Source organism: Acomys minous (genome assembly GCF_964271855.1).
Source record: "Acomys minous genome assembly, chromosome: 16".
NCBI classification, from domain to species: domain Eukaryota; kingdom Metazoa; phylum Chordata; class Mammalia; order Rodentia; family Muridae; genus Acomys; species Acomys minous.
This window is the reverse complement of record NC_140498.1, coordinates 19,160,738-19,230,430: the sequence shown is the minus strand read 5'-3', so window position 1 is coordinate 19,230,430 and position 69,693 is coordinate 19,160,738. Positions and strand designations below refer to the sequence as shown.

The 69,693-nt window shown below is 49.2% G+C and overlaps 2 protein-coding genes and 1 long non-coding RNA gene across 3 annotated transcripts; 2 read left to right on the top strand and 1 right to left on the bottom strand.

The window, feature by feature from the left end:
* Positions 1–19,844: 19,844 nt before the first annotated feature.
* Positions 19,845–49,305, top strand: VDAC1 (voltage dependent anion channel 1). Its single transcript, XM_084762867.1, has 9 exons — positions 19,845–20,035; positions 33,299–33,368; positions 33,904–33,953; positions 35,891–36,043; positions 37,236–37,288; positions 43,639–43,866; positions 45,319–45,469; positions 47,373–47,430; positions 48,334–49,305. Exons 2-9 carry the CDS (start codon positions 33,302–33,304, stop codon positions 48,423–48,425), a joined length of 852 nt encoding a protein of 283 aa, XP_084618993.1. The 5' UTR covers positions 19,845–20,035; positions 33,299–33,301; the 3' UTR covers positions 48,426–49,305.
* LOC311586735 lies at positions 49,008–52,176 on the bottom strand. The gene is made up of 2 exons (XR_014775637.1): positions 52,084–52,176; positions 49,008–51,133 (listed from the first exon to the last, which is right to left on the bottom strand). It is a non-coding gene; the product is annotated as an uncharacterized lncRNA (long non-coding RNA).
* Positions 52,177–53,019: 843 nt separating this feature from the next.
* On the top strand, positions 53,020–63,956 carry LOC311586349 (keratinocyte-associated transmembrane protein 2). Its single transcript, XM_084762307.1, has 3 exons — positions 53,020–53,323; positions 58,277–58,906; positions 62,242–63,956. Exons 1-3 carry the CDS (start codon positions 53,066–53,068, stop codon positions 62,371–62,373), a joined length of 1,020 nt encoding a protein of 339 aa, XP_084618433.1. The 5' UTR covers positions 53,020–53,065; the 3' UTR covers positions 62,374–63,956.
* The last annotated feature ends 5,737 nt before the right edge of the window (positions 63,957–69,693 follow it).

The following is a 69,693-nucleotide window of genomic DNA, read 5'->3' as shown; positions in this document are numbered from 1 at the left end:
AGCCCCTCCAAAAACGGTGAGCAGACAGCCTTGTTGCCCAGTCCCCAGCCCTGCCTGACTCATCCAGAAAGCACGTGGCCACAAGGCACTCTGTCCCCTTTGCCTTTGGTTTCTGCTCCCGCCCCCCCCCCCCACTTGAGCAACTTTGTTTTCAAGTCAAAACCCACAAAGCGCTTTCCCCAGCTCTGATCCTCTAAACAAACAAAGGATGTCGGTCTGTGTTTTGGTTTGTTTTGAAGCTGCAGAAGAGGGTGAGGGAAATGGGTCACCTCAGGAGCCCCAAGGGCGGCAGCTGAGGGGTGTGTGTGTGTTGTGGCCAGGGTGGTGGTGCCTAGTTCCAGAGGACTGTTTGGCAAGGTCACCCTGGGTGGGCCCTAATCCTTAGGGAACGGCTTACCCACTGACAGGATGCTGTGACCTGGGGGGGAGGGGATGGGGGGGCACGGATGTCCTTGTGGGGATCAGGAGTAGGGCCACATGGAGAAAGCAGCAGGCGCGGATCCCAGGCAAGGCTCAGAGGCCCTTTGCTGGGTGGTATCTAACTCTGAGATTCGGTTTCCAGGCTGCCATGCTCAGTCCTGAGCCATGGGGAAAGCACTGTCAGGCCCCGTCCCAGGCCAAGGAGTTCCTCTTGCCTCTCCCCGTCTCCCCATGGCTCGGAGGAGGTGCCCACAATTCCTGGGGCCCATGCTCCATGCCTTTGCCCCATGGGGCCTGTGGCTGTTCCTCAGTGGTGTACAGGTCCTGGAAGCTGTAAGGAAGAAGTCTAAAAAGTGTTAGCTTTGATCTCTTACCTTCTTGGCCTTGCAGCAGCCCCAACACCTGCCAGATGTTGACGGGGTTAGGTTTTGAGAAGATGTCTCAAGTAACCAGCACCTGCCTGAAACTCACTGTGTAGCCAAAGACAAACTTAACTGTCTGATCCTTCCTTTTCCACCTCCCAAGTGCTGGCAACAGAGGCATGTACCACCATGCCCAGGTTAAACCTTGTGGTGGGGGGTGGTTTCGAACCCAGAGCTTTGCGTGTGCTAGGCAAACAATCGACCAACAGCCGCATCCCCAGCCATTTGTTATTTTGTTTTGACAGAAGTCTTTCCAGGTAGCCCAGGTGGCCTTGAACTCATGGTGATCCTCCTGCCTCAGACTCCTCGGTGTTAGGTGTAAGTCCATGCTCCGCTCAAGTCCGAGTGTTTTGGCCTTTCTTTGGTGTGAAAGCCACCAGAGAGATACTTGCCTACCTTTGCATGTTGTGTCAAGAGGCTCATAGGCCTCTCTGTTTAGTCCTTGGCCAGTTAAAGAAATACAAGCAGAAGCCTCCCATGGCCAATGTCTCACTTTAATTCTTTGTTTTGTTTTGGTGTTTCGTTTTTTTTTTTTCAGACAAAACAAAAAACTGTATCCCTGGCTGGCCTCAAACTCACAGAGATGCGCCTGCCTCTGCCTCCTGAGTGCTGGGTTCACAGGTGTGTGCCACTGTGCCCGGCTCCATGTCTCACTGTAGAGGTGGCACAGAAAACAGAGGGTGCTGCTGTCAGAGAAGATGTCTCCTTGGTGGCCAAAAAGTGAGGTGGGGACCTCATCCCTAGGCCATGTTTTGGGGTGCCCCTGTCCCTGGCAGGGCTGTGCTGGCACCATTTGCTTCCTCACTGGCCATCACAGGTGTGTGGGGAAAGGCTTTGTCTGGAGAGGGTCCTGCAGCCCACCACCAACCCCAGTGACTCCTCAGGAGCAGTCTTGAAAAGACTCCTGAGTAGACATTTCACATAAAATCGCAAGTTGGCAGGGAGTGGTGGAGCACACCTGTATGTATGTATGTATGTATGTATGTATGTATGTATTTATTTATTTATTGTTTTCGAGACAGGGTTTCTCTGTGTAACAGCTCTAGCTGTCCTGGAACTCTCTCTGTAGACCAGGCTGGCCTCAAACTCACAGAGATCCTCCTGCCTCTGCCTTCCAAGCACTGGGATTAAAGGCTTGTACCACCACCACCCGGCTGGGGGCACGCTTTTAATCCCAGCGCTTGGGAGGCAGAGGCAGGTGGATTGCTGTGATTTCGAGGCCAGCCTGGTCTACAAAGTGAGTCTAAGACAGCCAAGGCTACACAAGTGAAACCTTGTCTTGAAAACAAAACAAAACAAAACAAAACAAAAGCTAAACCGATAAACCACCTCAAGGGGCTAGAGGCTACTGCTGCTTGCTCCCCTAATCTGAGGACCCCCAGCTTTATTCTCCTTTCTTACCTTTTTTTGAGGGGGTTAAGGGGGAGTGTGGGGAGCACCAAGAAGGAATCCCTTCTCTTTAGTCATCTTCTAGCGCCACCTGGTGGCTAATTCTTCAAACAGCAACGGAGCTCTTAATAGGCTTGGCCAGGGGAGCGGCAACAAATGCAGATATGCAGAGTGGTCTTTGGGGCAAAGGTCAGTTTTGGTAATACTCCCACGATGATGCCAACGTGAATCAGGGCTGCAGAGTCACTATGGTACCCATCGGTTGGCTTTCTGTTTCTCTTCAAACCAGCATGGAAGGGTGTGTGAGCTGGAGGGGAGACACCCCAGGGGCCTTCCGGAGAGCTTTACTTCCCCGATGTCAAATCTTCCTTCACTGCCTAAGGACTCAGAGACCTATAGACAAGCAGGTAGTGACCACCAGAACGGAGCACGGCGCAGATAACCAACTGAGCCCATGATTGACCCTCACAGCAGTGTCTGAGTGTTTCACCAAGTCCCAATTGTCCACCGTAGCCTCTGTTTATTTTTGTGTCTTTGAGGCCTAATGTCCTGTGATTTAGTGTGTGTGTGTGTGTGTGTGTGTGTGTGTGTGTGTGTGTGAGAGAGAGAGAGAGAGAGAGAGAGAGAGAGAGAGAGAGAGAGAGAGAGAGAGAGAGACTTGGGGGGGTGGTTATTCTGTAGCCCAGGCTAACCTGTGCTAACCTGTGGTCTTCTCAGCTTCTTGAATGCTGGGATCAAAGGTTTGTACCTTCGAGCCTAGAGTGGGCGGTGGTGGCGCCTTTAATCCCAGCACTCGGGAGGCAGGGGCGGGGGCAGATTTCTGTGAGTTCGAGGCCAGCCTGGTCGACAAAGTGAATCCAGGACAGCCAGGCCTATTGCACAGAGAAATCCTGTCTTGAAAAACAACAACAAAAACATTGAGCCTAGGCCTGGTGGGCTCTAGAAAGGAGGTCATGGTGGAGGGGTAGGCTGATGTCATCTGTTTCAAATGGGGTTGTGCCAAGGGCTTATGGGTTGCTGGCTCTCCAAGTGCCAGCGGTGGGTAGGTGGCAGCACCAAGCCCTTTCTAACACTGTGCCCTAGTGGAGAAAGCATTGGCCTATGATGCCCCCGCCCCAACCCCCCTCTTCTGATGTGCCTTTTGCACCCCTCCCATTAGGACAATCAGTCCCCTCCCACCTGAGACCCCTTTTTCTTTTCCCTAGCCCTTCCTGGTACCCAGCCTGCCTGCCCGGGGTGCCCCTTGCTCTCCTGCCCACCCCTTGAGGCCATCCAGGCTGGTTTTGTAAGATGCTGGGTTGGTGCACAGTGATTTTTTTTTTCTTGTAATTTAAACGGGCCTGGCATTGTTGGTTCTATTTAATGGACACAGGATAATGTTAGAAGTTTTAAAGTGATTAAACGTGCAGACTATGCAAACCTAAACAAACAAACAAACAAAAAAACATTGATCCTATATAATCAGCAGTCTTTAAAAAAATTATTTGCATTTATTTGTGCACATATCTATTCTCACACCCATGCATGTAGAGGTTAGACAACTCATGGGAATCAGCTTGGAATCAACTTACATTATCGGCTCAGTGGCTAGCACCTGTTTTTATGTCAACTTAATACAAACTGTAGTCATGGCAAAGGAGAGAGCTTCAACTGAAAACACTCCTTCATACTGGGTGTCGACACTATTGGTGGGCATTTTCTTTCTTTCTTTCTTTCTTTCTTTCTTTCTTTCTTTCTTCTTTTTTCCCCCGATTTTTCAAGACAAGGTTTCTCCGTGTAGCCTTGGTTGTCCTAGACTTGCTTTGTAAACCAGGCTGGCCTTGAACTCACAGTGATCCACCTGCCTCTGCCTCCCGAGTGCTGGGATTAAAGGCGTGCGTCACCACTCTCGGCTGGTGGTGGGCATTTTCTTAATTCTTAATTAGTGATTGATGTGGGAGGGCCCAGCCCAGTTTGGGTGGTTCCATCCCTGGGCTGGCGCTCCTGGCGTCTATAAGAGAGCAGGCTGAGCAAGCCATGAGGAGCAGCCAGTGAGCAGCATCCCTCCGTGGCCTCCAGGTTCCGGCCCTGTCTGAATTCCTGTCCTGACTGCCTTCAGTGGTGAACAGTAAAATGGAAGTGTAAGCCAAACACACCCTTTCCTTTTCCAAGTTACTTAGGTCATGGTGTTTCATCACAGCAAAAGTAACTCTAAGACAACACCTTTGCCTGCTGAGCCATCTCACTGGACCATAAGTACTGTGTGTGTGTGTGTGTGTGTGTGTGTGTGTGTGTTCAAAGACCCTGAGAAGAGAGGCGTGGCGTCAGTGTAATGAAGGAAATGACCACCACCAACTGGCTGTGAAGGAGATGGCCCCCGAATTGCTTGAGCCTCTTTGTATTAACTTCATTTCAAACTCACAAAGCACACACTTTCCGTTTTATTTCCTCAAATACGTTCCAGGTTCTTTTGGGATTGTTCACCCACCTCCTTATGTTTTGTTTCCTGTTACTCTTAACTCACCATGGATACTGATCCTGTAATGTATGCATTAGATCAATTAGCTCCTGCTCTCCCAAGTTCTAACCACTTTATGGCTGCTCTTATTCTTGGCGTTACTGCCTTAATAGCTGTCATAAGGTTAGGGTTAGGTCGTAAGGTTCCGTGGCAGCCTCTACTACCGCACTCCCCCAAGTACATACTGCACATCACATCGCGTAAATCCTCTTTCCAAAAATTCCTTGGCCTTCTTTACTCAAGAATCTATAGGTAGAGGATTGGTTGATAGAATTAATGTTTTGGAAAAAGCTATACTCTATACGGGAACTCAGATACTTAACTGTGGTGTGTCATTCTCGTTAAAAATGGGCTGTGTTACTCCTTTGCCATATAGTGGCTCTCAATAGATTTTGAACTAGATTCGGGCTCATATTAGAGGTGTCTGGGAACAACATGGATGTAGATTTAATCATATATATTATATATATATATATATATAATATATATGATTAGATATCTGCTATTTCACATGCCTTCCTACAAATGACATCAGCAGAAGAGGTCGCATCCCATCTTTTAAAGTCTATTATGAGTTATGTCTCTTCAGGCAAATTTTGGAATTTTTTAATGTACTCTTGCTATTATTGGAGATATTGTTCCTCTAATTTTTATTCTCTCTCCAGTTCTCACCCACCGTGTGAAGGCGACCCAAGACATCTGAGAGCTTTTCACTTTACAAAGATATGATCTCTCCCTGTCGCCTGATCTCCTGGAAAGAAAGCAAGGACTTTTGCATGCCTGGTCCCTTCAGGCTCCGGCACAGACGGCTGCATGCGCCTTCTGCTCAGCACTGTCCCCTGATTCCTCATGAAGGTGGCTGTGAGGGAAGGCTGTGGGGATGCTGAGGTTAAGGGACATTGTGGAAGGCCTTTCCTGTCACTTCGCAGCCTATTGCTCTTGAGAGTCTGGTTAACCGATGTCTTATTGATGTTGCTATTATGGGATAGACAATTCTTTGTCGTGGAAGCCTATTCTATGTAGCCATTTGGCAGCGTGCCTGGCCACTGCCCCAATGACTGCAGCAGCTTAGTGACTTTTCCTGTGCCGTTACGAAGCACCTAACACATGGCTTAAGGACGGCAAGGCTTATTCTAGCTCGTGGTTTGAACGTACAGTTCACCGTGCTGGGAAAGGCTTGGTGGCAGGAGTGTGAGGAGGCTGGTCACACTGCGTCCCACAGGCAGAAAAAGGGAAGGAGTGCTGGTGATCAGCCTGCTTTCTCCCTTTCCCCCTTTTCAATTCAGTCTTGAACCCCAGCCATGGATGGGATGGTACCACTTACATCCAGGGTCTTCCCTCCTCCGAGCATCCGCCCTCCCAGACACACATGGGTGTGTTTCCTAGGTGATTCCAAACCCAGGCAATTACAGCCTCCTACTCCTGACCTGTAAGAATCAAAAATACCTCTAGTGATTGCCAAAAATACTTCCCAGAGGCAGGGATTGAATTTCCTTCAGGACCAGAAGAGAGAGCCATCAAGACGTGATAGTGGGATGGGCTGCAGCTGCCCATTGCTCTCTTACCAGCCCCACTTTTCTCACCAGTAAATACGGAGAACTGTTGCCTATTCCCTGCAGGGAAATGAATTTACTTCAAGAGATTGTATAAGCTTCCAAGGAAGCAACCTGGGGGAGTACTGCCACCTGTTGGTAAGTGCGTGGAAGTGCGTTCTTGGATGATCCAGGGAAAGCAAGTTGTTGCCAGGTAAGGGCCTCTCTTGGCCAGGGAGCCCCAAGCAAGGCCAGGCAGAGCGTGTAGAAAGCAGAGGCGTCATCAGAAACAAGACATTTTACCTCCTCTTGCTCAAACAGTGATGTTGAAAAGAAACCTGGTCCTGGTTTGTTTCCCCTTTTCCTCTAGTCACTCCGACCCCGTTTCCTTACTGTCTCTGCCGGAAAGCTTGGCTTTTGTGTTCACACTGGGGAGGGACCCCAAGCATTGGCGTCATATCTTGCTACTTGCTTAGCAATGGCTGCGCTTGGCTAGACCGGTGGGCATTCTAGAGGCTGTTCCCTCCTCCAAGGCTAGCCTCCGTGGAAGTCAGGAGGAAGGCACAGCCAGCGGCCATACCTACAGGCACCATCTTTCCTGGAGGCCACGCCTCCTGCAGCCCTTCAGCTCAGTGTGGCCCGCATACTACATCTGGAAACGGCAGCTTCCCGCCGTGAAGCCTTTGATTTGTACTTCGCCTAATCCATCCGGGCGTCTCATTGTATAACACTGCCTGGCCTAGAACTCACTATGTAGACCAGGCTAGCCTCAAACTCACAGCGATCCACCTCTCTCTGCCTCCTAAGTGCTTCTCGTCCTTCCGGTACTCCACGGCACTCAGGTTCAGGCACGTGACAGCGCGGCCAGCCTGTCAGTGTTATTTGTGTGGCATTTTGAGCAAGGGCCACAAGGGAACAGCCGTGCTCGTTTCTCCCTACATCGTATTCGGATTCAGTTCTTAGTGCTGGGGGAGCAAGGCTTGCAGTGAAAACCGGGTGAGTGAAGGGCTTCTGAGCGGGAGGGGCAGGACGGAAGCTGAGAGGTACAGAGACATCCAGGCACGGATGTGCTTCCTCCTAAGGTTCGGGTTCCTGATCCTCAAGAAGGTAACAGGGCTGCAGTGGCTTAAGTGAGAATGGTCCCCATAGGCATATATATAAATATGCATGTATATACAGGCATATATATACATATTTATATTTATATTAATATGTGTGTGTATATACACACAAGTGCACACATATATGGTTGGGGTTTTTTTTGTTGTTTTTTTCTTGAGACAGAGCTTCTCTGTGTAGCTCCAGCTGTCCTTGAACTCGCTCTGCAGACCAGGCTGGCCTCAAACACACAGCTCTACCTGTCTGTGTCTCTCGAGTGCTGGGATTAAAGGCGTGCACCAACACCCCAGGCTTTGGCTCATATGCTTGAATGTTCCCTCCCTAGTTGGTAAATTGTTTGGGGAAGGAGTAGGCGTAGTTGGAGAAGGTGTGTCATGGGGTGGGGTGGGGGAGGGGTGGACCTTGAGTTTTCAAAAGCCCATGCCAGGCCCAGTTTCTTTCTATCTCTGCCATGTACTTATGGGTCAGGATGTAAGCACTCAGGCAGTCCTCCAGTGATGTCACGTGCCTGCGTGCTACCATGCCGCCTCCTGTGATGGTCATGGACTCACCCTCTGAAACTGTAAGCAAGCTCCTTGTATAAGATGGCTTGGTCACGGGGTCTCTTCACAGCAACTGAAGAATAATTAAAACAAGGGCCGTAGTTCATTGTCTGTCTCCTCCAAAAGCTAGGTTGAAACTTAACCACTGAAGTGACTTCAGAGGCCATTGGGTCACGAGAACTCTGATCTCATGAGCATCAGTGTAGCAGGAGATACATTTTCTTGCTTGCCCAACCTTTAACCCTCCATCATGTGATGTATCGCACCATGGGAAGATGCGTGGAGAAGCCCCTGCTAGGTACTGGGGTATGACGCTTGCCAGCTTCCACAGCTGTGAGCCATCCACGTCTCTCTCTTTTTTTTTTTTTTATTTTTTTTTTATTTTTTATTTTTGGTTTTTCGAGACAGGGTCTCTCTGTGTAGCCTTGGCCATCCTGGACTCACTTTGTAGACCAGGCTGGCCTTGAACTCACAGCAATCCGCCTACCTCTGCCTCCCGAGTGCTGGGATTAAAGGCCTGCGCCACCACGCCCGGCCTTTTTAAAATATTTTTTGTTTATTATATATGCCATGCACATCAGATCACATTACAGATGGTTGTGAGCCACCATGTGGTTGCTGGGAATTGAACTCAGGACCTCTGGAAGAGCAGTCGGTGCTCTTAACTGCCGAGCTATCTCTCCAGCCCCCATCCTCGTCTCTTAATTGTAACAAACCAGCTGGGTGTGGTGGCATACACCTTTAATCCCAGCACTCTGGAGGAAGAGGCAGGTGGATCGCTGTGAGTTCGAGGCCAGCCTGGTCTACAAAGCGAGTCCAGGACAGCCAAGGCTACACAGAGACCCTGTCTCAACCCGTCCCCCTGCCCCCTGCCCCCAGCCCGCCAACCCCCACCCCCACCCCCGCCAAAGATCCCAACCCAACCCAAACCAAACCAACCAACCAACCAACCAACTCAAATCCCAGAAAAACCCCAAACTAGGGCTGGAGAGATGGCTCAGCGGTTAAGAGCACTATCTGTTCTTCCAGAGGTGCTGAGTTCAATTCCCAGCAACCACATGGTGGCTCGCAGCCATCTATGATGTGATCTGGTGCCCTCTTCTGGCCTGCAGATGTATATGCAGCTAGAACACTCATATACATAATAAGTAAATAAAACCCACAGAAATATTGTAAGGATGTGTTTTTATTTTAATCCTCGGTGTAGGGATATGGGGGCTGCTTCACAGCAGGTGACTGTGATTTACCTCTTGTTCCACCAGGGGGTGTGGTTTTGGCAGCTGCAGATAGTTTGTGCTAGTGTGTGATGGTTTGGAATTCTGGGGACTTTTCAGAGGGTGTCTAAATGCTAGGATTCTGAGAGGCAGAGTGGATTGTTGGTCACTGTTGGTTGCAGCTTGTTAAGTAGTCATGTGCAAATAAAAAAGAAGAAAGAAGGAAGAAGAAGAAGAAGAAGAAGAAGAAGAAGAAGAAGAAGAAATAATTAGATATCCCAATGGTAAAGATCAAACTTGCCCCAAGAAGCTCGAAGCCCCTAGTCAGCAGGAAGTAGCTTAACAATACCGCCACCCCTTTTCCCCTCCTTTTCTCTCTCCTATCTGGTGTTAGGGGGTTAAGGGTGGAAGACAGAGGAACCCATAAGGTAGAAGATGTTGGGTACAGGACCAGCCTGGGTTTTTGAATCCTTAAAGCCCACCCCCAGTGGTACAACTCCTCCAAGAGGGCCACACCTTCTAATCCTTCCCAAACTCACATGCTCACTAACCTGAGAACAAGCATTCAAACATTTGAGACTCTGGGCAGTTGGGGGTGGGGTGTGGGGGTGGGGCTTGGTGATTTTTATCTCACAGAAGGCTTTGGAAACCAGCAACCTTCCATGTTTCCTTCTGCAGGCTGGGTAGGGTGTCCAGTCTCCTCCAGCTGGCCAGGATTGCATGGCAGTCACCTCAAGACACAGCTTCTCTATTGTGCTGTCTCTGTCTGTCTGTCTGTCTGCCTGCCTGCCTGTCTGTCTGTCGTGGCAGATAGGATCATAAAGTTTGTGTGTGGGACTTTCTGTATGGAGAGGAGGGGAGGTGTCCCCACAGAGGCAGCATTGGCTTAGTGACGGAAAAGCTTCAGGAAGGATCTGGGGGGGGGGAGGGGGGAGCAGAGGTCTGACCTGCTTATGTAAGAGTTACAGACGAACTTGTTTTGTGGCCCCAGGGTGGCAGAGCTGCTAAGTTTAGACTTGAACCTGAAACTTTTGATCCTGGAAAGGCATCTGAGGCTGGGTGCTCTGGCAAGAAGGGCTGTGTCCTGAGCTGTACAGTGTGCGTCCTGCACCTGGGATGCGGTGACTTTAGAGAGTGGAGGGACCTGATGGGTTTGGGGAAGAAATTATAGCATGTCAGAGCAAGCCCTGAAGGCCCTTTTCCTATCGCCTTCCTCCAGGGTACCCAAAGCCAACCAGCTTAGCTGCTGACTTATCTGTCTACCTGTTTCTGCCAGAAAGAAAGTCCTCTCCCCTAGAGGGACAGAGGGCAAGGCATTGTAGGAGGAACCCACCCCCCCCCAGATGCCTGAGGGGATCCAGACTTTGCAGGCAATGTAGTCTGCCTGTGTTGTGCACGGAGGTGTGACAGCAGGGAGTTCAGACACTGCTATCCAGGTAGGAAACAGGCCATATCCATACCCTCTCTGTGATGACAATCGCAAACCTAGGGATCCCCAAGGCCACCCTCACATTTAAGAGCTCATTGGGATCCCTGCCACGCCCCACAGTCACAGGTAAAATCGACCCTGGGAAGAGTAGGGTGGGCAAGGCCAGGAGGATCCCTAAAGGAGCTGTCTGCTGTCTTCTGCAGATGGAGTTCCAGCCGGTGCCTGCCACTCTTAACATGTGCCAACTCAAACAGAGCACCAGTTCCTGCCTTGCTACCTAGAGTGTGTGCTGGGGTTCTGCGTTCTCTGCCTGTGAGAGTCCTCCAGACCTGCCAAGGCCCAGCTGCGTAAGTTTGGCTCAAAGCCAGTAATCACGTTGTTGATTTACCTTGTATGGCCAACTCTCTCCCTGAATGAGTTGGGCAGCACTTTCTGGAACCTAGGGGCACAAGCCAGGCCTCCCTTTACACAAGGTTAAGTGCTTTACCTGTTTGTAGATAAAGTCAGCTTCCAGCCCTCATTAGGCTGCAGAGTGCGTTCTTCCAGAAGGACTGAAAACCTCCAGGGCATGGTCTTCGCCTGTCCACATGTGCGGTAGAGTACCCAGTGGACTGGATGCCCACTTTCACGCTGAGCGTCACCTGTCATGCACACAACCAGCCACGTGATGGAGCTCTGGAGAAGGGACATGGTGGACAAGTCAGAGCCAGCCCTAAACCCACCCCCACCCCACCCCCACCCCACCCCCACCCTTGTAGCGTTCCGTCCAGTAAGGAAATTAGTTCCACAAGGAAGCAAAGAGCTGAGCTAAAAAGAAAACCGTGGCGGAAAGAACCTGCCTTTGAGTAGGAGTTGGAAGGAGCGACCACTGGGCCGAGGACGCTGCTCGGAAGCAGAGTGGTTAATGTCTAGCATCCAGGAAGCCCACAGCACACACCGTGTGTGGGAGTGCAGGCCTGTAAATCCCAGCACTCGGAGGTGCAGACAGGAGGATCAGGAGTTCAAGGTCATCCTTGGATAACTAATAGTGAGTTTGAGGCCAGCCTGGGCTACATGTGACCATATCTCAAAAAAATAAAATAAAACAAAACAAAGCAAAAAACAGCTTGTATAGGGGCATACATCTCAGCACTTGGAAAGCAGAGGCCGATGGCCAGCCTGCTACATAGTGAGTTCCAGGACAGCCAGAGATACATAGACTCTGTCTAACAACAACAAAAACAACAACAGCAGCAGCAGTAGCAGCAATAGCAACAACAACAACAACAACCTAACCAACCAATCACACAAACAAACAAAAATCCAAAAGTGAGGTCCTGCTTGTTCATGTCCTTAAAGACTTGGGTCGTTAAGGTGAGTGACATCGGCAGGCCCAGCTTTGTCCCTAAGGCAAACCCCATGTACCTATTCACTTCTGTAGCCTGAGAAGACATTGCTGTCCCTTGCAGTAGTATGGGAATCTTAGCCAAAGATAACACACACACACACACACACACACACACACACACACACTGTCTAGAACATGCTGAGCAAAGGAGAAACTCTGGCCTTCTTCCCAGCTCGGGAGTGCCATCAGTTCAAAGTTCTCTGGTTGGAATGTAGCCTCTGTCAATTTTTCTTTCCTCACAGTTACCAGGGGAGGTAGGTGGAGGCTTGGGTTTGCCTCACAATAGCGGAAATGGCTGTGCTCACTCCAAATCACAATCAACTTAATGTGGCAAATGCAGAAAGAGCCTCTGCCTTTCTTAAGAAAAAAATTAATTTTTTTTTGACAGGGTCTCACTATATACCTCTGGCTGTCCTGGAACTCACTATGTAGACCAGGCTGTCCATGAACTCACAAAGGTCAACCTGCCTCTGCCTCCCCAGTTCTGAGATTAAATTTAAGAGAAGATCTAAAAATACAAGTATAGCCAGGCATGGTGGTGCACACTTTTAATCCCAGCACTCGGGAGGCAGAGGCAGGCAGATCACTGTGAGTTTGAGGCCAGCCTGGTCTACAAAGTGAGTGTAGGACAGCCAAAGCTATGCAGAAAAACCCTGTCTTGAAAAAAACCAAAAACCAAAATAAAATAAATTAAAATTTTTAAAAACTCCAAAAATACAAATATGTGTGTGTGTGTTTATGCACTTGGGTGCAGTGCTTGCTGAGGCCTGAAGTCTGAAGTTGAGGTTACGGGGACATAGGACACAGGACATGGGTGTTGGGAACCAGACTCAGATCCTCCAGAAGAGCAGAAAATGTTCTGAACTGCTGAACTTTCTCTGCAGCCCCCTGTCCTCAGTCCACAGTACAGGCTGAGTCACAAAGTTACTGCCTTTGCTCTTTGTCTCCCAAATGCTGGGATTACAGCCTGTGCCACTGTGAAGAGAATGTAACCTTGCCTTAGTCTGGGCCCATGGTGAAAATAATCTTGGGGTGTTTGACCCCACTGAGACTTTATCTCTACAAACTGATCAAGATCTTAGATAGACTCAGAGAGAGAGAGAGGAAGGATCAGCCCAAGACACAAGACAAAGGCCTGGGATTCGGGGCAGAGTATTGTATTGCCAAAAGGATCATTGATTAGGAGGAAGAAGCTGGAAGGAGAAAGATAGAGACAGAGATAGATAGATAGATAGATAGATAGATAGATAGATAGATAGACAGACAGAGACAGAGTGAGACACAGAGAGAGACACACAGAGAGAGAGACAGAGACAGAGATAGATAGATAGATAGATAGATAGATAGATAGATAGATAGATAAACAGACAGAGACAGAGTGAGACACAGAGAGAGACACACAGAGAGAGAGACAGAGACAGAGATAGATAGATAGATAGATAGATAGATAGATAGATAGATAGATAAACAGACAGAGACAGAGTGAGACACACAGAGAGACACACAGAGAGAGATAGAGACAGAGATAGATAGATAGATAGATAGATAGATAGATAGATAGATAAACAGACAGAGACAGAGTGAGACACAGAGAGAGAGACACAGAGAGAGACAGAGACAGAGAGAGGAGAAGGACATTGGGGAACCGGTGAGAGAAATTAGAGGTTCCAGCCCCACATGCCGGGACTTGGAGGATTTGGCAGTGGTGGCGAGCTTGGTGGAGACCTCTAGGTTTGGTCCACGGATGGTGCGGCTTCTGTCGGATGGATGATCTGCTGGACTCCTGAGACTTACGCCAGGGGACTTGCCCTGTGGAACTGACACCCAGAAGGTGTCATTCTTGTTCTCCTTAATCTCCTTTCCCTCCTATTTAAGGTAGTCAGGTTGTAAGCGGGGTTGGGGGTGGGGGTGGGGTACATACCTTTAATAAATCCCTAATAAAGTAGAATTGCTAAGGAGTGGAAGCCAACGCCACTGTGCAGGCCGACTCTGTGTCCTTTTTTTTTTTGCCTGAGGAGGGAGGGCCAAGGTCTCATCCTATGCTGGCCTCACACCAGGATAACCCTGATTTCCTCAAGAGGCTGCTTCTACAGCGGGCTCCATCTTGCTTCATACAGAGCCCTTCTCCAGTGCTGGGATTACAGACCTGCCTCACCAGGCCTGGCTTCATGTCGTGCTGGGCATGGACTCCAGGGCGGCATGCAGGCTAGGTAAGCACTCTGCCAATTTAGCTAACTCAGGGCCAGCCTGGGATACAAAATGTGTTCAAAACAAGCTGGGGCAGCTTAGCAAGACCTTGTCTCAAAAACAACAACAACAACAACAACAAAACAAAAAAACAAAAACAAAAAACAAAAAACTGTGGGCTGGGAGGTGGTGCTGCATACCTTTAACCCCAGCATTTAGGAGGCAGAGGCAGGGGGAATCTCTGAGATTCGAGGCCAGCCTGATCAATAGAGCCAGTTCCAGGATGGCCTAGGGTTACACAAAGAAACCCTGTCTTGAAAAACCAAAAAGAAACAAAAAAGTGTTTTTAAGGACTGGGCCTGGTGAGATGGCTCAGCTGGTAAAAGTACTTGTAGCAAGCCTGCTGAGCAGAGTTAGATCCTCTGGACCCATGATGGGAGGAGAGAGTTCTAACCCAGACCTCCACACACGTGCTGTGGCATGTATGCATCCCCCATAAAAGAAATACATAAAGAAAATAAAGATGAGGGCTGGCTATGGCGTCTAGGCTGGCCCCCAACTTCTGGTCTCAGCCTCAACCTCCCCAAGCTGTTGGGATTCCTGCTGAACACCACGACTCGACACCCAACTCTCTAAGGATCCTTGAGAGCATACTGGGCACACCAGATGACCCAGGATAACAATCCTATGTCACCATCCTTAACATGGATGTAATTTCACTCAACATGTGGAGAATAAAACAGTCACACCCATAGAGGCAGGGGAGAGCAGCGGTGGGCTCCAGGGTCTGGGAGAAGGGACAGGGAGGTGATGTGGTACAAAGTTTTAGCTATTCATGTTACATAAGTGTCACAGATGTGCCTGCTGCAGGGTCCATGGCTGGCAGTCCCGGGATGGCTGCTCTCCTGTCCATTCCATGGGGTTTAGAATCACCTGGGCATGCCTATGTGGGCGTTTCTAGAGTGGGCCGATTGAGGAGGGAAGACCCTAATGATGGGTGACATCATCTCATCGGCTTGTAGTAAATGGAAAGGAGAAATGGGGCTGAGCATCAGGCTCTCGTCTCTCCCTGCCCGCTGACTGTGGGTGCCATGTGACTGGCTGCCTCATGTGCCTGCCGCCATCCTTTCCTGTTTCGTTGGACTGCATTCTCCAGTCCTGAGCCAAAATAAGCCTGTCCTTCCTTGAGTTGCTTTTGTCAGATACTGTGTTTCGATGAGAAGAAAAGTCACGGATACAAGTGGTATATTGTAAGTGTAAGCTAGCTGTGAGGATCCATTTAGGTTTTTTGTTGCTTTGTTTTTCAAGACAAGGTTTCTTTGTATAGCCCTGCTGTCCTGGAACTCCATCTGTGGACCAGGCTGGCCTTGGCCTTAGAGATCCACCTGCCTCTGTCTCTTGAATGCTGGGATTAAATACACGCATCACTACTGCCTGGCTTGTTTTGGTTTTCTGAGACAGGGAGTTGCTATGAAGTTCTAGGCTAGTCTTGAAAATGAAATCCTTCTGTAGCTTCCCTTATGTTCATGTACACTGCCACTTATGTAACATAATAATTATATAGGTTAAAAAAAAAAAGACCCTTCTTTGACCCTAGGACTCAGGAGGCAGAGGCAGGATGATTTCTGTGAGCTGAGGCCAGCTTGGTCTACATAGTGAGCTCCAGATAGCCAAGAGAATATAGAGAGACACGGTCTCAAAAAACCCAAATCAAACAAACAAATAAACAAAATAAAAATGTCTTTGCTGGTGGCTGGAGATATACCTTTGTGGTTAAGAGCTCTTTTCGAAGGACCTGGGTTCAATCTTTAGCATCCAGATGGTGGTTTGTAATTCTTAACATCTGCATGATGGTTCACAATCATCCATAACTCCAAGCAATCCAACACCCTTTTCTGACCCCCAAGGGCACTAGGCATTCATGGGGGAAATAGAGACATATAGAAGCAACATAAAGTAAAATAAAGGAATCTTTTAAAAAAGAATCTTTGCTGGGTATGATGGTACATATTTGTAATCCCAACAGTTAGGATGTTGAGGCAGGAGGATTACCACGAGTTAGTCAGTTCTTGTGCTACATACTAAGATTGTGCCTTAGGGAATTTATTCACAGGGCCCCATGGATAGGATGGGCATTTCCCACCATTGTCTGGCTTGCAATGACTTGCCTGCAGTCAGCAATGTGGTTACAGTGATGTAGATAGCGGTATGAGTGCTCCCCTCAGCACCTAGGAATGGAGAGTGCCCCGCAGGAAGTCTCTGAAATAGTTAACAGGCGTAAGATGACGGGGTGGGACAGGATGGAGGGCCACTTTGTTCTATCAATCTCCAGGACCCAGATAGAGAAGAAGGGAAAGAATTGACCCCTGCAAGCTGTCCTTTAACCGTTTTTAAAACGATGACCTACTGTAATAAAGAACTTCCTTAAGGCAGATTTTTTTGTTTGTTTGTTTGTTTTTTGAGACAGGGTCTCGTGTAACCTAGGCTGGCTTTGAACTCACTATGTAGCCACGGACATAGTGAACTTCTGATCCGAGCGTCTAAAATAGAATAGTTTTCACTCCTAACCCATTTCAGTATCAAGAAAACACTTCTTCAACTGGGTTTAGCACCTAAAAGAAAATCCAATGTAAACAAACGGGGTGTACGTGTGTGTGTGTGTGTGTGTGTGTGTGTGTGTGTGTGTACGTGTGTGCCGGGAAGCTGGGAGCAGCAGCAGAGCTGGGTGCAGGTACAGACTAGCACACAGCTTCAGTGTTAGTCTATTTCTCAGCTCGAGATCTCCAGGGTCTCAGTGGTTCTCCCCAGAGTCAGTGGGGGTGGGGAGAGAGGGGGAGGGGGAGGGGCAGAGAGAGAGAGAGAGTGCGGGCACTCCCAGGACTTCCGGTCAGCCGCGAAGGAGCATGTTCTCTGATCAAAGTGAAATGGGGTCATTTACCCCAAGAGAAACTAAGGTCAAGACTGGCCTGTCCCCACAACTCAGCAAAACTTCTCTGGACTCACACGGAATTGAACTAGTTCTGGGGAACCCAAACTCGACGTGTAGGGGTGGGGGCGGGGGGAGGTCAATGAGGAAATGCACCTCTTGCAACTCCCCCCCCCCCCCAGGTGCTCTGCTGCTTTTCAGAGTCCACAAGGATGCCAAGGCTGCGTGAGGAACTTGCAGACTCCAGGGCATTTCCTACTGTTTCCCTCAGGCTCTGGATTTCGTAGTTCACATCTGAAAGGAAGAACCCGACTGGCCAGGCTTGGATCAGGTTTTCTGTCTCATCCCAATCAGCTTTGGCAGGTTGGGTGGAGGGGGAAGCTGCGTCTTGTTAAAAACAAAAACAAAAGCAAACAAAACAAAACAAAACATGTGACCTGTTGCTAACCCCTACTCCCCACCCCCCTGCCCCAAAGACTGTGACTAGAAAAACTCAATGAATTATATTTCTAGTGTAGTTAGATTCCAACAGGAAGTGCTCCCAGGTCCCCTCCCTAATATATATATATATTATATATATATGTCCTATCTGCATGTACACCTGCAGTCCAGAAGAGGGCATCAGATGACTTTATAGATGGTTGTGAGCCACCATGTGGTTGCTGGGAATTGAACTCAGGACCTCTGGAAGGGCAGTCAGTGCTCTTAACCCCTGAGCCATCTCTCCAGCCCTCTAGTTGATATTCTTTGCCCCTTCTTGTGTAGCTAATTCCTTGGAATTGAGACATACCCATCTGGAAGATTCATAAAAGTCAGAAAGCTACGTTGCATGCTCCAGGTCTTAGTTTCAATCCCCAGCACCAGAAAGTAAAATAAAAAACCAGGAAGCTGTTGAAAGGTATACAGCTCGGGAAGTCCAGTCATCAGACTTGTGAGGTCCCTCTCTCGGTTAACAAATAGTCAACATTGCTAGAGAGGAGACTCGTTTTTTTTTCTCCCTTCAAGACAGGGTTTCTCTGTGCAGCCTTGGCTGTCCTGGACTCGTTTTTTTGCAGATCATGCTAGCCTCGAACTCACAGCGATCGGCCTGCTGGGATTACGTGTGTGCGCCACCACACCCGGTGACTGGAGACTCTTGGCTGAATTGCCTTAAGTCCTGCTCTGCTCCCGGGATTCGCGCATCTTTTGTGAGTGGCAGGCTATGTTGGGGTGGTCTTTTCAGCTACCTTGAGTCACCCTGTAACCAGCTTCAACACGTTCATTGGTTTGTCAAGGTAGTCTGTCATCAGGACCCTCTCTACAGTGAGTCTCCCCTGGAAAAGTGACGCAAACCACAGCCAAAAGTGGCCCAGAGCTATCATGGGGATCCCAGCAGCAAATCCTACTGAGGGCAGCTAGGGAGGGAGTGGAAAGTACAGGGCCGGCCACTAGAACTCTCCAGGCTGAGGGTCCTGAAAGGGTTGCTGGAGTGGTTACTTAAAAGAGCTGGGAGGACCATGCACACCGGGGCATCCGGGCTCAGGGCCAAGTGTAAGGTTTGTGGAGACAAGTCTTCCGTGTGTCCCCGGGTCTTGTCCTTCTGACTCTGCCTCACTGCACTCCCCGGTGACTCAGCAGCTTTCCTGCCTGCTTTACTTAGGGAGTTGGGTTGGGTGTTTGTTGCCAGGTAGATCTGCATACTTGGGAAACTATATAAAAACTGTGGCTTGAAATCAGGCTCTAATGCAACAAGCTCTATACCACTGAGCGATCGTCTGCTCACACCCCCTTCCTGAAGAGCTTTCCCTCATAGTCTTAATTAAGTTCGATCTGGGCTTAGCCTGCCAACCATCTCTCTCTCCTTTATAATTTCTTTTCTTTCAGCCCACTTGAACAGTATTTTACACCCAGAGTGGCCGCCAATGTCTCGGCTGCCTTAGTCAGCTACAGCTAATTGTAAGCAAACACCTGGTGCCTCCTCCACTGGACCCTAAATGCCTGGATTCTCCTAGGTTGACGTCTCTTAGTTGAAGGCAAAGGGCGTGAAGTCTTCATTCACCCGCGATTTCAAATTCTCCAAGCCTGTTTTGGTGGAACGCTGGGAGCCGCTCAGCAGGGAAGGAGGCCATGTGCTGAGACCAGGATGAGAGAAAGTGACCTGTCCGTTCTACACTGTAGGAGGGCGGACATACAGAGCCCGCGTGACGTCCTCACGCAGTAGGACTCCGCAGCGAGTCTCACAAAACTCACTTTGCCTCTTCTAATTTCTCAAATGCTTGGGAAATGGCGGCTTCGCCACGAGGGAAATTTGCACGCAAATTTCCAGTGCAGAGCTAGCTCTCAGGGGGAGTTTAATTTGCAATTCACTCGCTGACGCACGCGGGCGTGTCGAAGGCTCCGGAAACCTAGAGTAGCGAGGTTGGAGACTAGAAGACGACAGTAGCTGCTCTGCCCTATGCAGCGCCACCTCCGGAGCCCAGTGTCCCTACTAGGCCTAGGGGTGACTCGCGGCTTCGAGACTGCGCAGGAGCCACAAGACTTCTGCGCCTCTATCTGCTAAGGTCCCCCGGCCACTGCACCGTGTGCCGGAAGCTCCCCTCCCCCTCTTCCCAAATGCTTCCAGCAGCCTGGAGGCTCCACCAGTGACCCGCGTGTCCCTGCGCACGCACACAACTCACGCACGTCAGCCCCACCCATCCCGATGGTCCCGTGCCACAGAGCACGCAGGTTTTTACGCGCGGTCGCACACGATCATAAAGCCGCTGAGGGTGAGAGCACAGCTCGCGGGTGGGAAGAGGACCCCGGGATCAGTCTGGGCGCTGTCCGGGGTGGAGCTGGGGCGGAGCTTCGGGGGCCGGGCGCGCAGAGCTGAGGCGTGTCCGCGCCGCCGCGATCCGCGCCGCCCCGCCCTCGGCCCGCTCCCGGCGCTCCCAGGCTCCTAGCCGCAACCCCCGCTGTAGCTGCTGCTTCTCCCGCCGTCACCGCCTCCGAGGTAGGCGCAGCGGAGTGGGCCCGGGCTATGCCTGAGTCCCCGGGGAGTCTTGGGCCGCGCTCCTGGGGAGTCTCTAGGGAGGCGATAAAGGGAGGATCGGGAGAGGGCACCGGGCCTAGGAGCTTGGCTCCGGGAAGGGTGAACCGGGGACGATCACCGCGGGCCTGGAGGGTCTGCGGGCGGGTAGAGGAGGCCTAGAGGACCGGATCTTGGGGGGCGGGGGAGAGAGAGAGAGGGATCCTAGCTGGAGCTTCCAGAACACCTGCAGTTAGAAGCAAGGGACGGTCCGAACATGCGGGCGGAAGGGCAAGGGCAGCCGCGTGGAGGCCCAGCGGGCCGCAGGTCTAGGTGACCTTCCCCGGCTGCGCCCTCTGGCTCTAGATCGCGTCTGCATGGGTCTAGTCGAGACCCTCCTGGGGCCCAATCCCTTCGGCGCCAGCCCGGTGGGCCTGTGCAGACCCAGCTTCCTCTGCCGAAAAGACGAGCTCCGGGCATGGCCATGCCCTGGAGCCCCCGGCCCCTACACGCCCTAGCCGGCCTCACACCCGGAGTAGGTGGCACTAGGTCCCTCCCGCGCGTGCCAGTGCCTTCCCGGCCGGAATAGGCTGTCCTGAGTGGACTTAGGCCGCAGGAATAGGGAGCTGGGCCTGGTCTGGAACTGAGACCCCACCGGGAGCCATATGCCTGGCCTTCTTGGCCTTAGGGACGGATTCCGTGTTCTGTGTCTCCAAATGCGACTGTGCATTCGGGAAAACTGTATTTAGGGCCGGACAACAGATTGGAGGGCCACAACTCTACATGGTTTGTCCAAGGTCACACTGATGGGAAGATTTCGAACTTCAGTCTTCTCATCTGCGAAATAGGAGCAATTATATACACTTCACTGAGTTTGGGGGAAGGATAAAATGATCCGATTAACACGAAGCCTCGGGGCATGCACAAGGAAGGACACCTTAGAAACCTTGACAGCTAGGAGCGTTTGGGGAGGGTCGAACTCACCCCCCTCCCCCCACAAGACCTTTTTTTGTACCACGTGGTGTACTGGGAGGGACTCAATAAATCTACAGTCCTGATATTTTAATGTCATTATTACTATGTTAGTAAAAGGCGTTTGTGTACCAGCAAGTATTGAGTAATTGGAGGATAATTCATGAAATGCTGTCTGTTTATAGATTGACGGCCTCAGGCTGGAGCACTAAGTCTGACTGCAGACCTGGAATGCAGGAAGAGTCTGGGCTTAGTTCAGGCCTGTGCCAGCTAAATAAAGCCCTTCTCCCCTTGACCAGAGAGATGGGCAAAGGGCTTCTCCTTGACTCAGTCTTTTTTTTTTTTTTTTAACTACCAAGCCATGCATGACTACTGAGGGCCTGCTTGCTTTTCTCTAGACTAACAAAACTATAGGGCCAAGCTGAGCCTCCGGGGTCTCGGTTGGAACCACGTAACATACATTAGGGGGTAAGAAAGGTCTGTGGGGGATAAATTCATTTTTAAAAATGTCTGTTTAAATGTACATGTGTACTGGTGCCCTCTGAGGGCAGTGTTGGATCCCCTGAACTGGAGTTGTAGGCAGTTGTGAGCTGCCCCCACGTGCCTCTGGGAATCAAACCTGGTTCCTCTGCAAGACCAGTAAGCCCCAATAAGTGTTGTTTTTTTGTTTTTGTTTTTATTTTCTCTTTCTGTACCACTCTTCACTACCCAGGCATGGTAGGTGCACATTAAATTGTGGAGTCTTAAAACTCCCATTTAGAAGACTTAGGCCTCTCACTTACTTGGAGAAGCTATCCTGGGCTAGCAGAGCCACATGCTAACCTACAGCAGTAGCCGTGAGAGCTGGGGAGTATGGCTCCTTTAACAGCCCACAGCTTCCCGAGTCTTGGGGGAACTTGTCAAACTGGTGATTCTGGGCTTGAAGCTACAGTGGCATAGGTGAATGGGATTCTGGCCAAGGCCTCGGGTCCCTTGCACCTTCCCTTTCTGGGGTGTGTGTGTGTGTGTGTGTGTGTGTGTGTGTGTGTGTGTGAGCTTCTAATACTCAGGTGGTTTTGAGTAAGGTGCCTGGCCCCAGTTGTCTAGTTAGTGTTCACAGGGCCATGTTTCATTTCCGATTTCTAGAATAAGGCTTTAGATAGGACCTGCTTGGGACCATACAGTGCTCATGTTGGACTCAAGGCAAGTGTAGACTCCAGACTCTTGAGCTAGTGGGGGTGATAGCAACCCTAACCCCCGCCCCCCCCCCCCCATCAAGATGTCCTGAGGCCCTTTGCTCTTGATGAAATTTCCCCCAGTATGGCGCATGCCTCCAGGAGCAGTGACTGACGGAAACGTGTGGCTGAGAACTTGCCAGCGTCAGGAGGTTAGCCCCCCTCAGGGTTCCAGAAACGTTGTGGTGTGTAGCTTCGCCCTTTGCCCAGGTTCCTGTGGTAGTCACCGGGAAAGGATAACAGGGGCGTGTTCAGCTGAGCATGGGCCTCCCTCTGTTTCACGGCTAGCACTTTACCTAGAACTGAGCTAGAAAAAAATTCCAGAGAGGACCCTGGGCTCTTAATACTCTCTGATTGACTAGCTTAGGTTAAGTAGCTGTCTTATGTCTTAGTTTCTCTGTTATAAAGTGCTGGGTTTTTTTTTTGTTGTTGTTGTTGTTTTGCTTTTGTTTAAAAAACTATTTGGAGATGTGAGTAGCGTGTGTGGAGGTCAGAGGGCACCTTCTGCTCTTTTTCTGTCTTCACTTGGGTGTTGGGATTGCAAGTGTGTGCCATTGCATTTGGATTTGCTATAGACATATGATTGTTATTGTTGTGTGTGTGTGTGTGTGTGTGTGTGTGTGTGTGTTCTTTGACTCTGCTGTGTATGCTTGGGCACCAGGCCTCTGCTAGTATCCCCACGCTGCGTTGCTGTGTTTTGAGGAGCCTTTATATGTGAGGCTCTTTCAGAATAAGAAGTTCATATCTGGTTGGGACTGGAGAGAGAGGTATGTAGCTGTTGTTGGCTTCTGTAGTGGATGGTGCTCAGAGGAATCAGTCCTGTTTCCAGCAAGGACCTTGGAGCTGAGTGTAAGAAGGGCTAGTTTTCCCTGGCATCGAGATGGGAGGTGTTCCTGCAGGACCTGGCCAGACTATCCAGCGAAACAATACCTCTGTATGGGTGGTGAGGACTCTGGACCCTGTGGTTCAGGGTGAGCCTTTGACAAGATGCTCAGAAACCACTTTTATAATAGTAAGTATGCAAAACGAAGGCTTGGCTAGATGTCTTTCTAGCCACAAATATAGCAACGGGAACTGTTGTCCCAGGCCTGGAACTCAGTAGGTTGCTAGCCCCTCATGCAGAAGCCTTGGGCTCTATCTCCAACAGTGCAGAAACTCAGTGTGGTAGGGTGGGGCACACACTCAGAGGTGGAGGCCGGAGGATCAAGTTCAAGGACATCTGTGTCGACAAGGTGAATCTGAGACACACTATGGGCTAAGTTAGACCCTGTCTCAAAACAAAAATAAATCGGGTGGTGGTGGCCCATGCCTGTAATCCTGGCGCTTGGGAGGTGGAGACAGGTGGATCTCTGTGAGTTCCAGGCCAGCCAGGGCTACACAGAGGACCCTTGTCTTGAAAAACAAAACAAAACAAAACAAAAAAACCAACCAATCCAAGCAACCAAGCAACCAACCAAACAAAAAACTCTGGGAACAACAAAACCCCAATCTGTTACTTCTCTATCTGCTCATCTCAATCAATAAATTGCCCTATCGCCTATCATCTTAATGGAATTCTAGTTAGTTTGTTTCATGCATTCTGTGTGTACCAGCCACAGCATTAAGTGCTTTATATGGAGGAAAAATGAGGTTAGCGACTAACTAGGGTCTTTTATCTAGAAGGATGTGGGCCCAGATGTGCTTGAGCCCCAAGGCTGAGCACTTAAAAAGCTGGCCGCGTCAACCCCCCTGTGCTTTGTGAGGGCTCTTGAGGTACCTGTGGCTATGCTGGAGCCTTGGTGTGCCTGGCTAGATCCTAGATCCCTAGACCCTGGCTGCCAACATGGCCTTCTCTGTATGGGTGGGTGAGCGGGTAGACAGGCTGCCCTGAGTCAGCCACATCCTCCCAAGTCTTGTGGAAGGCTGTGCTGCTTGCTGCTGGTGGCCCAGCTTCCAGAGTGTTTTAAAATAGAAAGCAAAGCCTGGAAAGCCAGGCTGCCCCCTGTGAGACTCTGGAAGGGGGAGGGGGAGGGGAGGGCAGCTGCTTTGGGAACGCAGCTTGCTTCCAGAGCAAGATTGCCATCACCTTGTCAGCATCTGGAACCAGCGGCTGTTCCCTGGGCTACCTGTGCTTGGAAAGAGAGTGCTGTGTGTGTGCCTCTGTGTGTGTGCCTCTGTGTGTGTGTGTGTGCCTCTGTGTGTGTGTGTGTGTGTGTGTGTGTGTGTGTCTGTCTGTCTGTCTGTCTGTCTGGTGGGGGAAGCTCCTGAGCTGGGCCTGCTTTCTGCTGGGAGGTTTATTTTTTCCCCCCTGTTCCCTAGGGTTGGTGGTAGGTTGTTAATTTTGCTGAGTTCTAGCCTGGCCTCTTTTATTTATTTATTTATTTTTACTTTATTTTCTGTGTATGAGTGTTGTCCCTGGGCATATGCCTACACATCATATGCATGCAGTGCCCATAGGGCCCAGAAGAGAGCATCAGATCCCCTTGAACTGGAAGTTAGAGGTGGTTTTGAGCCCCTATGTGGGTCCAAACCTGGGTCCTCTGCAAAAGCAGCCAGTGTTCTCAACCGCTGAACCACCTCTCCATCCCTCTGTACAGCTTACTGTGGTGGTTCATTTTTGCCCTGGCAAACCACCCAAAACTGTTGGAGAAGTAGCAGGGCTGGAAGTTTTCCTATGAGCCAGCCTCTCATTTGGAGGGGAATCCTGGGATGGTGATGGGAGAGTTTGGTTTCTGAGTTGCTTTGGCTCCTGATAGTATCATGTTCCCTGGTATGTAGTGAGGGGTCAGGGTTAGGGTCCCTGAGAAAGTGTGGGCTGTGGGTCCTTTCGCACCCAGGGCCTCCTCTGTCAGGCTAATAATCACCTAAGCTACCTGGATGGTTGGGAGATGCCATGGCAGGGTGGCCACTGATCTTTGAGAAGTTGTTCTGTTTCCCCCTTGCTTTTGGAGATTGGGGAAGGCGGGGTGGTCATTCTGAGCTCAGGGGGGTGGGGTGGGTTGTTAACAGTGTTCAGAAGAATCTACTTTCTGGTTAGGTGTGAGACCTGTAGCCTCCCACACCCTGCCTGTGTCACCCCATAGGCAGAGCCTATATTTAGTTTAGGGTTCTGGTGGGTGCTTGGTGCAGAGTGAGCTCGGTCTTTTTCTATAGACCACTGCTGCCTGCTCCCAGGCTGCTTGACAACTGCCCTGGCAGTTCTCACGTAACAGTGAAGTTAAAGAGCTCTGCCATTGCTCTTGTGTTCTGGGCACAGTGGCCCAGATATTGGTGGTCGCTCGGGAGTGGAACGCGCCCCTAAAGGCCTTTCCCAGTGATAGGCCTGTGCTGACTTCAGTTCGAATCAGTTCTTAGAGCCAGTATAGACGCTGTCTAGACACCTTTTCCTTCCGGTGTCTTAAAACTTGTCTTTTATGTCAGTGGGTATGTTGTCTACACATCTGGGTGTACACCATGTGTATGCCTGGTGTCCTCAGAGGGCACTGGATCTCCTGGAACTGGAGTTGCAGATGGGGCCCATCTTTCCCCTCTCTCCCACTCATTTACAAGGTCATGAATGCATAAAGAGCTGCGTGTCGAAAGGTCTTTTTTTTTTACTAATTAGGCAGAAGTAGAACTTTTCTGTGGCATGCAATATCCTTTTCTTTCCTTACTATTCATTTTATTTTATTTATTTTATTTTTTGAGACAGAGTCTTTACTATGCAGCTCTGGCATTCTCAGAACTCACGCTTGTAGACCAGGCTGGCCCCTCGAACTCACAGAGCTCCGCCTGCCTCTGCCTCCTGAGAGCTGGGGATCAAAGGCTCACACTGCTTGCCGTTGTCTTTTCATTCAGCTGTACATAGATCGTGTTCTATGGTCTCACTTATAAATTCACTACTATTGTTTTGAGAAAGTCTCATAAGCCAGGCTACTCAAATTCCCTACACAGCCAATCATGGCCTTGAACCTTTGGTCCTCCCACCTCGCCTCAAGTGCTGGAACCACAGGCTTTTGTATCCACACCCACCTAACCTCATTGTTTTTGATAACTACTTGGTGTTCCTTAGTTTGTTAGTATCCTACATTTTTTTGTTTTGTTTAGTCATTTTCCTAATGATGGGCACGTTGCTCACTTCTAGGTTTGTGTGATGGGCAGTCTGTGGGTTTTTGGGGGTGCCTAGAACACGTAGTGGGTGGCGTTCCTAGGAGTAGGCTAAATGCTGAGTTGTTGTCTATCAGTTGCCACCCAAAACAGTGGACTGTATTCACTCACACTCCAGTTCCTGGTCTCAGCCTTGACATTAGCCAGTCTTGGGGTTGTCACTCTACAGCCGCCCTTGGGATGAAATCCATGGCTGGTTTTCAGGCCTGAAGCGGCCGGTGTTGACCTCTAAGGGTACTGGGTCCCTCAGCCTGGGCTCAGCTCCTTTCTAGTGGGGTTGCTGCTCTGGGGTCTTCCTGGTCGACTCCTGAAACTCTCCAGCTGCCTTGCCTCGGGGAAGCAAGCCGCCTACTTCTGGTTACATTGTAATTTACTTGTTGCTGTTGTCAGACACCAAGTTTCTACTTTCCTCTTTTTGTAACAATGATACATTAGAGGGAAGCTGGCCTTATTACAGCCCTGCTTCATCTAGAGCTCCCTCCCCCCCTGCCCTTTTTCTGCTCTCTCTTAAATTTTGTGTATATGAGTGTTTTGCTTTCTCACATGTATGCATGCACACCATCTGTGTGCCTAGTATCTACAGAAGCCAGAAGAGGAAGTCTAGGATTACAGAGAGCTGTGAGCCCCCATGTTGGAGCTGGGACTCAAATCTGGGTCCTGTGCAAGAACCCCAAGAGTCTTATGTAGCTTAGGCTGGCTTTGAACTCACTAGGTAGCCAATCCTGACCTTGAATTTCTATCTCCTGAGGGCTGGGATTGTAGTCATGTGCTACCAAGCCTGGTTTTATTCAGTGCCTGGGATAGTACGCAGGGCTTTGTGCATGCTAAGAAAGTATCCTGCCAATCAATAACCATCCCACCCTTTAAACTGTTCTCTGGTCTTGCCTCTGAAGCTGCAGCAGCAGAAAGCGGGAGGCAAACCCACCTTGCAGTACTTTGGTGTGGATTAGGAGATAGCTCAGTAGGTCGAGGCGCTTGCTGCCAGCTCTGAAGGCCCGAGTTCAGTCCCCAGAACCTACACGGTGGAGGGAGAGAATTAACTCCTGTAAGTTGTCCTCTGGCCTCACTAACTACATGTAATTAAGGATAGAATATGTGGTACCCACTGCGTATTTACTCATGAATGCCCATTATGTGCCAGGCCTTGACACTTGACATCTTTTATAGACATTTGGGTAAACATATGCTTGACAGGCTCTGAGGAGCTTTGAGTTCAGGGCGTGGTGTGGGAGGAGGAGCGGAGGGTGAGTGAGCAGCTGTCACTGCCGTGTAGTTGATGAGTCAGGAAGACGTTGTGTGTGTGGGGGGGGCGGGGACACCCCCAAGATGGATGTTATATAAGTGTGTTGTGTGGATTGCTAGGTGATATACAAGCCTTTCCCCTCAGAGCTTCCAGTATGGCTGGGCGTCCGTTCCTTAGACTGGGGTGGTGTTTGCATAATTTGTTCAAGGTCAGCCAGGGAAGGCTTGGGTTGGGAGGCTGGCAGGCTGTGGTGGTGGTGGTGGGGGAAGCAGGGCTTTCCCTCCTTCTTACCCTGTGTTCTTGCTTCTTACTGGCATGAAACCCTCAGGCTGTGCCTCAGAGCCAACAACCAGGCAGAATATAGTCATAGCTTTCCCTTTTTGTTGTCCTTGTTTGTTTTTCAAGACAGGGTTTCTCTGTGTAGCCTTGGCTATCCTAGACTCACTTTGTAGACCAGGCTGGCCTCGAACCCACAGAGATCCGCTTGCCTCTGCCTCCCAAGTGCTGAGATTAAAGGCATACGCCACCCATCCCTGGCTCTATCTTTTCCTTTTGAGGCTACCTTCTGAGTGACTGTGCAGGGCTGTCTGTCTGACTGTGTGCAGGACCGGCCGCCTGACTGTGTACAGGGCTGGGCTTCTGAAGGGGTGTGGGCGAGGCTGCTGCAGAGGGTGATGTGTGGAGACAGCTGTGCATCCACATGGTGACTGATGTTCTGGTGCAAGGAAGGCGTAGGAAGGGCTCCAGCCAGGCTTCTCCCTCCAGGCAGGGTTAAGTGAGCGAGGGGATTCGTCCCTTCCATAGCTCACTCCTGCTTGTGGAGACGGAGCCTTAGTTCCTGCCCAGGGAGACATTTCTGAGAACTGTGTGGAAATGGATGTCTGCTGGGTGCTGTTTATTTTTGTCAGAAGTCTGTCTCAGGCTCTCAGGATGCCCTTAATCCTGTTGGATAAATGCATCAGTGGATGGGGTGTGGGTGTCCAAAGTGCAGAGCGGGGAAGCCACTGGAGTCTAGCAATGGGATTATTTGATGAGAGCTGAGGCATCCTTATGCTCAGGGTGGTGTTGCCTCAGGCCCAAGAAAGACTTTTTTTTAAAAAAAGATTTATTTATTTATTATTTATACAGTAGTCTATATGTATATCTGCAGGCCAGAAGAGGGCATTAGGTTATATTACAGATGTTTGTGAACCACCATCTGGTTGCTGGGAATTGAACTCAGGACCTCTGGAAGAGCAGTCAGTGCTTTTAACCGCTGAGCCATCTCTCCAGCCCCCTCCAAGAAAGAATTTAACCGTGCCCTGTATTTATTCCCCTCTCCCCCAAAGGTGGAGAGCACACCTTCTTGCCTGGGTGGGGACAAGCCTGCCACCTGAGGACCCAGACTGGGGACATTATGTCCCTCTCTCTGTCTATGGGACTTAAGAAAGGGTGTAATGTGCGTGTGTGTGTGTGTGTGTGTGTGTGTGTGTGTGTTTGGGGAAGGGGGAGCTGGTATCCACAGAGGCTGATGTTAAGTGTTGGCTGTTGAGACTGTTTTTGTTTTCTGCAAGTTCTCACACAGCAGGTGACAAATAAAGGCAGCATGGTGGAATAGTAAGGAAAGGAGAGCCTGGCCTGTGCCCTGAGCTCGGGCATCCCAACTCATGTCCTGGATAATAATCTCCTTAGTGCTGATGCCCTAGCTGATGTTTGCTTCGGGGGTGTTGGGGGTGGGGGGGAGTAGGTTTTTTTTTTCTTTTTCTTTTTTGACAGGTGGCTTTCTGCTTTAGAGTCAACATACGGCATTTGGGGAACACTAAATAATGAAAGTTCAGTCTTTTCCTCTGGTCTCGATGCAAAGATGACTGCCTGCAGGGTGGGTCCTGGGTGCTGTCTTTTCTGTGAGGTCAGGGAAGTATTGCAGAAGACCTGGCTTCCGGTAGGCCAGAGACACAGCTTAGCTGGTAGACTGCTTGCCTGGCACACACAGAGCCGAGTGCTAACCTGCACACATGCAGCACTGCATACAACCGAAATGCTGGTGCTCCCAGAATTCTCAGATGGAGGCAGGAAGATCAGACGTTCAGGACTATTCCTGTCTCCAGAGTAAGTTTGAGCCTAGCTTGGGCTATTGAAGACCCTGTCCTTAAAAAAAAAAAAAAAAGGCATGGTGTGCGGGCACACTGTCCAGATGGCTCAGAGGTTAAGAGCACTGATGTCCTAACACTGGCTCTGAATTTGGTTCCCAACTCTCACAACATACCGCCAGCCCAAGGTGTTTGTGACCACCTGTACCACCAGTCCAAGGGATCTGGTGCCTTCTTCTGGTCTCTGCAGGCACCTGCACACATGTGCGCCCTCTTCCCCACAGATAAATACACAAAAATAAAATGAAATCTTAAATATTGATTAGAGTGCGGGGAGGGGCTTTAGCTACTGAGCGTCCCTCTGCTCCTGCCTCTGGGACAGCTCTGTCCTCAGGTGGCTCTTTTTGTTTGTTTGTTTGCTTTGTTTTGTTATTTTCTCTTAGGTTTATTTTATTTTGTGTGTACAAGTGTTTTGTCTGCATGTGTGTGTGTGTGCGCCATGTGCACTGGATCCCGTAGAACAGAAGTTAGGGGCACAGTTGTGAGCCACCGTGTGGCTGCTGGGACTTACAACCCTGCCCTCTGCAAGAGCAACAGGGCTCTTAACCAGGGAGCCAGCTCTCCTGTTTTTGTATTTTCATGGATAGCTCTTAATCCAGGCAGAGATGGAGAATGTTCTGGGCTCTCTGCCAAGATGTTCTGTGGGTCTGCTGGGCTGTGCTGTCTTTTCAGCCCTGGGTTACATGGTATTGACTTTTCTTAGGAAGGTGCTAGGGCCATCTGGCCTGAGGTAGGTACCATTTTTCCAGGCCTGAGTGTAAAAGTCTCCTGCCTGCCCCCGGGGTACGTGTGCCTTCGGGGTTAGTTTGGAAGGAAGGGGCCGGCGGGGAGAGGAGAGCCTCCAGTTCTGGAAGAGGGGACAAGAACAGTGTCCCCTGCAGTTTGTCCGTGGTTCCGGCCTGTTGATGTGTAGGATGTAAGAGCAGCGACAAGACAGTAGGACAGAGTGGGCAGGAAAGTCTCCGAGAATGTGAAATGTGGTCCAGACTGCAGATTCAGTTGACGCTGAAGTCCGTGCTTGTTTCTTCTATAGTATATGCTGTGTTTGCTTGCAGCTTGTCTTTGATTATCATTTATTGATTAGATTGATTTTTGTTATGTGGCGGCCACAAGGTAACTTGTGGGAGCTGGTTCTCGCCTACGCAGGTTCCGGGGGATCTATCTCCGATTGTCAGGCGTGGGCGGCAGCAGGCACCTCTGTGGGCTCTTTGGGGGTGTCTTTGATTGAGACTTTTGTCAATTGATAGTGGTAAACTTTCCTGGAGTCACCTGAAGTCTTTCCCAGTGGGCTCCCACTTGCCAGGAATATACCACAGCACAGGCATGTTTGTGAATGGTACATGTGTCATGTCAGGTGGTGTGTACGCAGTTTCAGTTTGATAATTTAGGTCTACAGTTCTTTTTATTGTTGTTGTTCTGAACCCCCCCCTGCTCCCCCCCAAGGTTTATTTGTTTAACATCCCTGGCTGTCCTGGAACTTGATTTGTAGACCAGGCTGACCTCGAACTCAGAGATCCACCTGCCTCTGCCTCCTGAGAGTTGGGATTAAGGGCATGGGCCACCCCTCTCCACACCCCGAGCAGGTATACAGTTGAGGCTGTAGTTCAGTGGGGCAGAACGCCTGCCAGTGTACTCAAAGCCCTAAAGTTGACCCCACAGTGTACAAACTGGGTGTGGTGATGATGACGCCTGTAATCACAGCAGTTGGGGAGTGGAGAAATAGAAGTTCGAGGTCATCTTTGGCTACATAGAAAGTTCCCAGGCCAGCCTGGACTGCATGAGATCCTATCTTGGGAAGAGAAGGAAAAAAAAAATGGGACCACTCTTCTGGTTAGCGAAGTTAATGATCCTGAGACTTTCTCATTCATGGCTCCTTCTCTTCTAGGACAGCTACAGTGTGTGCTGTTCCACGGTTGGATTTTAATTTTTCTATACAGCTTGTCAACATAAAACCTTCCAGGAATATAATGTCGCCCTTAGAGCAGAGACAATCAGAGTTAATCTCCTCCCCTGACCACTGTGATACTTAATACGTATATGTTGAATTAATTATGCATAGCAACCAACTTCCTCTTCTGGCATCCTAGGGTACCTGCACCCACGAGTGCATACTCATCAACACATAAAGTTTTTAACCTGATGGTACTTTTGATGGAACCCAGAGCCTTGGGCATGCTAAGCAGGTGTGCTACCCCTGCGCTTCAGTTTTGTTAGTTGCCTTTTAACATAAAGGCCCACTGGGGCTGCAAGTGGCTCAACAGGTGCTTGCTGCTCCTACAGATGTCCCAGTATCCACGTGGAGCCTCACAGCTATCTGTAACTCCAACTCTAAGGGCTCTGGCTTCCCTCTTTTGGTCTCCTCAGGCAACAGGCATGAATGTGGTATACATATAAACATGCCGAAACACATAAAATAAAATTAAGGGGCTGGATGGCTCAGCGGTCGCAAGTTCTGCTGTTCTTCCGTAGGGCCTGAGTTCCAGGGGATCCAACACGCTCGCACAGACAAACATGCAAGCAAAACCACCAACGCACATAACATAAAAAACATAAGTCACTGAAAAATTAACGAAGCCAGGCGGTGGTGGTGCAGGCCTTTAATCTTGGCACTCAGGAAGCAGAGGCCGGCGGATCTCTTGAGTTTGATGCCAGCCTGGTCTATAGAGTGAGTTCCAGGACAGTCAGTCAGGGCTACGCAGAGAAACCCGGTCTCGAAAAAACAAAGCAAAACAAGAAAACAACAGCAAAAAAGAAGTAACAATATTTAAAATTTAGTTGGTGTGTGTGTGTGTGTGTGTGTGTAGAGATCAGAGGACTACTGGCTGGGGGAGCTCTAACATATGACCCCAGGGATTGAACTCAGGTAGCCAGGCTTGGTAGCAAGTGGCCACTGAGCCATCTTGCTGGTCCTGGAGTTGCTTCTGTAGCATGTGGCTGGATTTCTTTTCGTGTGTGTGTGTGTGTGTGTGTGTGTGTGTGTGTGTGTGTGTAGATACTTAGCTAGCTTGTCACACTGTAATAGTAGTTCCCCAGGATGTAAAAGTTTTGTGAAAAGCTGGCCTCCTGGTGGCAAAGATACTCCATTGATACTTGTTGAGAAAATGAAACCAGAGCCATGTGAAAACCACATTGATTTGCCGTGGGAGATGCTGCCTTCTCCTCGCACAGTTACAGCCAAGCGGCCGGCATTTTGTAAGGGGATATGTCTTATTGGCAAGAGTTCTGCAGTTCAGTAAAGTGGCTGGCTCCTGGGAATGTATGTGTCTTTGACAGTTCATTCATTCATCAAATATTGACTGACTCTCCTAGTGTTCTGGGTCTATGTTTAGGCATGGAGCCGCTAAAGCCAGGCCGATAACTAAGCGCCTCTAGCTCCGGCCTCAAAGGAAGGTAGAGACTGCTCATGCCACACCCACACCTGACAGGGAAAGATGCCTGGGACTTTTAGAGCTCAGTGATTTTTATTGGTCCTTTAATTATACCACATAACTTTTTATTGGTGGTAAGCTAATTTCCATAATTACCAATGCATTCATTCGTTCTGGTGCTTCTTTTGTTGTGGCAGAAAATGGCTGTGCCTCCCACATATGCTGATCTCGGCAAGTCCGCCAGGGATGTCTTCACCAAGGGCTACGGTGAGTGTTGAAGGAGTCAGGAGTAATAGAAGGCCTTTCACCTACTACCGGGCTTGGCATGTTTGGGGCACTTGAGGTGGTTAGTTCCCAGCTGACAATTTACATGTCCAATCAAAAGGATGAGCTTCCTGCAGCTGTGCGCCACCCAGTGGTGAGACTCGGGCATTGCAAGACAAGTGGCAGAGCTAGTCTCTTGCAAGCTCCAGCATCTGCCCCTGTGTAGCACTGGCCTAAAATTAGCCTGATGGGCCCAACTAGGCCCGATGACTGTGCCTCTGCCAGCTGTGGAGAACCTTCCACTTAGGCCTGCATTTTCTGTGTCTGCCACTGTCGCACGGGCTTTCTTTAAGCATTTCCAGGTAGCCAAGAGGAAGGCAGGGGGGGTCCTAGCTTCAAGATTTTACTTTTATTTTTCTCACGCCAGCGATCAAACCTAGAACCTTGATCTTGCTAGCAATCGATCTACCACTGAGACACGGTCCCAACTCCTGGCTTTGTTAGTTAACCTGTTTATGGCTGTTTTTCCTCTCTTTAGGCTTTGGCTTAATAAAACTTGATTTGAAAACGAAGTCCGAGAATGGATTGGTAAGTTGTTCCACTTGCTCAGGACAGTAATTAGATTTGTTCCTGACCAGTAGGGGTTGCTGTGGCCTGGCTGGCAGAGCCAGAAGCAGTTGCCTACTTGAATTGTGGCTGCTTTTGGGCTGTCCCGTCATCATCATGTCTTGTGTGATAGGTGGTCTGGGGCGAGGGTGGATTTTAATGCTTTTTATAAGTTATTTTGTACCGTTCACAACTGGGCCTAATGCACTGTAGGCAAGTGCTCTACCACTGACCTAACCCTCAAACCTGATCCAGCCTTCTTCATGCTTCTTATTTTAAAAGTGGCCTGCCTGTCTGTCTTTCTTTCTTTCTTTTCTTTCTTTCTTTCTTTCTTTCTTTCTTTTTTTCTTTCGACATGCTCTGTAGTCTATCAGGCTGGCTTTAAATCACAGCAGCTGTCCTGCCTTGGCTCTCCCATGTGTTTGGGTTCTAAGGTGTGAACTATTACACCCAGCCTGTTTTTATTTTGTTTTGTTTTTCAAGACAGGGTTTCTCTGTGTAGCCTTGGCTATCCTGGATTTGCTTTGTAGACCAGGCTGGCCTCGAACTCACAGTGATCCCCCTGCCTCTGTCTCTGGAGTGCTGGGATTAAAGGTGTGTGCTACCACACCCAGCTTTTTTTGTTTTTGTTTTTTCAAGACAGAGTTTCTCTGTGTAACAGCTCTGGCTGTCCCTGGAATTTGCTCTGTAGACCAGGCTGGCCTCGAACTCACAGAGATCTGTCTCTGCCTCCTGAGTGTTGGGATTAAAGGCATGCGCCACCACTACCCGGCTACACCCAGCGTTGACCTGTGTTGTTTTCTTTCTTTTTTGAAAGACTTATTTGTGTGTGTGTGTGTGTGTGTGTGTGTGTGTGTGTGTGTGTGTGTGGTGTGTGTGTGTGTGTGTGCATGCGCATACATTTCTGCCTATAGGAGTTTGTGTGTGCCACGTGCATGCAGGAACTTGGGGAGGCCAAAGGAGGGGATCAGATCCCCTGGAACTGGAGTTCCTATTACAGGGCCTTGTGGTGCTGGGACTCAAACCCAGGTGCTCTACAAGAGCAGTAAGTGCGCTTAACCTCTGAGCCGTCTCTTTAGCCCTACTGACCTAGGTTTTTACTGTTTATTTTTAGTTTTTTGAGACAGGATCTCTCTGCATAGCCGTGGCTGCCCTAGAACTCATGTAGACCAGGCTGGCCTAAAACTTACAGATCTACCTGCCTCTGCCTCCTGAGTGCTGGGATTAAAGGTGTGTGCCACCTAAGGTTGTTTTCATTTGTTTGTTTGTTTGTTTGTTTTGCTGTTTCTCTGTGTATCCCTGGCTGTCCTGGAACTCACTTTGTAGACCAGTTGACCTCACCTGCCTGCATTTTTAGTGTTTCATTATTATTTAGAAAATACTCCTGTTCTTCTTAGACGATATCTTGAACAGTTGTTGGAGGGAAAGATGTGGGGTTTAGTTTTCTGCTCTGTCAGCAATGGTGCCTTCTTTCTGAGGCTGGAGGCAGCCTGGAAGCTGTGTGGTTTCCTGTCCAGACTTCAGGGCCCTTGGGGAGGAAAGGAAGCTCTCTTTCAACAGAAAAACTTTCCAGAAGGTTCCTTTAGGTAGCAGGCTCTTTCAATCCTTCATATATTCAGTATCCAATTGAACTGGACACTCTGTTGCTTAAGGGCCTAGCAAGGTACCAAGGGCAGAGGTACCCGGGGCTGTAGGTCAAGATGCTTTCAGCTGGACGTGGTGGCGCATGCCTTTAATCCCAGCACTCGGGAGGCAGAGGCAGGCTGATCACTGTGAGTTCGAGGCCAGCCTGGTCTACCAAGTGAGACCAGGACAACCAGGGCTATACACACAAGAGAAACCCTGTCTCAAAAACAACAACAACAACAACAACCACCACCAAAACAAAACAAAGACTCTCTCTCTCTCTCTCTTTTAAGGAATTTACCAGCTCGGGCTCTGCCAACACAGAGACCACCAAAGTGAATGGCAGCCTGGAAACCAAGTACAGGTGGACTGAGTACGGACTAACGTTTACGGAGAAGTGGAACACAGACAACACCCTGGGCACCGAGATCACCGTGGAAGACCAGGTAAGGCCTGCCTGCCAGAACTCCTGGCTTTGCTGAATCCCATTGCAGCATCCCCGGCCCTGCCCTTGGCTAGGCTGTGCCGGCCCTGCCCTTGGCTAGGCTGTGCTGGCCCTGCCTTTGGCTAGGCTGTGCCGGCCCTGCCCTTGGCTAAGCTGTGCTGGCCCTGTCCTTGGCTAGGCTGTGCCGGCCCTGCCCTTGGCTAAGCTGTGCTGGCCCTGTCCTTGGCTAGGCTGTGCTGGCCCTGCCTTTGGCTAAGCTGTGCTGGCCCTGTCCTTGGCTAGGCTGTGCTGGCCCTGCCCTTGGCTAAGCTGTGCTGGCCCTGTCCTTGGCTAGGCTGTGCCGGCCCTGCCCTTGGCTAAGCTGTGCCGGCCCTGCCCTTGGCTAAGCTGTGCTGGCCCTGCCCTTGGCTAGGCTGTGCCGGCCCTGCCTTTGGCTAGGCTGTGCTGGCCCTGCCCTTGGCTAGGCTGTGCTGGCCCTGCCTTTGGCTAAGCTGTGCTGGCCCTGCCCTTGGCTAGGCTGTGCTGGCCCTGCCCTTGGCTAGGCTGTGCCGGCCCTGCCCTTGGCTAAGCTGTGCCGGCCCTGCCCTTGGCTAGGCTGTGCTGGCCCTGCCCTTGGCTAAGCTGTGCCGGCCCTGCCCTTGGCTAGGCTGTGCTGGCCCTGCCCTTGGCTAGGCTGTGCTGGCCCTGCCCTTGGCTAGGCTGTGCTGGCCCTGCCCTTGGCTAAGCTGTGCTGGCCCTGCCCTTGGCTAAGCTGTGCTGGCCCTGCCCTTGGCTAAGCTGTGCTGGCCCTGCCTTTGGCTAGGCTGTGCTGGCCCTGCCCTTGTCTAGGCTGTGCCGGCCCTGCCCTTGGCTAGGCTGTGCCGGCCCTGCCCTTGGCTAAGCTGTGCTGGCCCTGCCCTTGGCTAAGCTGTGCCGGCCCTGCCCTTGGCTAGGCTGTGCTGGCCCTGCCCTTGGCTAGGCTGTGCTGGCCCTGCCCTTGGCTAGGCTGTGCTGGCCCTGCCCTTGGCTAGGCTGTGCTGGCCCTGCCCTTGGCTAGGCTGTGCCGGCCCTGCCCTTGGCTAGGCTGTGCTGGCCCTGCCCTTGGCTAAGCTGTGCTGGCCCTGCCCTTGGCTAGGCTGTGCTGGCCCTGCCCTTGGCTAAGCTGTGCTGGCCCTGCCTTTGGCTAAGCTGTGCCACCTCTTTCTTATGTGCAGCTTGCGCGTGGACTGAAGGTGACCTTTGACTCGTCCTTCTCGCCTAATACTGGGTAAGGTTCTCATTCTCGTCCCGCGAGGACATTCTGGGATGTTGTGGGCCTTGGAAGTCCTTCACAACAAAGGACTTTTGGTGTTTGGACCAAAGGCATGTCAAAGGGTAGCCTCTAAGCTGGGAGGCCGGAGGGCGGAGCAGACTGTGGGGTCAGGGCCAGCCAGTAGGGAGATTCTATGTGAAAGAAGAAAAACCGGCCAAGCAGCAGAAGCAATAAGGCTGCCTTGGCCCAACCTTTGAGTCCTGTGGGGGTGTTTTGGCCAGGGCACACAGATCCATGTGGTCGTGGGCTGTGGCTGGAGCTTAATTTAGGAAATACATTTCTCCAACAAATCGTTTTGTGTGTTCCTGTGCTCATTTGGGGCATTGAGGGTGACTGGGCTAGGACGCTATTTGCCCCAAGGAACTTCCCTCTTTTCCTTTTGCACACAGGGTTCTCCTATAGTCCAGGCTGGCCTTGAACTCGTTAAGTAGGCAAGGATGACCTTGAACTTCTGACTAAGTACCAGGATCATGGGCAAGTGTTACTGTACCCAGTTTATGGGGTGCTAAGGATCAAAGCCTTGGCTTCTGCATCCCGTTGGTGATGCACTGTACATTGAGCTGTGTCCAGGCTAAGGATTGTCCTTGGTAGTGGGGGGCTCAGACCAATGTTCAGCTGCTAAGGTCCCATAGTGCCCCTGTGTGTCTAACTGTAGGCTGCAGGCTTTCTGCCCTAGTGGATCCGTTTTATGCAAGGTCGCCAGTAACAAAAGTGGCCAAGGCTAAAAGGGCAGAGGTGGCATTAGAAAGCAGGGGCTAACTGGTCACTGCTGTCGACCTATTTTATAGGTGTGGAGGGCCCTTCTCACAGTTTTCAGGGACACTGAGATCTTGGGGAGCTTAACCACAACGTGACTTTTGGGGCTGCCAGAAACAGTTCAGGCAGAGAGAGAGCAAGATGGTCAGCCTCAGCTTCTCAGTGCTATACCGGACTAGAAGGAAGTCTTTCCTCCTGAATCAGGGGAAGGGCGTTTTTAGCTCACTGATGATCGAGTCCAAGATTTTGCCAAATTTCGAGTCTTCATCTTTTGGTTTGGCAATACACGGTCTAAGGCTTGCCGTCGCCACCAGCTCTTACCTCACAGCTCAGAGGCACCTGTTTCTCTCCTTTGTGAGTCTGTGTGTATTTTTTTTTTCCCCTTTCCGTTTTTTGATTGCCTGCCTATGCCTCTCCAGTGCTGGGTTTAAAGATGTGAGCTGTCGTGTAGGTGCTGAGAAACTGAGCCTGGGTCCTCTGTCAGAGCAGCCAGGGCTCTCAGCGGCCAAGTAATCTCTCCATCCCTCCCCAGTTTAACCTTTTATTTTGAAATAGTTTTACAGTTTCTGTATAGGAAATTGTGATAAAGGTAATATGTAGAGTTCCCTTCCATTTCTCCCCTAGCTCCCCCTGATGTTGCAATCTTATAGCTACCATCACATTTTAACACAATACGTAATATTTAATATACAGCCATTCACTACATAATAATATTTCAGGGGAGTGCATATGGGACTGCGGTCCCTTGATACTATATCAGACCTGAAAAATTCCTGTTGCCTAGTGCCATTGAGCACAGAGCATTTCTTGAGTACGTGATAATTGACATAAACACCACCCACTCTGTTACCTCTCCACAAGAGTCTAGCATGTGCAGTTATGCCCATGTTACAGTGTTTGCCAATGAAGGGGCTGAGTGTGTAACACTATACTTCCTTGTTTTTGTTTTTTGAGACACGGTTTCTCTGTGTACCCTTGGCTGTCCTGGCCTCGCCTTGTAGACCAGGCTGGCCTCGAACCCACAGAGATCCACCTCCCTCTGCCTCCCTGAGTGCTGAGGTTAAAGGCGTGCGCCACCGCACCCGGCTCTTACTCTGCTTATCATTAAAGTGTGTTCATTCTTATGAACTATTTACTGTGAAGCCATGTGCCGTGTTACACTGCCCGCCTTGAGCATCTCATATGTGCTTTGTCCCCTGGGTACATCAGGAGGCCATGGCTGAGTGACTTAATCATGACCATCTGGGGTTGTGTAAGTGCACCCCGCGATGTTTGCTTAATGACCAAATGACCTGACGATGCAGTTTTCAGAATGTGTCCCTGTCATTAAGCAATTGTGACTGTGACAAATATCAGTGCCAGCAAGTTAACATTGGCACCACGCTGTTAACTGCTGCCCTGCTGATATTTTCTTTTTGGCCCGGGACCTAGTTCTGGATCCTCCATTGCATCAAGCTATCAGGCCTCCTTGGTGGCCTCTTCCTGAGACAACACACTCCATCTTTCTCTGTCTCTCGTGACCTGGACATTTTTGAGGAATGGCTGAGAGTTTTTTTTTGCAGAATGTCCTTCTACTTGGCTTGGTCTGATATTTCCTCCTGATTACGTATAGGCTGTGTGTATATTTTTGGCAACCGAAGAAACGGCACCTCATTGTGCCCATTGATGCATGCTGTCATGTGTCTCGGCTGGTGACACCAACCTTGAGTATGTGGCTAAGGCAGCATCTGCTGGATTGGTCTCTCCACTGTCAAACTCTTACTCTCTGGCTTTGTACTCAGTAGATGTCGGGCAGGGAGATACCAAGACTGCAAATGTTCTCCCATCATGCTTTGCGTCACATGAAAGCATCCTTTGATTCTTTTCTTTTTTTGTTTTTTTCCGAGACAGGGTCTCTCTGTGTATCCTTGGCTGTCCTAGAATTCACTCTGTAGACCAGGCTAGCCTCGAACTCACACAGGCAAGCACTGGGAGATCAAAGGTGTGCGCCATAACCACCCGGCACATCCTTTGTGCTTTCTTGCCTGCATCATTATTTTGGTAGTTGTTTCCATCATTATTATTTTTTTTTCCTCTTCGTTTGTTTTTTTGAGACAGGTTTCTCTGTGTAGCTTTGGCTGTCTTGGACTCACTTTGTAGACCAGGCTGGCCTCGAACTCAGAGATCCGCCTGCTTCTGCCTCCCGAGTGCTGGGATTAAAGGTGTGCGCCACCACTGCCTGCCTGTTTCCATCCTTCCTTCCTTCCTTCTTTCCTTCCTTCTTTCCTTCCTTCCTTCCTTCCTTCCTCTCTTCCTTCCTTCCTCCCTCCCTCCCTTCCTCCCTTCCTTTCTTCCATCCTTCCTTCCTTTTTGTTTCTGGAGACACGATTTCTCTGTGTACCCCTGTCTGTCCTGAACTATCTTTGCAGACCAGGCGGCCTCGATCTCACAGAGATCTACCTTCCTCTACCTCCCTAGTGCTGGGATTAAAGGTGTGTGCCGCCACCGCCGCCGCCACCAACCACCAACCAGCCATCACTCCTTTCTTACTCATGGGGTTTGACTATAGGGAAGGGCTGTCCTGCTCCTTCACTTACTTAATCTGTTTTAGTTTTTATTTTGATGTATTATCTTTATGTGTATGAGTATTTTGCCTGTATGTATGTATGTATGTATGTATGTATGTATGTATGTATGTACATACGTATGTACGTACGCACGCATGCCTGGTGGTCAGAAGAAGGCATTAGATCCCCTGGAACTGGTGTTACAGGTGGTTGTGAGCCACCATGTGGGTCCTGGGAATAGAACCCAAGTCCTCTGCAAGAGCAGCCCTTGCTCTTAACTGCTGAACCATCTTCCCAGCCCTTTATTATTTAAAATAAAAATACATGCACACATATGTGTATATGTGTATACACACACACTCATACATACATACACACACAGACAATTTCTTTGTTTGCACAGGTAGGTGTGTATGCCACAGTGTGCATGTGGACACGAGAGAACAACTTGCTGTGTTTGCTCTTCTCCTTTTCCCATGCCACTCGTAGGGATTTGGCTCAGGTCCTCAGGCTTGGCTGCCAGCACCGCTACCTGTTGAGCCATCTTGCCAGCCTCTAATGAATTTTTATGTTTAGTGTAGATGCACGGACATGTGTTCTGTGAGTTTATTATACTCATTTGCATGATTTACATTGTGGCTCACGTTGTCGCGGTTGTGACAGTTCGGAGCTCCTTCAGGTTGACATGCGTGGGCTTTCGGGGAGCTCTCCTTCCTTTCTTCCAGCTCAACTGCTTCTTGTTTTGGAAGCTTTATGAAGTTCATCCTAGGCTCTTTCTTCCCTAGTCCTGTCAGCCATTTCTCCCAGGAGCCCTGGCTCCTCATATTGGGAATGGTGTTTAAAGGGCGTAGCTGTAGGGGCTAGGCGCGCTGGGTAGCTGAGCTTTGATGCCTCATTGGAAATCAGCACTGGTTCCTGAAGCTCTGGTGATGCCTGGAAAGCGCTGGCCCCACTGAGCCCAGTGTAGGCGACAGCTGGATGGGACTGCAGACCCCACTTAGGGGTTAGCACCCACACAAGCGTTGCCTTCCACAGATAAAGCCTGCTTGCTAACCGTCAATGTGCGTCACGCCCCTCTTGAGTGCTTGTCAAATTAGCACCACTGCTTAAGTAGCTTAAAAAAAAATCTCAGTGACATTTGAGAAAGCAAAACCTCTCTCTACAGCTGTGCTAAGAGCAGAAACCCAGGGGAATCTGAGTCCCTGTTTGTGCCCTGTCCTTTTTCTTGGGATTCTTGGCCCCCTGGCTAGAACCCCATGAGACAGTGAGTGGAGGCACTGTGTGGTACCCACCATTGGTCAGGGGCTCTGCCACAGGCACCACTTTGTGGTTGATGGAAGCTTTTGGTTGGTTTTGTCTTTTGAGAGAGGTTCCAGTCTGGCCTGGTATGTTTCTATGTATCTAGGGCAGGCCTCCGTGTCCAGGTGTGTGCTGCTCATGTGTTATTGAGATGGGGATCTGAGTACGTAGCCCAGGCTGGCCTTCAAGTTGTGATCCCCCTGTGTCGGCTTCTGGAATTCCCATCTTCCATCACATGGGTCCTGGGGACTGAACTCAGGTCATTAGGCTTGCAAGCTAGTGCCAGTACCTTAAGCCCTAACTGGCCCTAAAAAATATTTTTATTTAGTTTTAATTTATGTGTGTTGTTGTGAGGGTGTCAGATTTTGGAGTTACAGACAGTTGTGAGCTGCCATGTGGGTGCTGGGAATTGAACCAGGGTCCTTTGGAAGAGCAGGCAGTGCTCTTAACTGCTGAATCATCTCTCCAGCCCCCTGGCCCAAAACATTTTTAAAAATATTTTTTAGTCTATTGCCAATACTGGTCTTTGCGGTGATTTGACGTCCCTGGGCAGGAAACTTCTTCTTTTAGATCTGTTTGCCCCGTTCTTGGTAAGCTATTACAGAGCTGCTTCGGGCTTACTTTGCGTGTTTGCTGCCCTGGACTGTTAACTGGCCATTTTCCAAGAAACATCAGTGGCTCTGTTGGGAATGGGTTCAGAGCCACGGTCTGCAGTGCTGCAGAGGAACCTTTAATGTCACCGTGAATAAGTCCAGGAGTGGGCAAGAATATGTTACCCTTGGAGCTCTGAGAAGACCTGGTTTCTATGGTCTAGGCAGAGAAAGCAGTTGGCCAGGAAGCCATCTCTTTTGTATCTGATGTCATTCCAATTTTACTTCATAGACTTGATCTTTAAACCTTTTTATTTATTTATTTTTTTAAATTTTGATTTGTGTGGATATGGCCTACATGCCACAGTGTGCTTGTAGGGGTCAGAGTACGGGGGGGGGGTCCTCAGCTTATGGTGGTATAAGCTCTGCTAGTGTATTCACTAGCAGGGAAAATACTTACTATTTATTTTATGTGTATGCCTGTGTGCTTGAGTGTATGCATATGTGCCACATTGGGGCAGGGGAAGGCACCTGCAGAGGCCAGGAAAGATGTCAGATTCCCAGGAACTGGAGTTACAAGGCAGTTGGGAGCTGCCAGTGTGGGTTCTAGAAACTGAAGCCCAGCGCTCGGTGTAAGCGATCTTAGCTTCCGAACCTCTCCAGGTCTAGGGTTCTTGCTCTTTTCACTGCCTATGGGCTGAGCCACAAAGATGACCACATCCCTCCAGTTGCTGGGTGGGTAGCTCAGAAATCCATGCCTCTTTTCTGTAGGCTTGGAAAACAGCAAGGCTGCCCAACAGATGCCTGTGTAGGGTGTTGGATTAGGCATAGGGAGAGGACGGAAGAGGAACATGCTTGGCTCTCAGGTTCTGGCCTCTTCCCACGGTGTGCACAACATTGCTGCAGCCTTTTGCTAACTGGATTTGCACTCAGGAGAAGTTGTATCCTGCCTGTGTCTCAGCAGCTGTTAGAGACAACTGACCACTAGTCTCACTCCTATTCCCTACCTCCTATGCAAACTGGGATCAGGCAAAGCGTTTACTGTTCTTAGCGTGACTGTATCAAGGTGAGTTAGCTCGGCTGTAATACAGTTTCTTTCTCCTTTTTCTCTCAGGAAAAAGAATGCTAAAATCAAGACAGGGTACAAGAGGGAGCATATCAACCTAGGCTGTGACGTGGACTTTGACATCGCTGGGCCCTCGATCCGGGGTGCTCTGGTGCTTGGCTATGAGGGCTGGCTGGCTGGCTACCAGATGAATTTTGAGACTTCCAAGTCCCGAGTGACCCAGAGCAACTTCGCAGTTGGCTACAAGACGGACGAGTTCCAGCTTCATACTAATGTGTAAGCGTGTCGGGGGGGTGGGGTGGGGTGGGGTGGGGGGGGTGGGGGTGGTCTTAGCTACTCTCCTAGTGCTGTGACAAAGTACAATGGCCAAGCAACTTATAGAAGGAAGTGTTTAGTTGGGCTTACAGTTTCAGAGGGCTAGAGTCCATGACACCAGAGCAAACGGATGGCGGCAGCAACAGCTAAGAGCTCACTCACATCTTGGTCCACAACCATGAGGCAGAGAGAAAGTGTGCAGTGGCGATGGTGGGGGTTTTTTGAAACCTCAGAGTCTGCCCCCGGGGACACACCTTCTCCAACAAGGCCACACCTCCTTCCCAAACAGTTTGACCAACTGAGGACTGAGTAGTATTTAAGTGTGTGTGTATGTGTTGGGGGGGGGGTACGGGGTGCAATCTCATTCACAACACCATGGGGTGTTCCTGTACAAGGCTGGAGTGGTTGCTTTTTTTTTTTTCTTCTTCTCCCCAGTTCAATTCTCTGTCATTTGGGTCAATGAGCCACAGACCTGATAGCATTTTGTTTCCCACCACATGGTGGGTAATCAGGAGTGCACAGCATTCTCTGCATTAAAGCGGTTGACAGCTAACTGACTGCTGAATGGAGGGGTGATGGGCAGAGGGGTTGCACGTTGGGATGGAACGAGTCTGCGTGGATGTGGAGGTTGACGGATACTGATGATCTGCGAGAAACACAAATTTCAATCATAAAAATAATCTTTTAAAAAATTTATTTATTATGTATACAGTGTTTTTGCTGTATGTACACCTGCATGCCAGAAGAGGGCACCAGACCTCATCATAGATGGTTGTGAGCCACACTGTGGTTGCGGGGAATTGAACTTAGGACCTCTGGAAGAGCAGGTGGAGCCCTTAACTACTGAGCCATCTCTCCAGCCCCTTCATTTTTAAAAAAACAAATCATTTATTTTTATTTCATGTGCATTGGTGTTTTGCCTGCATGCATATGTGAGGGTGTCCGATCTTGGAGTTATAGACCATTGTGCGCTGCCATGTGAGTGCTGGGAATTGATCCTAGGTCCTTTGGAAGAGCAGTCAGTGCTCGTAACCGCTGAGCCATCTCTCCAGCCCCCTGCCTTCAGTTTTAAAGAGCATTTGGAAGCAAGCTTGAGGTTCTGTGCTGCTTTGGGTAGTAGTCTGGGATGACTTTGAGAGTTCCCAGTGATGAGTGGGATGTTTTAACTTCTGAAACTTCGAGACTCTGGTGTCTGTCCCCCTCTCATTGGGCTTCCAGTATTTCAGTACTTGTTTTGTGAACTTTGGCCTCGATACCCTGGCTTGGTTCAGCCTGTTTCTGGCATCCCTGCTCTCTTGTTGGAGCTGCTGACTCTGCCTGGGCTTTAGCCCACCTCCCTGGACCGCTGGACATTGGTTGTTGTGCGCCCACCTCCCTGGACAGCTGGACATTGGTTGTTGTGCTTTCTTGCAGGAACGACGGGACAGAGTTTGGTGGCTCCATTTACCAGAAGGTGAACAAGAAGTTGGAGACTGCTGTCAATCTCGCCTGGACAGCAGGAAACAGTAACACTCGGTTTGGAATAGCAGCCAAGTATCAGGTCGACCCTGACGCCTGCTTTTCGGTGGGTGCCTGAGAATCACCCACCTCACATGGTTGAGAGGGTTTTCTGTTCTTCTCTTAGATGCTCTCTCACTGGGCAAAGATGATGCTTGTGCTGAATTCTACTTGAGATAAAAACTTAAATGAATCTCTCTCTCTCTCTCTCTCTCTCTCTCTCTGTCTCTCTCTTGGTTTTTTTGACACAGGATTTCTCTGTGTAGTCTTAGCTGTCCTGGACTTGCTTTGTAGACCAGGCTGGCCTCGAACTCACAGGGATCTGCCTGTCTCTGCCTCCCGAGTGCTGGGATTAAAGGCATTTGCCACCACTCCCAGCTCTCTGTCTCTCTTTTAGATAGTCTCACAATGTGGCCCTGGCTAGCCTTGAATTCACTCTAAAGACCTTACAAAGATCCACCTGTCTCTGCCTCACCAGTGTTGGGAGTAAAGGTGTGTGCCACTACAATTGGCCTTCATGGTTTGTGTGTGTCTTCCCCACCCCTGCATGGAGATAGGGGTTCCTCTTTGTTCCCTGGCTGTCCTGGAACTTGCTCTTTGGACCAGGCTGGCCTTGAACTCAGAGATCTGCCTGCCTGGGGTTAAAGGGGTATTCCACCACTGCCTGACACCTGCATGGTTTTCATATCATTGATACTTTCACACTGGAGGAGCTGAATGCTTCAGAGGTTGATTGGGTAACTTCCTTAAAGGCACATAGCACACAGCAAATATCTGCCGGGACCTGGGATTGGGCAGACTGCTATGCTATGGAGCCTCTCTAGCCCGTCCCTGTAAGGAGGGGTTCCCTTAAATGTTTTATTCCTGCCCCCATTTTCATTTCATTTTTAGAACCTACAGTACACATTTAGATATCACTGTATCACTGATCGAGCCAGGTGGTGGTGGTGCACACCTTTAATCCCAGCACTCGGGAAGCAGAAGCAGGCGGATCTCTGTGAGTTTGAGGCCAGCCGGTTTACAAAGTGAGTCCAGGATAGCGAAGGCTACACAGAGAAACCCTGTCTCGAAACCCCCCCCAACCCCCCCAACCCCCAAAAAAATCACTGATCAGGATGATGTATCCCAGTGGTACAGCCTTGCCCAGCATGTGAGCAAGGGCCTGGGCTTCAGCCATATTATTGGGGGAAAAAACCAACCAAGACAAGCCTGGGCACGTAGCTCAGTCGGTGGAGTGCTTGCTTAGTGCACAGAAAGCCTGTGCTTGATCCCCAGCACTGCAGAACCAGCAAGCAAAAGGACCAGAAGTTCGAGGCTGTTTTAGCCACCATGTAGCAGGAGTTTTAAAAAAAAGGCAACCTTGGGCTACATAGTGAGATCACGTCTCTACAAAGACAAAACCTGGGACTTGGTCAGTGGCCATCTAGTCTTGCTTACCCCCTGCCACTGCTCAGGGGCCCCGGACCGCACAGGTCTTGTGGTGAACCCAGTTGAGCTGGCTTCTGTTGTCACACCGGAGATGGCCGCCTTTTTGGGGGCGGAGTGAGGAAGTCTTGTGTTGCAGAACATTTTTTTTTTTTTTTTGCTGGTTGGTGTAACTCATAGCTGTTTTAAGTCTCCTGACCTGGGAACCGGACTCGGTTCTCTCAACACTAGGCATGCATGTAGATAAAACCAAAGGACAAGAAACGGCCTTGTTGGGATGTTGGGAGCACAGAGGAGCAGTTAGAACAGCTTGCCAAGAGCCCTTATTCTCCTTGCTCTGTCCTTGGGAGATCACAGAAGCAAGAAAGCATTTGACACATCTCATATTGAGTTTTATGGGGTGACCATGAGCAGGTGCAATGCGGTTCTGATTCCTGGGAGCTGAGTAAGATGCTGCTGCTTAGTTTGGCGGTAGACATGTGGGACCCTGTTTTCGTGGGCAAGGAACTCTGATCTCACTTGGGCTTATCTTTTTTTTCTTTCAGGCCAAAGTGAACAACTCTAGCCTGATTGGCTTAGGATACACTCAGACCCTGAAGCCAGGTATGTGCCGCCTGTGTGCCAAGCTAGTTCTGTCATGTCGTTGCTGACTTCTGCTATTGCTGAGGGACACCGCCGATGAGAATATATAAACTTTTGTAGTTAGAGGTTTATAAAGGAGTTGTGAGGACACTGTAAAAAAAGAAAACGAGGGCACGAGAAGTAGAAATCCAGAAGGAAACTGCCTGGGCTAACTCATGTTACATCTCTGGTTATTTCCTTCCATCCTTTTCCTGGTGCGTGATACTTGCTATTTCCAGGCTGTTGTCAAAATCAGCCTGTCATCATCCTCGCTATAGAAAGATAAGGGTATAGGAGCCGTGGGTGGGTGGCTCTGCATGGTTGTCCCAGCCTCTCACTGGTGTGTGAGGGCTCCAGAGGTTAATCCCTGGAACCCTCAGGGCAGATTATGTGATATGAGGATCAAGTTACACCAGGGAAAATCAGCCCATTGGATCTAAAATTACAAGTAGTAAAAATCCCAGGAAAAGAAGTTTAGGGCGTGTGAGCGCGGGCTTGTGCATGCGCATGGCGCATGCGTGTTACAAGGATGAATGTGACTGCAGGATAGGCCTGCTCAGACAGCTTACTGAGTAGCACCAGAGGTCAACAGGCTCATGGGGGATGGGGTAGGTGGGGAAACATGAGAGGGAAAAGGAAGTGGGTTCCAGAAGTATGTTCCAGTACGCCGCATGTGTTTATTTGAGGATAGCTGTAGGTCAGGTCGTATTACAGAACTCAGCCTGAAGGGTCACCTCGTTTGGCCACTGCTGACTGCACCTGTATTAACCTCTCTTCTCTTTCCTTTGTCTCTCCCCGCTTCTTCCTCCTCCTTCCTCCAACTGTCACCCCTCCCTCCCCACACCCGCGCGTCTGTCTGTCTGTCTGTCTCTCTCATCCCTACAGGAATCAAACTGACGCTGTCAGCCCTGCTGGATGGCAAGAACGTCAACGCGGGTGGCCACAAGCTTGGTCTAGGACTGGAATTTCAAGCATAAATGAATATTGTACAATCGTTAATTTTAAACTATTTTGCAGCATAGCTACCTTCAGAATTTAGTGTACCTTTTAATGTTGTATGTTGGGGATGCGAGAATTGATAAATACCGCGTTAGACCTCCATGCTAAGGATGACTCGGCTTTAAGGTGTTTACCACTTCAGAGGTGCAGCAGAGACCCCATTCCAGAATGGGTCCCTTTGGCTGTAGGCATGGGTTGGGGAGGAGCCCCTCTAGAGATGCCAGGCTCCAAGTGGAAGCTGGGAATGTGCGGGCCCTTTGTAAACCTGTATCCACTCTCCAGATGAAATTGTGACTTCCTGAGTGACCCTGGTGTCCCAATCCTAACAGCCGGGAAGCATGCACACACCTCTGTGACAGGGACACTTTAGCAGATCGTGATGCCCTGTTCCCATCCTAGCCCATCAGTTACCTGGTTTACACCAAAAGTAGTCCTCAGGGTGTGGTTAGCTGTTTCTTCTGTGCCATTATAGGGCGGAGAGGGTGGGCATTACGGAGGAAGCCATCAGGACTTAATGCTTCCCTGTGTTGTGGTGTGGTTTTCTTTTCTTTCTTTCTTTCTTCTTCTTTTTTTCAACCCTCTCCCTCTCCTCGCTTCTTTTTTTTTTTCTGCCGTTGCACCAGAGTATGAAATAGCTTCCGGTTTTTCCAGCCCTGAGCTGGGCAGGTGATTGCGGTCACACCCTGACAACACTAGGGATCTAAACTGACTTCTGTTGTAGCCTCACCACTCTTATTTCTTAGCAGTTTAATGGGTACATTATAGAGTCTTCCATTTTGTGTGGAATTAGCTCCTCCCCTTCAAATGCTGTAATTAACATCACTTAAAATAAAACTTGAATAAAATATTGAGACCTCGGCCTCTTGTTACTTTTGCTAAGAAAGATACGGATGGCCAGGGCGCTGGTTTAGGTCTGTCCTCTGCTTTGTCTGCGCCCCTGTTACTTTTGCGCTTCACATCTGACAAGTCACCACTGACCTGCCTGGTGGCAGGAAAGACCACCCCGAAGGCTGGAGAGATGACTCTGGGGTTAAGGGTGCCTGTTCCTGTAGTGGACTTGAGGCTGCTCACAACCTGTAACTGTGGGTTTGGGGTATCTGACTCCTCCTTCTGGTCTCTTTAGGTACCCCCACACATCACACACACACACACACACACACACACACACACACACACACACAAATCTGAAAAAAAAAGCACTTATGCTTGGGTATGGTTGTACATCCCAGCACCTTGGAGACTAAGGCAGAATAATATATAGTGAGGTCTGTCAAGAGAAGAGGTGGGTTTAGCCCCCTGCCCCACCCTGCCCTGCCCACCCCCGTCCCCTCTCCCCCTACCCCAGTTGAGACACTATTGTGGTTGAAGGCTGTTGGGTGGGAGTCAGTTTTCTTTGGGATCTCCATGCCCATGTTTATTCATGTCTATGTGTAAGGCTGTTTGGGTCTGTGTGCGACCATGTGTATGCACATACCCCAGGAAGCTGGAAGGTGTTGGGTCTAAAGGGAACCGCAGTCACAGGCACGCTGAGGAGGGTGCTGCGAACTCAACCAAGGCCCTCCGCAAGAGCACCAGGAGCTGTTGCACTCAGCTAGACAGGTTGGAGAGTTGAGGCTTGTTGGCCACATTGCCCTTGCAGTTATTTCTTATGTGAATGCTTAGAATCTGTCCGGAGATTCTGAACAAAGTGGTTTCTGGGTCCATGTAGTCCATGCTGTGGAGTGTTTAAAAGCCCCCCACCCCTGAGGGGGCTGGAGAGATGGCTCAGCCGTTAAGAGCGCTGTCTGCTCTTCCGGAGGTCCTGAGTTCAATTCCCAGCAACCACATGGTGGCTCACAGCCATCTATAATGAGATCTGGTGCCCTCTTCTGGCCTGCAGGTGTACATGCAAATACACAAAATTAATAAATAAATCTTAAAAAAAAAAAAAAAGGCCCCCCGAGTATGAAGGGATTTCATTCAGCAGCTACTTACTACATGTTAGCTTACAGTATGCAGTGTGTTGGGTGGAATATCACTGCAAATTTCCTTGGGTTCATAATACCTCATTAGTTAGCGTTAGAGCACTGGCTGTTTTGGCAGAGAGCCTGGGTTTGGTTCCCAGCATCCACGTGGCAGCTCACAACTGTCTGCGGCTCCAGTTCCAGGGGATCTGATGCACTCTTCTGGTCTCTGATGAGACTCCACTATGTACATAAACCCCACAAGATAAGACACACATACTTAAAAAGCACCTGAGAAATGAACTCAGCCGATTGGTCAGTGAGGATGAAAGGATAAAGTACATTAGAGAGGGCAGAGGGTGTCACCCACATCGGTCAACTGAAAGCCATCAGACAGGCAGAAGCTAGGGCTGAGCTTATTCTTTGAACACTGGCACTTTCCAGACAGGTAGAAAGCAGAGCTCTGGGGGTCTTGGAAGGCCTGTGCGTCTGCTAACTTGGATGGTTTGGGTACCATCCCACCAATGTGGGCTTTCGGCAGGCTGAAATGAGATGAAGGGCTTCTTAGTTTTCTTAACAGAGTCTGTTCTTTTGAGCAGTTCTGGGCCAGATAAATCCAAAACACAAGCCCCTCTCTGCTCTGTAGAGGGAGCTCAGCTGTGTCTGGGGAAGGAGTCACAAAGACAGCACTGAAGCTGTTGGTGGGTCCAATAAATGCCAGCTTTATGCTACACTTGATTTTCCTAAAAGTCAATGAAATGGAACATATAGCTGTTTATTTAGGAAACATTCACACAACACCCACAGATAGAAACTCTGTAACGAGGTCCTAAGTAAACTTTCCAAATATATATATATATATATATATATATATATTTTTTTTTCCCTTTCTTTTTTTGTTTTGTTTCTGAAACAGGGTTTCTTTGTAGCTCTGAGTGTCCTGGAAATCTGTAGACCAGGCTGGTCTTGAACTCAGTGATCCTCCTGCCTCTGCCTCCTGAGTGCTGGACTACATTTTCATATACCGAGGGTTTTGTTTTGCAAAATGTAAAAACTGATAGAAGTGTATCTTTTTTTAAAAAAGATTTATTTATTTATTTATTATGTATGTATACAATGTTCTGCCTGCATGTGTGCCTGCAGGCCAGAAGAGGGCACCAGATCTCATTACAGATGGTTGTGAGCCACCATGTGATTGCTCGGAATTGAATTTAGGACCTCTGGAAGAGCAGCCAGTGCCCTAAACCTCTGAGCCATCTCTCCCGCCCAGAAGTGTATCTTTAGAACACTGGAGCCTATTCTAAATGGCAGTGTTTCATTCTGTTTTTCTTTTTTTCTGATCAATTTTGTTTTTCTTTTATAACACTATTGCCCTGTTAAATATTATCCATCCTTACAGTGTCCCTCACAAGAAAGCAAATCCTGCAAAGGCAGGCTTGAGTTTACTTTGTTTATAGATGTGCCTTAATTATGGAGAAGTGTTAAATACTTGATGAACCACTAAAGGATAAACCAGGGTGGTGGCTCATGCCTGTAATTCCAGCACCCCCTGGGAGGTGGAGGCGCAGGAGTTCGAGGTTATTGTTGGGTGCAAAGGGATTCTGAGGCTAGCCTGGGCTACATGAGCTCTTGTTTTAAAAACCAAAACCAAAATGGGTGCTGGGGAAATCGTTCTGCAGTTAAGAGTACTTACATGGTTCCCAGCATCCTCATGGGGTGGCTCACAGTCATAGCTAACTCCAGCTCCAGTGAGTCTGACGCCCTCTTCTGGCATCGGAGGGCACCGGCAATTACAATTCATTTCTTATTTCTTATTTATTTATAGACAGTGTTTCTCTGTGTAGCCCTGGTGCACCTATGCACAATATCTATGTACCTATCTATCATCAATATACTTAGCATTTACTTATTTATTTTTTTGAGACAGGGGTTCTCTGTGTAGCCCTGGCTGTGCTGGAATTCGCTTTGTAGACCAGGCTGGCCTCGAACTCAGAGATAACGCCTGCCTCTAATCCTCCAGAGTGCTGTGACTAAAGGCGTGCACTACCATGTCTAACTATTTATTTTTAATTTAGAAATGACTGCTTGCATATATGTTTGTGCATCCCATGTGTGTCGTGCCTGTGGAGGTCAAAAGAGGGGGTCAGAAAGTTAGAGGTGGTGTGGGCTGTTTATCCTGACTGCTGGGAACCAAATCCAGTCCTCTGCAAGTGCTTTCAACAGGTGAACCATCTCTCCACATATAATTTTTTAAAACGTATTTAACTTGTGTCTGGGTGTTCTGCCTGTATGTCTCTACATCAGTTGTATGCTTGGCGTTTGAGGATGCCCAAAAAGCGTACCGTATCACCTGGGACAGGAGTTAACACATGGTTGTGAGTCCTTACGTCGGTGCTGGGACTAGGTCCTCTGACAGATCAGCCAGGGCTCTTAATCGACGAGCCACCTCTCCAGCCCCTGAAATACATCTCAAAGTCGACGACGAAGACAACAACCACCACCAGCTGAAAGACAACTCATTCCATTCGCTTTTCTCAGCTCCCTCGCTAACCTCTCCCATTCCCTCCAGCTTCAGGGGTGCGACGTCATCACGTCGGGACGTAGTTGCTTCGGCCGCGTCTCTGACGTCACCACGCAGACCCTAGCAACAGCGCAGACTCGGGGCCAAATCCGTTATGGCCGCCGCCACCCTGGGTAGAATGAGCGGGGCTGCGCGAGAGAAGCTGCGGCCGAGGCCGGGCGCCGGGGGCCTCGGAGCGCTGGCGCGGTCTCTGGTGCTGTCCTTGCTGCTCGCGCCCGTCCTGTCCTCTGGTAATGGACGCGGGGAGGCGGCGAGGGACCGGGCCGGGTCCTACGGGCACCGGGCGCCGCCGACTCACGGTGGTTCCCACCAGCCGAGTTCCCAGAGCTGGGCCTGGCATCGGAAGCGCCCCTAAGTGAGGTCTCCCCAGGCCTGAGAAGTGGGTCCGTGAGACTCACGGACCCGAGTGGGTGGGCGTGGACGGAAAGTGGCGTGGACAGAGTCTCTTAAGAATACGCTCCCTGGAGGAACGGCGCTCGCTGTCTGGGGTGGTCCCCAAAATGCTTGAGAATGGGGAGTTCAGAGATCTCGCAGATGGCATGGGAGATAGGCTGAAGTGATGCCCGGGGTTTGAGAGAGTGGTCTTTAGAGAGAGGCTTGAGACTGGGCAAGTTTTTGTTTTGTTTTCCTCTGGGAAAGGTGAGGTCAGAGATAAAGATGGGGCAAGTGACCCAGTGTTTGGGCTGAACTGATCCGACTGTTTCGGAGTGGAAGAGGAGGGGAGCTGTTTGGGGGGGTTCCATCTCGGAGGTCCGGGGGGTTCTGATGCTTTGGCAATAGAGGCGGAGTCCAGGGGGCGTTGGACTGCTGAGGGGCTGCGAGGAGGAGCGGAGTTTAGGAACAAAAGAGAGTCTTCGTCAGTTGATACCCTTCCTTGAGCTGAGGTTTAACAAGAACACCCTCTCCTCATTTTAATGAATTTGTAATATTTGAGACAGACTTTCTTTTATTGCAAATGTTACAACATAAATCAGGATATTAAAGCCTTTATTGAGAATGAAGAAGTTTGTAAACCGGAGCAGAGATTTAGTGGGGGAAAACATGCTATTAAGAGTTTAACAATGATTAAACAACGTCTTGTTGAGTAGTCCCATTTTTCTTTCTGTCCAAGGTGCAATCATTTTCTCCCACGGCTTTATTGAGTTTCTTTCAGATGAAAAATAGTGTGAACTGGTATAATTAACTTCTTTGCCAAAGGGGGACTGTCCAGCCAACCGCACGTTCCTTTATGTCCGTGGTGGGTTGTGTACACTGTTTTCTGAGCAGCACTGAAGGCAGGCACCTGGCTGCCCTACCTGGAGGGCTTTGCAGGCCATGGGAGAAAAGACTGGCGTTTCCAAGGCTCTTTTATAATTGGGAGAGTGTGATGAGGATTTCCCTGGTGGGTGCAGACATCCTTTAAGGCATCTAAAGCAACAGTCTGTAACTGCAGCTTGCAGAGTAACCTGACACCTCTGGCCTCCATGGGTACTGCATCTAAGTGTGATACACACACACACACACACACACACACAGAGAGAGAGAGAGAGAGAGAGAGAGAGAGAGAGAGAGAGAGAGAGATGTTACCCTTAAACTAGAGGTATTACCAATTAAGAAAGGGTCAGTGTTTTGAAGGCCAGCTATGAAGTCCAACGGTCCCAGCAGAGTGACTTCAGTTGCTGTGAGTTCTTTTCATCCAACAGGGCCCTACTCATCTCTGCATGAGGTGACTCCGATCAAGGCTTAGCTTATTTTCCTGTGCTGTACTTGTGTGTTTCTTCCACATTTTAATTTCTTCCTTGGTGCTAAGTTTGGGCATTAGTGTTTTTATTTGTGTGGGGTGTGTGTGTGTGTGTTGGAGGTGGGGGTGGGGAGTTGGTGTGCCGTGGTGTGAGTGGAGGCCAGAGGGAACGTAGGTCCACTCTGTTCCCACCGTGTCTTTTGTTTCTGTTGGAGTGTTTGTTTTCTTTTGTATTTTGAGAGTTCTTTATCTTAGGAACACATCCTTGGTTGGGTATGGGACTTGCAAGTGGTTTCTCTGTGTTGCAGCTCGTCTTTTTGACTTGTAATGCTCTTTGACAGAGTAAAAGTTCTGTCTTCTGAAGAATAGTGGTTGTGCACTGTGCTTTTGCTTTTTTTGCTAACATTTAAGAACTCCAGATTTCGAAGATTTTTTTTTTATTCTTTGTCTTTTCTGGTTTTGTCCTTTAATATTTTACATTTTACCAGACTTATGCTTAGTTAATGTTTGTGTAACGTGTGAAACCTAGGTTCACCTGGCTTGGTAGTGTGTGGATTACACTGATGGACTTTAAACATCATGTCAGCCTTGCAGCCCAGAATAAACAGCAGCAACCCCCACCACCCCTACCCCAAGTCTTTGTGTTGCGATTGAACCCAGGAGAATCCTGCAGCTAGGCCCATTTTACTCTGTTGCTGGCATAGAGAACCCGAGAAGACTTTAAAGGAGGCAGTGGTTTTCACTAGGTGAAAAGTGTGTGTGTATGGGGGGTGGTAGTACAGAAAAGGTATTGGAAGTTTGAGGAGGCTTTGGGGAGTAGGAAGGAAAATGGACTAGGAAATTGCAGCAAAACCACTAAGTGTCAAACACGTGTAGAGGCCTCCACATTGAATTTCAGATGAAAAAGACAAAGGATAAATAAATCATTTATTTGGCCAACTGCGGACAGCTAATGGTGCGCTTGAGGATAAAGAGTTGGATTTAGACTTGGCCAGTGTGTGAGCCAGTGTGTGAGCAGGAAGGCCAGTGTGTGAGCAGGAAGGCCAGTGGACATCGGTGCAAGAGGATTAGAGTTGTTGGCCACAGCGTTGAATTCTGATAAAGAAATTGTATCGGTCTGATTTGGTGGTGGCCAAGAGGGGCTGATAAAGTGAGGGTGGGAGTAAGTCTCAGTGGACTGAGAAGACGAGCACACGAATCAGAAAGCTAGGACAGCATTCCCGGAAGCAGCATGCTGCAGATAGGACGGGGGAGAGTGGGAGCAGTGGAGTGAGAGGCTCGTGGGTAGGTTGGGCTGACTCAGCAGAAGAGAGGTCGCGGATTTTGAAGTCCAGATAGGAGCTCTTCTCTGGGTGAGTGAGAACCCTACAGTTAGGAGCTGAAGTCTTAGAATGAGGGGCCTGCCAGGAGTTGGAGATAGGGGAGATGTGTGCCCCCAAACCAGAGGCACTCCTGAGAAGAATGGGGACTGGTGTGTGGTGGAGGGCTGCACCCCTCCTTCAGCCTGTGCGAGTTGTGGGAGAGAAACCAGCTGTGGAGTGAAAGGGCTGCAGGCCAGCATGTTTAGAAGGGAGCAGGTTTCTGTTATGTCAACAGAGAATCGTGAGGAGAGATCTGGACGGCCCAGGAGAGGGTTTCCTCTCCCAACTCGGGTGCTTTAGAGACTGTCTGAAAAGTTAGATAGGGGAAGACTGATTTGTTTTTGTTTTGTTTTGGAAACAGGGCCTCCTATATCCTAGGGTGCCCTCACACTAACTGTATAGACGAAGGATGACCTTGACCTCTAGATCCGCCTGCCTCCACTGCTCCAGTGGTGACAGTACAGTTGTGTGTTGCTATGCATAGCTCTAATTTACTATCTTTTAATATTAATTAATTAATTAATTATTTTTGGTGCTAGGGATCAAACCTAGTGTCCCACAAATCCTAGGCTACATTTCTAATCCTACTTTTGTTGTTGTTGTTGTTGTTAGAAATTAGTTTTCTGGGAGACTTCTGCCCAATTAGGACCCTCCCTTTTTTCTATATACTAAGTAGCTGTCAGCTGTGCTGTCTCAGTGAGAGTGTATGTATACGAACCGCTGTCTTCTGTGCATTGGCATGTTTGTGAAGCCTGTGGCTTGTTTTTACAGGCCGAGGGATTAGATCACACATGACAGGTGGTTGTTGTTGTTATCATCATCTTTGTCATCGTCATCGTCATCATCGTCATCATCACCATCATCACCATCATCACAGTGTTCCATTCAGTTACAGATGGGAAACTGTTCAGTTTCAGCAGCTTTTCTCTGTGGACTCTCCGCTGATTCTCCCTGCTGGGTGGAGTTACTTCTGTAAACAGTCTTAGCTGAACTTGAGCAAACTTCACTGATGAAGTAGAGGCACAGGCTAGACGATTATGCAAGCATTTGGCCCCATTTTCTACCTGCAGACCACTTTCCGCCTGCAGACCACCTTCCACCTGCAGACCACCTTCCCAATCTTTAAAATACTCATCCACTTTTCAAGTTCTAGTTTCTGCTTCATGCCCCTTACAATTTTGGTGTTTTTAAATTTGTATTTATTTATTTTAAGAGTCTCCAAGTATCACTTAGAAATGCTGTAAACAGCTTGTTTGTAGCTTTGTATACCAGTAATATGCTTGAAACTGGAATTTTTAGAGTAAAAGCCTGGCCTCTGGCAGCCCCAGCAAACAGGACTATGCCTAGTATAGAAAATAGAATCAAGGATTGGTGGAAAGCAGAGTATTAGTGGGGCCTTGCTGGGGAAGGAGAAACCGAGAAAGGGAAGATCCTGCTGTGAACTTGAAGCCTGGGGCAGGGAGGGCCAGAGCGTGGGTAATTGAGCATCCCGTCAGGGTGTGGGCTGGTTCTTGTCTCTGGTTGGGTTCTGCGAGGTGATCAGAAGTTCCTGTTGCTGGAAGACATGTGGTTCTCAGGAGATGTGCGCCTGTGCCAGCCGGGGGCACCCTCTCCCTGGTGCATAATTGCTCCACCCAGAAGGCTCTGCCCTTATAGGCCAGAGTGCAAACCTGCAGTTCAGCACAGCAGCTTATGTCTCTGCCTGTAGCCTTGAAGGGGGATGACACAAACTAGCCACACACTTCCTTGAGTGCTTAACACACCAACACGCCTCAGAGGGAGGCAGGACACAGACAACGTGAACGCTTTTCACCTGTACTTGGTCATTTTCTGGGCTCCATTTGTGAGATTAGTGATTTTTTTAAAAAATTAAATTAAAAAAATTTTTTTTAGAGCAAAGGCAGTTTCTAAGTGCCTCTTTTATAGTGTATTTAGTTCCAGATTCCTCTGTGTGTGTACTAATTTTTGTGTGTGACCCATTCGACCCAGGATTAGTCTCTTCACTTTCTGCTATGGAAAAGGCTGGCTGAGGTCTTTAGTAAAGTGAAACAGTAGGGGTGGGATGAGGTCTGTGTGGACTTGGCTTGAGCTGAAAGCTGATGCTTGCTTATTCTTTGAGTAGCAGGCTGTGCTGAAGTAGGTCCCTTACTCTGTTCAAGTTGTTACTGAGCAAAGCAGTTATTATCTGAGATAACTGACCACGAGGAAATGTAATTGTTGTTAGCCACTCAGACTTAATGAGACCTTAAGAGAAGGCTGCAGGAATTTTTATACTGAAGAGAAGTGCTTGGTGAAAAATTCAATAAATATGGTTTCTCGTAGTAGAGAAAAAGTTGGCAACGTCGGGTACGTTTGTTTTTCAGTTACACACAGCGTTACTACTTCTCCTCCAGCTATGTCGACATCTGAAAACCACACCGGGAAACAGATCAGCACCACTCTCCCTCCCCCAGCCACTACAGAGAAAAGGGGAGGCACCTCTTTGGCGCCCACCCCCTCTGCTGCTCCTTCTGTGTCCCAGGATGAGGCTGATAATAATGAAGACCCCAGCATGGAAGAGGAGGATCTCCTGGCACTCAACAGTTCCCCCTCCACAGCCAAGGACACTCTGGACACTGGTGACTATGGAGAGCCAGACTATGACTGGACCACCAACCCCAGGGACGAGGAGCCCGAGGAGAGCATCAACATAGAGCTCAGCAAAGAGAGCAGGCGCTTCACAGGGTTCGAGGACTCGGTGGAGGTCGTGAAGCTCTCGCCTCCAAGCAGAGAAGACAGCCACTTCTTTTTTCATCTCCTTATTTTTGCTTTCTGTGCAGCTGTTGGTTATGTTACCTATCACAACAAAAGGAAGGTAAGTCGGATCTTAGCCTTTCTGCAATGCTGTTGTCTCTGTTGTATTGTATATGTTTTTCCAGTCAGGTTGAAAGTGCTGATGAAATGGTGACATTTCTAATGAAGTTAGGAGTCTGGTACATGAGACAAATCAGGAATAATGCTGCATGTGCTTCTAGGGAATTCCTTGAATTTTTTCATAATAAACAAAACCAAAGTCTAGCAAGTATTTTTCAGATAAGGCTTCTCTGTGTAGCCCTGACTGTCCTGGAACTCACTCTGTAGACCAGGCTGGCCTGAACTCACAGAGATCCTGCTGTTGCTGCCTCCTAAGTCTAGGGTCAGAGGGAGCCACCCCACGCCTGGCTTGCATTTATTAATTTGATAATGATACTTCAGTGGGAATACTTGTGGAACAAGAATATTAGCTTTACATGCCTTTTAATTTCCTGTGCACTGACGTAATGGTCATACAGTAACGTTGCTTTCTGGTTATACAAGGACTGGCTGAGGATGTGGTCCATGGGTAGAGTGCTTTCCAAGTGTACACGAAGCCCTCGGTTCCTTTCCCAGCACCGCATAGGCTGGCCATGGTAACACTTCTGTAACCCCAGGCCAGCTCAGGAGGGTCAGAGACTCAGGTTAGCAGGGTCCGGGTAGCTTGGGCTGCACATTTAAGACCCTGCCTTAACAACAACAACAACAACAACAACAACAACAACAACAAACAAAAACAAAAAGAAAGAAAAGGACTTTAAGTCTAGCCAGGTGTGGTGGTCCGGGCTTGTAATCTTGTCACTAGGGAGGTAGAGGCTGGTGGGTCACTGTTGTTCAAGGCCAGTCTAGACTGTGTGGAACTGTGCCTCAGAAATAAGCCAACAGCTAGGCTAGGCAGATGGCTCTGTAGTTAGGAGCACTAGCTGCTTTTGCAGAGGACTGGGTTGCAGTTCCTGGCACCCATACACTGGTACATAACCTGTAACTCTAGTTCTAGGGGATCAACCCCCCCCCCATGTTTAATATAGAGACTTTAGAAATCTCAAGAGTTTAGGAAAAAAAGAAAAATTAAACTGCTTCTCAGAGCATTAAAATATATTAATGTAGTTAGCCGGGCGTGATGGTGCACGTCTTAAATCCCAGCACTTGGGAGGCAGAGGCAGGTGGATCCCTGTGAGTTTGAGGCCAGCCTGGTCTACAAAGTGAGTCTAGGACAGTCAAGGCTACACAGAGAAACCCTGTCTTGAAAACTAAAAACAAAAAACCAAAACAAAACAAAAAATGTATTTCTGGTCCACAAATATACATGTATACACATGCTGTAATTTAAAAAAAAAAAATTTATTTATTAGTATGTATACAGTGCTCTGTCTATACACCTGCAGGCCAGAAGAGGGCATCAGATCACATCATAGATGGTTGTGAGCCACCATGTGGTTGCTGGGAATTGAACTCAGGACCTCTGGAAGAGCAGACAGTGTTCTTAACCGCTGAGCCATCTCTCCAGCCCTCACATGCTGTAATTTAAAAATGAATGTTATCTCATGTAGAACTTTATATTTTGCTTTAAATTTTTATTCAAAATGTGAGTGTGTGGCACATGCCACAGTGTTTGTGTGGCAGTCAGGACAACTTTGTGGAGTTGTTTTCTCATGTTTTTCTAGATTCTGGAAATTGAACTTGGGTCACCATGCTTATGTGGCAAGTGTCTTCACCTGCTGAGACATCTCTTCTTTATTTTTAGTTGTGTGTGTGTGTATATGTGTGTGTGTGTATCTGTGTGCACGTATGCATGTGCATATGAGTGCAGTGCGAGCAGAGGCCAGAGAGGGCTGGAGTTACAGCACTTGGGAGGGGCCTGAGGTGGATGCTAGGGACTGAGCTCCGTGCTCTGCAGAAGCAACACTGACTTAACTGTAATCTGCTTTTCCAGCCTCAGTAACTTGTGTGTTCTTTTTGGGTTTTTTGGTTTTTAGAGGTAGAGTTTCTCTGTGTAGCCTTAGCTGACCTAGACCAGGCTGGGCTTGAACTCACATTGATCCACCTGCCTCTGCCTCCCAAGTGCTGGGATTAAAGGTGTGCACCACCACCACGGGCTGTAACTTGTGTTTTGCCAAACAAATTGTGGACAGTACCTGCAGCATATTCTCTCCCCATTTTTTCTTTTCTTTTTGAGATTATAATATAGTTATATCATTTCCTGTCTCCAATTCCTTCCATATACCCCTCCTTGCTCTTTGAAATTCATGGCCTCTATTTGCATTAATTGTTGTTATGTGTATATATATTCTTAAATATATATTTACATATGCTTTTAAATATACATATGTATTCTTTACTATAAGCTGCTCAGTTTGCATAATGTGACGTGTGTGCATGTTTTCAGGGCTGGCGTCTAGTGTCAGCCCGTGGGTGCATGCCTCCCTCTCCCAGGCCGACTGCTCTCCAGCTCCCAGCACTTCCTAGGTACCTGTATTTCTTTGTGTAGGGTGGAGGTCTCACGAGCTTTCCCTGTCCACATTGACACTATAATATGTTATTAAAAATGTGGTTTAATGTCTAGGTAAGTGATTGTGCTCTATTCCTTCTGGACAGTTAGATGATTCCAAGTTTGGGTTTAGAACGAGCACAGTGATGGCCGTTTCTGTGCTGGAATTAGTTTCCTGGGTTAACAGGGGGACAGTGTCACTTGATGCCACTGAGTAGTTGAGCCTTTCTGAATGTTAAAGGGCGCTCAAGCGCACTCTCGAGAGTCAGCTCTGTCTTGTCATTCAGGCTGTCTTCCTTCCGCTTTGAGGCCTTAGTTTTCTTACCTGAGAAAGGACAAGATGGAGCAGTTAATTTCAGAATGTCTTCAGCTTTGAGGGTCGTTGAGCCAGTGACAAAGCCGCATACAGACCAGCAGGTTACGTGTGGGCTGAGCTGAGAGCTGCCACTCAGGCCTGTGGGCAGGTGGCTCCCGGCTCCTCCTCACCCACTCAGGCCTGTGGGCAGGTGGCTCCCGGCTCTTCCTCACCCACTCAGGAGCACAGTGTAGCCTTGTTGACAAGCTCCAGAGGGTGTCATCTTATTAGTGCTAATGTTAGGTTTTATTTTTTGGCTTTTCGAGACAGGGTTTCTCTGTGTAGCCTTGGCTGTCCTGGACTCCCTTTGTAGACCAGGCTGGCCTCGAACTCACAGCGATCCGCCTGCCTCTGCCTCTCGAGTGCTGGGATTAAAGGCGTGGGCCACCACCCCTCAGCGCTAATGTTAGTTTTTATGTCTCAAAGCCTAAACAAGATCCTGCACGCTTGTTACAAAACTTGTTACCAGGTAACTTTTCTCTTTGGCATGTCTAATTGTTTTGTTTGATTTCAGATTTTTCTCCTAGTTCAAAGCAGGAAGTGGCGTGATGGCTTGTGTTCCAAAACTGTGGAGTACCATCGACTGGACCAGAACGTGAATGAGGCCATGCCTTCTCTGAAGATCACCAATGACTATATTTTCTAAGGCACTGTGATTGGAATTTGCTTATTATGTCATTTAATTTGCTTGACTTTTATATGATGTGCAGATGTTTGCCACAGGCAGGTAGTACCTAATTGAGAGGGGCACTTTCTTTTGCCGTGGTGCTTTGGGAACTAAATGTCACAAACAATGAGTATATAATTTTTTTTTATTTGTTCTCTAGAGCTAGATTCAATAAGGTATCTGAAATGTGAGTTAAACATTACCTTATATTTTGTGTAGGTGTTGTTGTTTTCCACTTACTGTGCCTCTGGCAGCAGTGTTCCATTTGAAAGACACGACCCGAGCTAGTTCCACGGGGCCCAGCACTACTGGTTTTCCTCACTTGCTGCTGCCCAAATGCTGTTTTCCCTCTTTCTTTTACTCTATTTCTAGTTTTTGAGGTAGGGTCTCACTCAGCAGCCTGGACCACGGCCGCCTTGCTTCTCAAGCGCCCCGGTACATTAGGTGTGGCTGCTCACCCACTTCCAGATACCGTGCTTCCAAACACAGTTTTCTGTGTGGTTCCAGACTTTAATGTGCAAGGATATTGTGGCATAATGCTTGGCTTTGAAGTAACATTTTCCCTCTTTTTCAAAGCTGTACTGAAAGTTGGTGAGGTGAGCTCAGTTGGGCAGAGCTCTGTGCCTCGCTTGACAGCCTGAGTTCGGTCCCCAGGGCCTGCGTGGTGGAAAGGAAGAGTGAAGTCTTGCAGGTTGTCCTCTGACCTCCACGGGTGGGCCGTGGCATCCGTGGGCCTACACACAGCAAAGAAGCCAACGGAAAACCCCACCTTAGATGTGATAGGCACCTGAACCACAGCGTAAGATAGTGTGGTTGCGGCCTCACTTGTCACGGTAGACTTGTTTAGGGATTCTGACAAAAGAGACTGCAGTTCCCACTGAACACAGCGGAAATGCTAGGTAGACACCAGCTTCCTGTTTGGATTACTGAATGAAGTTTAGGGTAGAACTGGTAGAGTAACCCATGAGCAGACAGACACTTTCAGTCAGCACTTGATTTTACCGCGAGTTCCAAGGGTTCAGATGGTGAGCAGAGTTTAAAATTTAGATCGGAGTTTTTTTAGTTTGTTTCGTGCTGCACAGTAAAATTGAAGAGACTTGAGAAGCCATTATCACTTAAATAACACTGTGTCTCACCGTTCAGTTCAAGTGGTAATCTGAAAGAAGTTCTGGACTCCTCGCCATGGTTTATTATGTTGCTCACCCCGCCCCGAGCAACTGGAATTATTTACTGTATTTTATGTTAGCCTGGTTTGTAGAGTTGATCGGAATGTAAATGTGTGATCTGAACCATGCTTGACTACCAAGCTCCATCACAGCGCTCCAGAAAGCAGAGTCTTTACCGTGTGCTCAGCACCACCCGGGCAAGCCAGCATCCACGCTCCCCATGGACACGGAAGCGGCAGTGCTGTCCTCCCCTCAGGGACAGCTGACTGTCCAGGGGAGGGGCAGCATAATGAAATATACCTGAACTGTTTTATTGCAGTAGTTTTTTTCATATCTGAAATTGTATTATTTAATATTTTGAATAAGATTTTAAGAAATAAATGGTATAGATATAAATCAGTGCTTTTATCAGCGTGTTCATTGCAGTGCTGACTTCTGGTAGTTACAGGAGACCTGTGCCGGGAGGAAGTGAACTCTAGCCAGTTTCTAGGCCTGCTTAGCCGAGGAACTCGGAAGCCACTTACACTTCTGACTTCTTCCTGACGTCCAGTTTGTTGTTGGCCGCTGACATCTGCTAATACTGGCAAAAAAGACTTGCAGGTGAGCACTGCGTGCTCTCCAGGCCTTGGCTCCCTGTTGTGTGTAAAGCTGCCCAAACCAGGATGGTCAGGCCTGGGCTTCTCGGGGACCTCCTGGTGGTGGTGGTCACTGCTGAAGGTGCTGCCTTCGAGTAGCCTCTGACTTTGGGAGTGCCAGGTTATCCACGGGCAGAAAAGGCTGTGGAGGTTTGACAGGCACTTGAGCTACTAGGTGCGGGACCCATGATCCATGTTTCTTGGCATCATGTAGCTCAAGAGGAATGTGCTAAAACCTGTCAGACATATGGAAACAGTGTTTGTGTCAGTGTGCGGGCCTGACTTGGCTGTTTTGTCTTACTCTTTGAGACAGGATCTTGCCATGTGTGACCATGCCTGGCTTGGTTGGGGTTCCTGGGAGTGAGTGACTGCTCATGTGGGTTGTCCCACAGACTGAGGTTGGGAACAGGAAGTGGTTATTTTCCTCCCACTCCCAGCCAGGGAGTTTCCCACATTCCTTAAGCTGTTTCATAAAGTATCTGAAGAATTAAAATTAAGGCAGCTCCTGGGTCCTCCCAGGGTTAGATGGCTGGCACCTAGCCTGCCGCAGCTGCTAACATACAGGGCACACCTCTCTGCTGGGGAGGTAGAACCAGCCTGCAGAGCAACGGCTGTTACAGTCCTATGGGAAGGTAAAGCACGCGCTGGTGGGGGATCCTCAGTGACGCTTGGATCTGGTCTGAGCCTCCTCCCCTCTGTATGCGAGTGCGAGTGTCTGTTGAGGCTGCAGCTTGGCTTGATGTCGCAGCAGCTTGTACCCGGGTTCCCGTGAAGCATTGAGATCTGTGTGGCCAGAGTCCCGGCTAGATAGACAGCGTAGCACTCTTCAACTCGGGCTCTCTCGCTTTGAACTTCCATTTAGGAGGTGGACTTATCCAGACAGATGCTGGAATTGGCGTGGGGGCTGTTGCGATGGGTCTCAGTCGCCTTCTGTGGTGGTAACCTGTTGTCTGTGGTGCTGAGATCTGGTTTGGGGCAAGCAGCAGTTTCTGTCTAATGAGCCCTAAGCCAAATGCTCCTCTAAGCCTTTAAGAGCCCAGACACATTTGCTGCCTGCTTATGGCTTTAAAGCCCCTGCTTATGGCTTTAAAGCCCCTGCTCACTGTGCCATCTTTTGCTCTAATACAGCGGCTCTCAACAACAGGGGTTGTCTAAGACCATTGGAAAACATATTTACTTTACGATTCCTAACAGCAAAATTAGTTACGAAGTAGCAACAAAAATAATTTTATGGTTGGAGTCACCATGACATGAGGTCATGGTATTAAAGGGTCGCAGCTTTAGGAAAGTTGAGAACCACTGCTCAGGTAACCTTTGTAGCGAGGCCTAGTCCTGTTCTCTGTAGAGAACTCCAGAGGCGCTGTGTTCTGGTAACTTCTGATGTCCTGGCTTTTTGTGCCACTCCTTGGTGCATCAGTGGATAGCACTGACGCCTGAGAGCTGACACCTGAGACTCCCCAGGGAGGTAGCACCTTGCGTGGGAGCCACTGGGGTGCCTTGGAGTCACAGGCCTGGATTTCCTCTCAGCCTGCAGACTGAGCCCTCCCGTCCTTGCTGGAGCCAACGTAGCCCTGGTCCATGCTGCTCATCTGCTAGGAATTCAGACGAGGAAGGAGTGGAGGGCGAGGAGGGCTGTTGAAGCAAGCACTGGGTGCTCCGAGTTGTGTGTGCTTTGTATTATGAGTAAGGGAGTAGTTCAGAGTAGTTCAGAGCAAATGGATTCATCTTTCCAAAACGACATTGGAGAGGGAGAAATTTCTTACCCTGTCACCGGCCACAGAAGGGCCAGCGCATGCCTCGAACCCACCACAGCTCCCAGGGGAACTGTGCAGGAGCGGCCATAGTCCCGGGGCTGCCTTCCAGCTCCCAGGGGAACTGTGCAGGAGCGGCCATAGTCCCAGGGCTGCCTTCCAGCTCCCAGGGGCCTCCTCTGGGGCACACAGCCAGTCAGGGTTAGGTTTGTGCTGAGCCTTCCAGGCATGTGTGGCCCTGCTAAGTGGTGGCAGGTTTTCTAGAGCTTTCCAATCTCATTCTTCTCCATCCTTGTCCTTGTCCTGAAACAAGGGCAGGGGGCCACTGGGATGGGGGAGGGGGACGGAGACAGATGGACAGAGAGACAGAGACTGCCTTTAGGCTGCACAGCATGCCTGCTGCTCCCCTTGGGGAGTGAGGGCTGAGCAAAGCTCTGGCTGCCAAGTTGCCCTCAGGTGCATAGTTCTGCCATTGCTTCCACTCTTTAGCTGCCTGTACTCCTTTGTTTAGGCTTGAGGCCCCATAAGCTTTCCCTATTCCACGTTAGCATGTCTGTTGGTGTGTCCTCGGTTGGGTCATGTTTAGGTGGTCTTGTTGGCGAGACTTCCCAGGTGTAGCTTCTCTGAGATGTGACATCAGAGCAAGCCTCCTGTTTTGGATCTTACAGCCTTTCTGCCCCGTCCTAGGCTGTCACTGTTGTGAAGAGACACCATGACCACAGCAAGCTTTATAAAGGAACACATGTCCCTTTTCCACAGTCACCCTGGAGCCCTGGGTTCAGGAGCTGTGATGTAGCTGCCTCAGTTGAAGCCAGCCCTAGGGAATCTGATGCCCTCGCTGGGCACCACATGGTCTTGTTCTCTGCAGTGTGATGGTTTGTGGTTTTTCTGTAATGGTCTCCATCTGTTGCTAGGAGATAGATGTTCCTTTAAGGAGACGTGCGTTTATCTGTGGGTGTAAGGATAAAGACTTAGGATGTAGTTAGGAAGTATGCTGGGTTAAGAAGTACATTTTCTTATGTGCTGAGCCATCTTCCAGCCCCCTTTACTGTTTTTGTTTAGTTCCTTGATGCATGATTGAAGTGGTCTACGGAAGTTCCCAATTATTGTCACTACAGATCTGTCTAGTTCTTGTTAGCCTGTGGACAGCTTGTTTCATCCATTCTAGGACTCTGTTCTTTCTTTCTTTCTTTCTTTCTTTCTTTCTTTCCTTCCTTCCTTCCTTCCTTCCTTCCTTCTTTCTGTCTGTCTTTCTTTTTTTCTTTCTTTTCCTGATTCTGTTGTTCTTTACATATGCTTATAGTGGTTATTTTTATTTTTTTTGACTCTGTTGTTCTTTACATATGTTTATAATGGTTATGTCTTTATTTTTAATGTGTGAGGCTTTTTTTTTTCTCCCTGAGACTGGATTTTTCTGTGTAGCCTTGGCTGTCCTGGACTTGCTTTGTAGACCAGGCTGGCACTGAACTCAGAGATCTGGCTGCCTCTGCCTCCTAAGTGCTGGGATTAAAGGCATGGGCCACCACACCTGGCTTTGAGGCACTTTTATTGTTAGGGTAGAATAAGTTAAAAAAAAAAAAAAAGGAAGAAGAAGAAGACTGGCTTTAAGGGAGGATGAAAGGCGGGGCTGCGGAGATGGCTCACTGATTGCTCTTCTGGGTTCAACCCCCAGCACCCACATGGCTGCTAACAAGAGTCTGTATAACTCCAGGTCCAGGGATCAGATGGCCTCCTCTGGACTCCAGCAGCACTGCATGTGTGCAGTCAAAACACCCATGCACATAAGATAAAAATATTAGTTAAAAAAAAAAAGGATGTAAGACTTCTAGTGCTGGTAACATAGGAGAATATTCAACTTGCTGATTGCAGGGAAAATGAGAATTAAAGCTTGGGCGGTGGCTGGTGAGTTGGCTCTGCAGGCAAGGAGTGGTTGCTGCTAAGTCTGACAACTTATTTTTGGTCCCCAGTATTTGCATGGTGGAAGAACTAACTCCCTCAAGTTACCCTGTGACCTTCATGTACACGCCATGGCATGTGTTCCCCTTCATACACATAGGTCTTAAATATACAGTAAGCAAATGCAGTGAAAAGTAAAGCTACAGTGGAACACAGATGCCTGCCAGTGGGGTAGGACAGACAGCTCAGCAGTTGGAGCACCTGATGCTTTTGTGGAGGACCTATATTCAGTTCCCAGCACCCACATGGGCGCTGACAACTGTCAATAACTTCAGTTCCAGGCAATCTGATGCCTTCAACTCTGCAGGCACCTGCCCACACACAGGCAGACACACTTAGTTAAAATCATACACATCCAGGCACGGGGGAGCATGCCTGTAATCCCAGCACCCAGGGAGGCAGAGGCAGGTGGATCTCTGAGTTCGAGCTTAGCCTGGTCTACAAAAGTGAGTCCAGGACAGCCAACAACAACAACAACAACAACAACAACAACAACAACAACGTACACATAGTTAAATGGGCCTGGGAAGATAGCTCAGTGGTTAAGCACACTGGCTGCTCTTTCAGTGGACTCGGGTTCGAGTCTATAGCTCTAGGTCCAGAGGATCCAACACTCTCTTCTGGCCTCTGTGGGAACCAGCATGCATGTAGTAAAGTCATATATGGAGGCAAACACGGATACACATAAAATAGTAAGTTAAAACATCTTTTAAAAGGGTTTACAAGGTTCATGGCACTTTTCTTTGGTTGCTTAGGCTTATTTTATTTTGTGTATGTGCACATATGGAGATCAGAGGCAAATTGTTTGAGTCACTTTCTCTCGTTCCTTCACATGGGTCCCAGGGATTGAACTTGGATCACCAGGCTTGGTGACGAATTCATTTACCTGCTGGATCATCTCCATTGGCGTGCATGCGTCCGAGTGAGCGTGCGTGTGTGCGTGCATGTGCGTGTGCGTGCGTGCGTGCGTGCGTGCGTGCGTGCGTGCGTGTGTGTGTGTGTGTACATGTATTTCCCACAGAAGCCAGAAGCAGGAGTTGGATCCCTTGGAGCTGGAGGTACAGCATTTGTGAGCCACCTCATGTACGTCTTGGGAACTGAACTTGGCTTCTCTGGAGGTGCTTTTAGCCCTGAGCATAGGTTCTTGCTCTGCAGTCCTGGCTGACCACTTTGTACTCACCAGGTAGCCTGGGCTGACATTCCACTTAGAGCAATCTTTCTGCCTCAGCCTCCCTAGTGCTGGGATGGGTAGCTGTGTCAGCGCAAGCATCGCTTTCAGTGCTTTCGTCATGACATTATCTTCAGTTTCCTGAGTCTCCACGAGAACATGGCTGTAATCTTGCAGGCGTCCCTTGCATGTATGAGTTGTTTTTCTTTGCTTCTTCAAGGTCTTTTGTACTGAGAATTTTGGCTTCTTTAAAAACCCAGTTATGGGGCTGGAGAGATGGCTCAAAGGTTAAGAGCACTCACTGTCTGTTCTTCCAGAGGTCCTGAGTTCAGTTCCCAGCAACCACATGGTAGCTCACAACCATCTACAATGTGATCTGATACCCTCTTCTGGCCTGCAGGTGTACACACAGATAGAGCACTCATATACATTAAATAAATAAATAAATAAATAAATAAATAAATAAATCTTAAACCCAATTATGTTATGCGAATATATTTTTGCTTTAATCCCAGATGTGGGATGTGGGCTGCTTCAGATGGTCCACAGCTGCTGATTATTATGTGTCTCGTGCTGTGGCAGGGGTGTGATTTGTGCCAGCTGCAGATAGTTTAATTTTGGAG

Bases quoted from the DNA above. Each gene is read 5' to 3' on its own strand.
- VDAC1 (XM_084762867.1), top strand. From the start codon at position 33,302: ATGGCTGTGCCTCCCACATATGCTGATCTCGGCAAGTCCGCCAGGGAT. The intron at 33,954-35,890 runs GTAAGTTGTTCC...CTCTCTTTTAAG, and splicing joins CGAAGTCCGAGAATGGATTG to GAATTTACCAGCTCGGGCTC. The intron at 36,044-37,235 runs GTAAGGCCTGCC...TCTTATGTGCAG, and splicing joins AGATCACCGTGGAAGACCAG to CTTGCGCGTGGACTGAAGGT.
- LOC311586349 (XM_084762307.1), top strand. From the start codon at position 53,066: ATGGCCGCCGCCACCCTGGGTAGAATGAGCGGGGCTGCGCGAGAGAAG. The intron at 53,324-58,276 runs TAAGTGAGGTCT...AATTGTTGTTAG, and splicing joins CCTGGCATCGGAAGCGCCCC to CCACTCAGACTTAATGAGAC. The intron at 58,907-62,241 runs GTAAGTCGGATC...GTTTGATTTCAG, and splicing joins CCTATCACAACAAAAGGAAG to ATTTTTCTCCTAGTTCAAAG.